This window comes from Zalophus californianus, chromosome 4 (genome assembly GCF_009762305.2).
Source record: "Zalophus californianus isolate mZalCal1 chromosome 4, mZalCal1.pri.v2, whole genome shotgun sequence".
Classification (NCBI taxonomy): Eukaryota; Metazoa; Chordata; class Mammalia; order Carnivora; family Otariidae; genus Zalophus; species Zalophus californianus.
The window spans coordinates 82,833,168-82,905,256 of record NC_045598.1 but is presented as its reverse complement, the minus strand read 5'-3'; the positions used below and the strand labels follow the sequence as shown (position 1 = coordinate 82,905,256).

The 72,089-nt window shown below is 38.1% G+C and overlaps 1 long non-coding RNA gene across 3 annotated transcripts; it reads right to left on the bottom strand.

The window, feature by feature from the left end:
• Positions 1-15,039: 15,039 nt before the first annotated feature.
• LOC113939179 lies at positions 15,040-69,258 on the bottom strand. 3 transcript variants are annotated; one of them, XR_003525166.2, is made up of 8 exons: positions 69,073-69,258; positions 66,910-67,103; positions 56,746-56,935; positions 56,356-56,449; positions 31,468-31,613; positions 20,112-20,230; positions 17,173-17,270; positions 15,040-15,142 (listed from the first exon to the last, which is right to left on the bottom strand). It is a non-coding gene; the product is annotated as an uncharacterized LOC113939179 (long non-coding RNA). The 3 variants fall into 3 exon arrangements; XR_003525171.1 differs by lacking the exon at positions 31,468-31,613; XR_003525164.2 differs by lacking the exon at positions 56,746-56,935.
• Positions 69,259-72,089: the final 2,831 nt, after the last annotated feature.

The window sequence follows — 72,089 nt, the reverse complement described above, 5'->3', positions numbered from 1 at the left end:
TACAGAATTGAAATTACCTTGCATTATCATTGCACTGACGTGTCTTCATTTCAAATCAGATAAACTGTCAATTCTATTTAAATAAACCTCACCCTCACAGAGGCTGGAACTGTCCCTCACTCCCCCATTCCTCTTCTTTTTTTTTTAATTGAAACCACCACAAAGCTAGAATTGTGAATGTTTTACTTGAATGTTTTAAAGTAAAAGTTGAGTTGGCAGTGATGTTAAAATTTATTGGCCCACTTCAGTAAAAAAACAAAATCTACAGATGGACTTATAATATTTCATTTTTATTCTTATTCTACATAGCTGGACTCCTGCTTAAGTAGGAGGTGTGGAAATTAATTATTTTCCTCCCATGTGTACCATCCTCTTGTGGCTTCTGTCACAAATCAGTACACTGTGGGGTTTTATAATCAGAATTCTGCCTCCAAGAATACCTCGTTAAGTGAATATCACCAAACCTTACTTGGTAATTGGCTCATTGAGTCATGTGGCTCGCTGTCCCTCTCTCCAGTATCGAGGTAGGGCAAGAGCAGTCTGTCATTAATGATATTTATGAAGTAGTAGAGTTCAAAATGAAGAACGGGAACACAGAAATTTGAAGCCTAAGAGACCTGAAAGATCATATAGTTAATCTCTTCATGTGCAATGAAGAAATTTACTCTGGAGAGTTTGGGAGCATTGTCTAGGGTCCCATGGGTACTCTGAGACAAGGCTTTCCCACTATACCGTACCATCGCCTTCTTCACCTTATAAAACAAAATCCCATCAGCAGCAGTAAAGTAGACATACAACTAAGAGACTTACGTGTATGCACTAGACGTCAATTCAGAAATCTAACCATGTCACTTCATCTTAAAATCATTTTATGGCCTCCTCTCATTGCCTTCAGCATAAAGCTGAAAGCTGGACATTGATGTTCCTTGATAATCTGCCTCTTGACTTACTGGTTTCGTGTGTTAAGACCACCTCACACAGGCACCCTTATTAGCATTTCACGAAATAAGCCACGTTCTAACACGTATCTTCCTTCTTGTAAACATTGTTTATTCCCTCCACCTCGAGTTCTCTTTAGACAGAGGCAACCAGATAATTGCACTGTCCTTCATGAGCAGAGCAAGTCTTTCTTTGGAAGCATGTCCCAAGCCTCTGCAGGCCATTTAGGGCTGCTTCTCCATGCTTTTCCCAAAATATCTATTTTATATCTTTCATAACACTCTAAAATTATCACATATCTTCTGGAATCCTCCATTAATATGAGCACCATGATCACAGAGACTAACTTTTTCATTTCTGTATTCCCAGTGGTTAGCATGGTGTCTGACCCTGGTAGGCATGCGATACATGTTTGTTGAATAAACAAATGAAAATAAACATGTGTTTAACTGATAATCACACACTTCTCCCCTCCCCATTTTATCTTCATTTCCACTTCTATGTTTATGACCATCATTATTTAGACTTCTGCCATGATTTCTCTTTCAGGCAGATGAGCATGCCATTCCTAATAATAAAATAATTCCCAGCAACTCTTTAATTGCTTTCAGTTTTCAACTGTAACTCCCAGGGGCACATAACAAAGACTAAGACTATGCAACACATAGTGAAGTGGGGATTTGGCAGGCTGACCATTAATTGAATTCATGTAGATAAACAACTCAAATAATTTAATTCTGCAGTAGAGGAGGTAAGTGACTTTATTTGGCATTATACTTCCTATAAACATGAAACATGTGGAAGTCATATGGATACTTCAGATTGTGTTCTTATGATGTTTGCATAGATCAAATTAATGAGATGTATGTTGAACTTCCACTTTGGTTTTTTGTGTATTCACTGTCTGAATGGTGAGGGTCTTTTTCCTGAAGTATCATTACTGGGAAGAAGATACAAAATAAACCTCAGAGGAAAGGAGTCTTGCTAGGATACTGGGAGAAAAAAATAAAATAAAACAAAGCAAGAATAAAAAAATCGTATTTAGAACAGACTGATTAATTCTATCCCAAATTATCATGTTATAAGTCATGAAACCATAGATATGAAAACATTCTGTTTAGCTAATCAGATGAATTATGATACAAATTTTATATATGTAATATCATGTTTTTAAAAGGAATAAAATTTTAGGCCATTTCCTAAGTCTATTAATTTCTAGAATTAGAAAACTTTGCTAAAGGGAATATAACAGACCTAAATAGAGTTCCTCGTGTAAGTAGCTTTAAATGCATAGTTCTTTTTTAAATGGTCACATAAAAGTTCAGTTTATAATAATATTTTGAGACAACTGGTTAATGTTGCTAAACTATTCCAATGTAGTGCTTTCTAATGATTCATTCCCAGAATGCCATACCCAGAATGACAAATGCTTAGAAAAATAAAGTACAAAGGAAATTAAAATGTAAACAGATTGATAAAACTAGAATTTCCTTTCTGCTCAGATGAATTGGATTAAAAAAAAAAAAGGCTTCTAGCCAGTGAGAATAGACACAGGATGTATGTGTTCTGTGAATCTGCAAAACCAAGAAAAACTAAAACAAATATATTATGCAAAGTACTTGCATTTTTAAGATGTATATTCTCTAGGGGCTTGTAAGATATCCATTTCTTTTTTCTTGGTATCTATTGCAACATATCTTGCAAACTGATAAGATGGCAGTTTGAGAATACATGATGATTTCCTTCCATGTAGGAAATAAGACCAACCTACAGAGGGTCTTCTGTGAATTGGGGCCTCTAGCCAGTTTTTCAGGAAAGCTCTTCTTCCTCCTTGAAGGAGTCCTAATGAACCACTAAAATCAAGAAGTTGGGTATCTTAATTCTCTTTTCATGAGACCCTGGACAATAATCTCAAACTCTCCAGACTAATTTTCCTCATAAGGCCTTAGTAGAAAGTTTCCCACCCAAAGGTCAAGAAATGTTGAAGAATGAACAATATCTGATATTCAAGGTCAAAGGCATTTACAAACTCAGCAAATTCAAGCACTTTTTTTCTACAGAACTTTTCTAAATTCGCTCTGTAGCTCACCAACAGCAAAGTATGGAAAGAGTACCCTCAGGGCTGGGAGGTGGAAGGAATCGGGGTGGAGGGAAGGAGATTTCATAGTCCGGGATCTGCTAGGAGTAATGTTGTTGACTATAAGAATGGCACCTTTGACTATCAAATGAGATAAAGTATAATATCCTTTGTAAACTAGTAAGGTGCTAGCTTCATGTATTAAAATTATGAGTAATTGGGGTTACTCCTGTAATTTTTGTTTCTTGCATTTTTCCTGCCACTATTCTTTTTTTTTAATTTTTTTATTGTTATGTTAATCGCCATACATTACATCATTAGTTCTTGATGTAGTGTTCCATGATTCATTGTTTGTGCATAACACCCAGTGCTCCAAGCAGAATGTGCCCTCCTTAATACCCATCACCAGGCTAACCCATCCCCCCACCACCCTCCCCTCTAGAACCCTCAGTTTGTTTTTCAGAGTCCATCGTCTCTCACGGTTTGTCTCCCCCTCCGACTTACTCCCCTTCATTCTTCCCCTCCTGCTATCTTCTTCTTTTTCTTTTTTCTTAACATATCTTGCATTATTTGTTTCAGAAGTACAATCAGATCTGTGATTCAACAGTCTTGCACAATTCACAGCGCTCACCATAGCACATACCCTACCCAATGTCTATCACCCAGCCACCCCATCCCTCCCACCCCCCACCACTCAGCAACACTCAGTTTGTTTCCTGAGATTAAGAATCCCTCATATCAGTGAGGTCCTATGATACATGTCTTTCTCTGATTGACTTATTTCACTCAGCATAACACCCTCCAGTTCCATCCACGTCATTGCAAATGGCAAGATCTCATTCCTTTTGATGGCTGCATAATATTCCATTGTGTATATATACCACATCTTCTTTATCCATTCATCTGTCAATAGACATCTTGGCTCTTTCCACATTCCTGCCACTATTCTTAAAATATATTTAGTTTCTCCAAGAATACCTTGTGAGGATAAACATTTTACTTATTCTTCCTTTAACTTTCTCCACAGTACCTAGAGAGAATTTTTATGCACTCAGCATTTCTTGGCAAATGATAAGCAGTTTAACAAGTATTATGAAAATTCACTGATATTTGGAAGCCATCTGACTCATGCTAATTTCAGGCTTCCTAGCTTTCTTTAATCAGATGCTGATAGTAAACCTGGCCTGGCTGCTTAACAACAAGATCTCATTCAATGAATCAATCAATGACATAGTTTTCTCTAAGAAAAGACCACATATTTGCTGTTGTGATGAAGATTACAGCTATGAAGCCTGCTAACATCACAGAAATGTCCAAAAAAATTGTTATTTTTTTGTAGTGCCATTGTTATTTCAGGTATCATTCCAAGACGTCAGACTGTAATGAGCTACGGGGTTTGTGCTGGATAAAATCATTGCTTTCTATTCTGATGGCTGAAATAGCCCAACTGTTCCCTATTCTGTTTCTGTACTCACTCAGCTTTTAGAGAGGTGTCTTTTTCAGCTAGCAATAGCATAAGGCTTTGCCTCTAGAGTAACGACGATAGCATGTCAAGGAGGGAAATAGGCTTCGTTGTACCTGTGGTTTGATGTAATGGTTGTTAGGCACGGATCCACAGAGAGAAATTTCACATAGCTCAGAGATATTCAACATCTGCCATAAGCCTTGACCCTATTCTACAACAGTGTCTATAAGCTATGGGGGAACATGTTATTGAAGGATGTCTGATTCCAAGAACCATCACAGCTGTCACTGGGGTTTATTCTATCCACTGGCTGATATGCTTATCATAAAACCACAAACCTTGTATCGACTCGTGTTCAGATCTTGACTGTTCCCATTATACAAGAAAGAGTTAGAAAATAAACACTTGTAGCAGTTTCAGCTTAATGCTTTTTAGAATTGTGTTGGCTAGACAGCAAATCAAATATTCCCCCTCCCTTCTTCCCTCCTTTTCTACTCTTCCATTAAAACAAACACATAAAAATCAAATAAAGCATCAGATCATGGATCTTTGTGGTCACACTGCTAATGCTTGGAACTTGAAAATTGGACCTCAGAAACAGATGTGATTCAGGTAGTAGAGATATGTAAATCAGGACAAGCTCTGGGCTAAGAACTAAAAAAAAGAAAGAAAGAAAAAAATCAGGTCAGGTCGGGAAGAAATTATGCTCTTTGAAAGTAAGAGTTTAAGCAACATTGTGCCTCAAAGCATCAGTACTATACTATTGATATTTATGGCTATTAGGTGGGTTATCATAGAGATGCAGAACGAGAAAGCTGAGAGAAAGAATGGAAATATTTTTCAACTTATCTACTAGATTGTTCATCTTACCTGAGAAATAGTTTTTGGTACCTGAGAACACCCCTGTCTGAATGGTCATCAGTGGTTCTCATGTAATCACTGTGATCATTTCACTGCCACAAAGGGCTAAAATTATGATTCTTAATGAACATCACCTCTATTTATGTTTAACTAGCAAGAACGATACCCGGAACGTGTAGGGTTCTTCTTTCCCCCTCTTTGAAGTACACTTAGCACAGTGTTATGTAATGGAATTAAATACAGAGAAAATACATTTCGTAACAGTAAGTCAGGTGACCTAAGTTGTTAGGCAAGGCAGTCTCTTGTCCCATTGCCTGCACCTGACTGCCAGTCGTTAGGATGCCCTTCACCTCACCCACCATGTCTATACGCGAGAGAAACGATCTGGCTTTGAGACATTTCCCTGAGATTCTTCAATATAGTGCTCTTTGATATTCATACTCTTTATTGTACTACTCTAAGTCATCCTGGGTATATATTCCAGTTTTCTCAGTTTGTGGGGCCTTGAAGCTGCTTTGGAATAGCCTTAGTGGTGCCCAGTCTCTTTACTACGTGGATCCTGCACACAGTAGAGACTTCACAGAGCAAAAGGAGAATCCCTGGATTCCTGCAGCACATTCTCTTCTCCATGCCGACAGCTTACCTTCTATTGTTTTTTTGGTTGTTTGGTTTTTTTGTTTTTTGCTCTTTTGGCCAAGCAGGAAATCATTTTTGGCCTCTGAGTAGTCACACACACACACACACACACACACACACACACACACACACACGGAACAGATCTCCATTTTCTCTGGTATTATTGTATCTTAACTGTAGAATCTACACTAGTTATCAGTCACCACTGAGTTATCACGTCCCTCTTTTATACCTATTGGTACGTTTCCCTTAATTATCTTTGGAAGTACTGGTTGTTGTGTCTCCTAAGCTTTTATACTGAAGATTCTCTAAAATGTTAACATAATCAGGTTTAAAAAAACATTTGCTGACACCCCTTGCCACTGAGCAGGTATTCCTGCTTGTCCTAATGCTCCTGAGACCACACAAGCTCCTCCGTGAGATCTCTATGTGTCCTGGGCTGACAAGTGACTCCACAAGAGAAATACTGTGGTGGTAAGGGCTCCCATGTAAAAATCTGTTTTCACGAACTCCAACTGGTCTATAAAAACAATGCTTTATTAAGTTGGCTATAATAGCCATAGTTTCTTCCGCCCAACTCTTATTTATAACATACAAAAAATGTCTCTTATGGGTCATAGCCTACCACATACCTACCGAATTAGCATGGTCATGGCAGTGGTAAGGGAAACAATTCTATGACTAGAAAATTGTTAACATCTAAAAAATGTTTTAAACAAATTCCCTCTCTAGCCAGCCCAGACCTAGTCTGCCGATTTGCATATGAGAACTGCTGTTTAAACTACACTTATCTGTTTGAAAGAAAAGGAAATTGTGCAGGACAAGATGTCAGTTCTTTGGTAAAATCAAGGTAGCTTATCGCTCTGCTTCCTGTTCATTTTGTAGGACTTCACTCTGTCATGAAAGGAGCTTTGACATGTTTGATATGGATATGGCAGATGGTAATTACACACCCATAAATTCATTTAGTGATGATTTTCCTATTATTTTTCTGGTCACAGAAATTAGCAATCCGTTTTGTTTTCTAAGTATCAGAGGATCATTTATTCAGTATAAATGATTACTTGCCAGGAGCTTACTCTATACCAGGCACCCTAAAGGTGTTCTGCTTCTCTGGCTGAACACTGAATGATACACCCCTTGTCATGTATGATTGAGAATTAGTGATACAAGTGAATCCCAAAATTAATTGGAATATTTGAATGAAATGCGCAGAAGTTCTTGGTATTATTATCAAACTAGCAAAGTAAAGAAATTTATTTTATAAAAGATGAAAATAACTTCATACAATAAATCCTTCATTGTAACAGGTCTATTGCAGTTATCTGACCCCCGAATAAACAGGGTGTGGTCCCCTAGAAAATTCTACAAAGGTGAACGTTCACTTCAACAGGGAGAGACACCAATGTTACACAAAAGGAATCAATCGCAGTGACTGTACAGGAAATGACCCCAGCAGGAAAAGAAAAAGTCTACTTCTATACAGCTACTAAGAACTCATCTATCTATAATCAGGCCACTGGGCAGAACAAACACTTGCCAGACCCAGGGAGAAATTCCTAAGCCTCTGTGCAAAATACCACATGGTGCCTGTGGATGTGATACATCTGGGAGGAGTAATACAGCATGGAATCTTCGCTGAGGCCTGGAGATGCAAGTTTTACAAATGTACTCAGCAAAAATATACTGGAGCATAAAATTATTCACTAGCAAAGGGGAAATGACATCCTCAGAGCCAGAGTTCTACTAGACAGGATCCCAACAACAGAAGACAGGATAGTGGGCCTGCTGGAATGGCAACACCATCCGGGTAACAAGGATTCTATATGGCCCGTGCCTGTGGTTTCCAACCTTGCCCAAGTACTTTGTCTTTGAAGCATAGTCATAAAATAGTCTAGGATGACTTTAAACCATTGTGATTGCTTTCTGTTTGTATAATCTTTGGGGCTATTTCCCTATTCCTTCACTAAAATTTCAGCTTGATAGATTGTTTTCTAATATGCTTAAGATTTATAATGGAAGTCAATCTCCTGACTGGTGGAAGGAGTGACTGACCAGCTTTGTGTGTAGAGAGAGATATTGTTAAAAGGTAACCTTGTCCTTAGTTTCACATCTCCTAGGTGGAGATCCTAGTACAGTGACTAAAGATAAATTCCTTGAAGGCATGGACTATATCAAGTCATTAGCTTGTCTTCTGGGCTCTACAGCTCTACCCTTGATGGCATGCCTGTGTCTGATTCATCTCCAGCTCCCATCGGGCCCCTGGAAGAATGCTGAGCACATAGGAGCATAGTATGTTTATTCAAATGTTCATTTGTAGAATGAACCAGTGAAGAATCTTGGCAGCCTAGAAAGAATACTGAAAATTTTAGATGCTTCAGCCAATGTGAGCTATATGTAATGGTCTTAGCCAAATATATTTATCAAACACTTGGAACTCTGATTTAATACCTGAGATTCTATTGAGTTCCTGAGGTGCAACAAATTACAAATCAAGACACTTGGCATGCTGTCTTGGCTGGGTGGTCAAATATTTACCCCCAAAAACCAAGAAATCACTATCTTCGTTTTTGGATCTATGAAATGGGGATAATGTTAGCCTCATGTGGCTGTTGTTATGGTTGGCCAAGACACTCTATATGAAAATGCTATTAAAAGTACTAAGAACTGTATAAACATCAGGGCTGTTGTCTTATTTTACAAATGCCAGATACTGAATTGATTATTTGCTTGTTTGTGTCTCCTACATTTTTACATGTGTAAATATATGGACAAATAAAAAAATGAGGAGAAAAAATACTTAAACAGTAGCCAGACCAAATATTTTTAGTATTCTTTACTATGCTTCTAAATATTTAATAGATTATTAGTAGATGCAAACATAGAAGACACTATTTCACATTTGCATGTTAATGAAAAATCATGAATTATACATTATTTGCTGTGTGGAGTAGTGGAAACAGTATTCATTTTTTATGGCCATAAAAACTTAGATTGTCTCCTGAAACACACATCAAATCCCCTTCTGTAATAGTGCCAGAAAGATCTGCAAGCTTTTTAAAACCATCTCCAGTGAAATTAGATAGATTTGTTTGTGCCGCTTTGCAACACGTTAGTGTGAAAGTTCATTTTAAACAAAATAGTTTTAATAATGTCATTACTAATGTATATTTGGTCATCACTAAAAAATGGGGTTTTAATATGAATGCTTCATTTTAATAAACGGCAGAGGAAGCAAGTTGCCCTGAGTCAGCAGGAAGTGGTTATACACCAGAGAACAGCCTGATTGTGTTAGATTCATCCAGAACACTGAACAGCCCAGAGACGGTCCAAGAAAAAACAACTGGCTTTATTCAAATGATTAGGCTTACTGCAGCTCAATAGTGAGATTCACACATTCTCCTATTATTTCTTGACCTTGTGCCAAAAACTCCCACTTACAGTAATAATTAGAATTAGTGTTTCCAGTGCATGCCTCCATCTTCCTAACAAACAGTAAAAAAAAAAAAAAAAAAAAAAAAAGACAGAGAAAAGAAAAAGAAAAAAAAGTGGTGCTTATAATTTATGCAGTTAATGAAAATTGTCTTTACTTCGTTTGATTAATACAGCTTAATTTTCCTAACTCCTTACCATTATGACAAGTATATATACCTTCTGTTGCCAAATCACTCCAAGTGCCATCGCTGGCATTGCCAATCCTATGGCTTCGAAAGGAACCAGTGTTTCTTTCTGCCTCTCACTAAATTCTAAAGAAATTCCTTTTATTTTCCTGGTCAGAGCACGTATGTAAAGCTGTCTTTGACTGCTGTCATTCTGGACTGTGTGCATTTTTTGTCAGTAATATGGAAAACTGTAAATACTTCAGATATTGAACTGTAAATGCTGGAATTAGCACATAGTACAAATTATTGTGAGAGGCACAGTGTGTGAGGACTGTCTGTGGTCTGGAAGAACCAATGAAACCTTCATGGATGTCGGTGAAATGGTTCTGTCTACAGACCCATTGGAACTCTTCATAAAGCTTCCCATTATGCCCAATCCGGGCTGCCATGAAGGAAATGGCGAGAAGGAGTCATGTCATATTTATGCATTTAGTGATTCTTGGAGCACTGTGGTTATTACCACTCACAGAAGCCTAACACATACATCCGAGGAGTTTACCCTTAGTTGTCAGGACCTAATGGGAAATCAAATAGAAATCACAAGGTGTGAAAAACAAAACAGGGTGAAAATAATCAAAACTTAAAAAATATATTTAATAGAATAAATCTGATTGCTAAGCCAAGTGGGATCTGAATTCCTTGTAAGAGATACAGCTCAAGACTGGAATCCCAAAACCTAAACTGGACCCCACAGCTCTGCCACTATCTGATTTTATCTTGCCTTGATGAGGCATCCAGCTGGATTGGGAGAGAATAAACGGGGAGAATAAAATCTCTACTTCGGTCTCCTCAACTCGTTTGTTGTCATGAACAAATAAATGGAGATAAGTCTCGTAAGCTCTACATGGCTACATGTTGATGATATCTTTGAGCTCGTGGCAAGAGCCTGTGTGGTATCACCTCATTCCTCTGCTTCCCATGGAGGCCTCCCATGGCTTCACATGACACTTGGTAGCCGGGCTCTCTGCATGGACTGCAAGTCTTTCCACAACTGGGCTCTGCTGCTCTCTCCAGTATGACCCAGTATGTGTGGCAGTCACACTAGCCTGGGAACAGGCCAAGATCATTTCCACTTGAAGGCCTTTTATGTGAAAGACCCTCCAGCTGGGGGGGTGCCTGGGTGGTTCAGTCAGTTAAGCATCTGCCTTCAGCTCTGGTCATGATCCCAGGGTCATGGGATCGAACCCTGCATCTAGCCCCACATCGGGCTCCTTGCTCAGTGAGGAGCCTGCTTCTCCCTCTTCCTCTGCCGCTCTCTCGCTCTCTGTCAAATAAATAAAACCTTAAAAAAAAAAAAAGACCCTTCAGCTGGAATGCTCTTTTCCCAGATCTTCATGTGGCTGGCTCCTTTTCCTTGCAGCCCAGTTACATTTTACCACTTGAGCTGGTCTTCTTCAGCCTCTAGCTGAGGTGTCCTCTTCCATGGCATTCTCTGCCTATTGCCTTTTCACAATATACTTTAAAGTCGGCACCTAGAAAAATGCCCAGCCCACAGCGGGGACTCACTAATACTTGTCTGAATGATGGCAGTTGTCAGTTCACTGGGAGGGACAGAGAATGAGGAGGGTTCGGGAGGAACAATGAGGATGTTCAAAGACCTTGACTACCTCCCTTTTTGTAAACTGTCCCAAAACTGTCCCCTGCCCTCACCCAATGGCTCGTAATCTTTCTCTGCCCCAGCTGCACAGGATCCAGATACTGTATCTTCTCTGCTAAGATTAAAAATAATAACAGTAATGATACATGAGCACAAAAATGTAGCTAAGTATTTCACATAAAATTATCACATTTAAATCTTTAGACTTTTTTACTTTAGAGTGAACAGAGACTTAGGGAGATTATATCATTTTTGATGATCTCAGCCCAAGAGGCAGAGCTTATTCTCAAATGCATGTTGGTCAGACACACCCATGCTCTAGGCTGCACCGTCCTGCTCTCTGGATAGCAAAGCCCTTGCAGACAGTGACTCATACTCTTGCTTCAGCACACCTTGGCTCACTTTTTCTCTACTCCGATACCCCCTATCCTGGGTGATGAATTGGTTGAATTATCAGAGAAATGAATCAGGTAGAAGATCATGCTTATGTTTTCCCATGAAGGTATATATCTTATTGGAAGCCTTCTGAATACAAAGTAACTGACAAGGGAACACACCGGATTGATGATCATAATAACAGCTTACATTTGTGGAGCACACACTTACTGTTAGGCACTTGAAGTTTCAGGACAACTCTGTGAAACGGGTAGTGTTTTTATTCTTATTTTTACCAATGAGGAAACTGAGGCATGATGGAATTTGATTATTTGCCCAAGTCACACCGCTAGCAAGTAGTGGAGCTGGGATTTGTACTCATTCGTGTGACTAGAAAGACAGGATGCTTAATCACTCTGTTAAACTAAACTATGAGAGAGAGGCAAGGGATGGTTTATTCAGCCTACATATAAAACTCACCTTAACAGCAACTTATTTTTCCATGGAACATCTGGTATAAGATGAGCTCTTAAATAAATCACTTTCCATTTCTGGCAATGTTAGTTAGTGTTTTCATCTTGTGATTATATTTAATATTAGAATGATTTAAAAAAACGAGCAGAGTCTTAGATAAATAATCTATTTTTCATCTGATACAGATGAGCCATCAAGCTAACAATATCATTAATCACCATAATATATCTATCACTATCACGTTCTCTAGAATTGTTTCTTTCTCTGTCGAGAAGAAACATAGGAAATAAAACAAATGTGTCATAAGAAATCATGCAAAGCATTCACTGTTTCTGTTTCAAGTTTTTTTTTTTTTTTTTTGGTTGCTGTTAAGATCTCAAATCGTAAGTATTTTAGACATACAATTTCATTAAGCCACAGGAGCTTAAATAGGGGAGGATTCTAAAAGGAAGTGGAAATAGTTGTATAAAAACCCCTAAGTACAGTCAGTTTTAATGAGAGTTACTTCATTTAAAATGAGATATTCTTTTAAGAAAGTCAACCAAAAGGAAGAAAAAAATATTTGACAGAGATTTTGTGGATCAAGCATTTTAGTAATTAACCACCAAATTTCCAGATGAAAAGGCAGAAAGCAAGTTATGTCTTGGAGAAATTGCCCTCTGGAGAAAAAGCGGGGAAAAAGGATTTTGAGTTTGACAGTACAAACTTGTACCAGCACTGGTTTCTTCTCCTGCTGGTTCAAGGAGTTCTAAGCACCCTTCTGTAAATCATCATCTCACATCTATTTATTATCTTCCAGCTCAGTGCACAATACTATCTGTTACACATGGATACCAGCAATAATACACGAGGGGCTCCCGCATAAGAGGCAGCAAGCTCTGTGCTTATCTGCGTTCTGAGTCGCATCCTGCAAAGGAGTTTCTGCTCACGCCGTAGCCACCATCAACAGCAATGAAAACAAAGATATTATATTTCTAGTATTTATTCCTCTGTATTTTACCCATGCAATGTAATGTTTGTCATCCAGTGCCACATGAAGAGAGAAAGTGTTTGCCTTAGAGTAGCATAGGTTGAAGACTTTTTTTCTCTTTTTCTTTTTTATTTTTTTTCTTGCTGTTAGAGGGGTCAATGCCATAGGACTTTGGTAACCTATGTTACAAGATGCTTGTACACACACAGTAGCACTGTTTCTGTTCAGTGGAGAGCTAAAAATACAATGAAACTCACATTCCCTCCAGAAAGCTACCAAAATGTTAGCTATTACTGCAGGAGAGGAAATCAGACTGTGTGGAACAAAAAAAAATAACTTTAAATGTGTGATATGTTGCAGTGATTCTCAATATAGGCTGCAAGAATCACCTGGAAAGCTTTAAAAAATACAGACACTCAGGGCCCATCCACCGGAGATGCTGATTCAATTAGTCTGGGGCGGGGCCCAGACACTTGTATTCTTTTTATTTATTTATTTTAAATATTTTATTTATTTATTTGACAGAGAGAGAGAGACACACACAGCGAGAGAGGGACCACAGCAGGGGGGAGTGGGAGAGGGAGAAGCAGGCTTCCTGCAGAGCAGGGAGCCTAATGCGGGGCTCGATCCAGGGACCACAGCAGGGGGGAGTGGGAGAGGGAGAAGCAGGCTTCCTGCAGAGCAGGGAGCCTAATGCGGGGCTCGATCCTGGGACTCCAGGATCATGACCTGAGCCGAAGGCAGTTGCTTAACCAACTGAGCCACCCAGGCGCCCCCACTTGTATTCTTTTTAAAGCTCCTCGGATAATTCCAATTTGCAGGCAGGATGGAGAACAACTGGTATGGGAGAAAGAAACTTCGGAGCCCAACTGTTGCTTTAGTGCTAGTACACAGTTAACTACTTATGAGACTAAATAAGTCTTTCAATTTCTTCATGGTTTCATCCAACATACAGAGTTGTCATAATGACTAATTAGACCATGTAAGTGAAACTATTTTGATAGGCATAAAATGTTATAAAATATATATTTTTAAAATCTCTGAAATCAAGGAATCCTGAGGTCTACTGAGTTTTAGATCCAGGAAATTTGTCTGCAATCAAGAAAATCCTTTTCTATCTCTTAACCTTATTTCCTTACCTGTAAAATGGAAACAATTTATTCAACTTATAGCAGGAAAAAGAGAGAGATAAATGCTCCTATCTTATAAAAGTGAGAGGATTAAAAAATAATATATTTAAGGTGCAATTTCATTCCATTCTGTTTTGGTTTGGTTTTGTTCCCTTTCTTTCAAAGACTCTCTGAGTATCAAATGAGTTCATTTATGTGAGAGCACATTATAACTATAATTTATTATCGTTATGCTGTTATTATTATGTTTTTATTATGCCTCAATTTCTTCAACTGTAAAATGAGAGTATTGAACTAAATCATTCTAAAAATGTCCTCCAAGCACTAAAAATCTGTGATTCTTAAAAAGGGAGAATTGTACAACCTCTGTCTTCACTTGCTTCTTGTTCAGTGTGTGTGTGTGTGTGTGTCTAAGATTCAGACAGCATTAATGGAGAGAAGGTGTCTGAGTTGTCCTAGCTGCAAATTCATCACACTTTGTGGCTATGTTCCTCTTGGAATAACCTATAGGAGAATTCGGAAGAGTTTACAAATAAGAATCCCTTTCCATTCTAGAAGCACAGGTGTACCCTGACTTCCGCCTGGTTTAACTCATTACATTGGGTACTGAGATCAAATTCTGTTTCAAGCCAGAAGGCTAAAGGAGGAAGTCCACTGACTAAATCTGCTTTCCAGAATAGCCCACAGAGGCCCATGCTGCTGTCCTGTGACTCACTTAGAAACAGAACTGCCAGCCTCCTCAAACAAACACAGTGTCCAAATTTCTGATGCTAGTTTGGGGGAGGGAAACACATTCTGCATTTGGGTCAGCATTCAAGAGAAGTAACAGAAAAATTCTTCATTCTTTCAGTAGATGTAGGTCTGTGCCGTTTCCCTGTTTATTGTGTGAATCTTTAAACAGTCCTTTCTGCTGGCTCATTTCCTTTAGGATATAAACATGCTCAGGTTTTTCCAATCTTAAAACAAAACAAAAAAAAAGGAAATAGAAATTAAAAGTCCTTCCTTCCACCCAATATAATTTGCTATCTATACCACTTTCTTCTTACTTTCATAACTGACACTCAAAGAACTGTCTACACCTGCTGCTTATATTTCATCTCTCCCAATTCATTCCTAAATCCCCAGTAACCTGGCTTTGTCTCTACTTGTGGCCAAGGTCAGCAATGTCCTCCCAAGTGTTAATTTTAAAATGTCATTTCTGGGGCGCCTGGGTGGCTCAGTCATTAAACATCTGCCTTTGGCTCAGGTCATGATACCAGGGTCCTGGGATCGAGTCCTGCTGAGCGGGGAGCCCGCTTCTCCCTCTCCCACTCCCCTTGCTTGTGTTCCCTCTCTCACTGTGTCTCTCTCTGTCAAATAAATAAATAAAATCTTTAAAAAAATTAAAAAAAATAAAATCTCATTTCTTTCCTTATTTGAGCACACTGACCACCACCGCATCTCTAATTCCATTGAGGGCTCCTCTTAGCTCAGATTTTCTCTTCTCTGGGGCTTAAAACCCTGATGGCTCATACTTCTCTCTCTCTGCCCTGTCTTTGGCTTCTTTCAGACTCCTTGCATGCCATATGCTTCTTAAACGCTGGTTCCCCGGGAACCCATCCCTGATCCTTCTCTGATCGCTCTGCACACCCTTGCTGGCTGGCCTCACCAGCTGCATGGGAGCAGTCACTACCTGAGGGAGGCAAATCCTTACGGACTCCCACTTCCTTAGGAAGTGCAACCTCAGAGAAGCATGAATGAACACAAATGGAAGTGAGTGAGGAGTAAGAATACAAGGATATCGCTGCTTTGGTTTTGTGTAAAACACAGCTAATTTCTCTATCTCACTTTTGGCTTCAAAAAGACCATATAGAATCCGTTGTGTTTCAGAAGAGACCGTGAAGAGCAGGGAAGAAATACTGGTCCACTGGTTCATTTCCCAGTTGGCCAAAGTCCGCCCCATGGACATCAACACCTCCACATGGATTGTGCCATGCAGTCCTTTTGCGTGTTGTCAGACATATTGGTTTTCTATGGCGGCTGGAACAAATTACTATAAACACAACTTAAAATATACAAATCAGGAGATGCAAAGAGAACCACAGCCTTACCAATCCATACAGGTACTTAGAATATGACTGGCTTTCTACCCAAATCCTGAAAACTCCCAAATTTATGCTTACCTTACCATTCAGCCCTTCTTCTGGGTCCAAAATATCTACAGGACATTTTAAATAGATGTCTCATAAGCTCTCTATACTAATCATATGCAACACTAAATTCAATATCTTTTCTATCCTTCTATTCCCAAGATCTGCTCCTCCTACAGGACTTTTTTCTTTTCTAAGACTTATTTATTTATTTCAGAGAGAGAGAGAGCATGAGCGGAAAGGGCAGAGGGGGAGGGAGAGAGGATCTCAAGCAGACTCTGCACTGAGCATGGAGCCCAACATGGGGCTCGATCTCAAGACCCTTAGATCAGGATCTGAGATGAAACCAAGAGTCAGACACTTAACCAGCTGTGCCACCCTCTCCTCCTATAGGATTTCTTTTTCTTTCTTTCTCTTTCTTTCTTTTTCTTTTTCTTTCTTTCTTTCTTTCTTTCTTTCTTTCTTTCTTTCTTTCTTTCTTTCTTTCTTTCTTTTTCTTTCTTTCTTTCTTTCTTTTCTTTCTTTCTTTCTTTCTTTCTTTCTTTCTTTCTTTCTTTCTTTCTTTTCTTTCTTTCTCTTTTTCTTTCTTTCTTTCTATTTCTTTCTTTTTTTGTGTGTGTGTGTGAGTGGTACCTTTATTAATGTAAGAACCCCAAACCAGAAAGCAAACAGTCATCCTTGACTCCTCTCTCTGCCTCACCACGAACCGATTCTTGACATGCTGAAGTCACCACACTCCATCTTTTCTCTTCCATTCTCCCCATTCCTGCCTGAAGGTTTTATTTTCTCTTAACTTTTCTCCATTCTTCCAGTCATCACATTTTCCAATCAATGCTTCATTTGACATCCAGAATTACCTTTCTGAAGTAAGTATCTGATCAAGTAAGGTCCATGTCCTTTTGCATACAAATTCCTCAATGACTTATCGATGCCTTCAGGATAAGATTGGAAGCACCTAGTGTAACATTCAAGACATTTCATTACCTGGACTGGACTTCCACTGGTCATACCTTGCTCCATTCCTCCTTTTAAACCTCAAAGTTTAGCCATGTTGAACTACCTGAACTTCCCCCCAATATGTCATGCTATGTTACACCATTCTTCCTCTGCACATGCTCTTTTCACTGCTTGCAATGCCCCCCTCCCCTCACTTCTTCTCCTGGGTTATGCCTCCTCATGTTGCAAGACTTGGATCATCATTCCCAAGAAACCTAACCTCACTTAGTCCCCTTCCTGCAATACGGACTCAGTACCTTACTGCTTGCTCTCATTATAACCTAACATTGCTCTTGCCACACACTCTGGTTTTTTTTTTCCCCCTTGGGATTTTATTTTCCTGAAGAATTGTGAATAGTTTTGAGAACAGAGATACCATATTATGTACCTTTGATTCCCTGGTAGGTGTTTAATGAATGTTTGCTGAATGAATAAATGGTCTGGATGGTAACAATATACGCTTTAGCTTTAACAAAATAAATTTTAATGTTAGAGAGATTAAGTGACTTAATACATTGTTGTTATTATTATCATCATATTATGATAGACATCTAGGAAGAATTCTTTTATAGGTAGATGACTCTCAACTAGAGATTTCCTTTCCAGCATTTCTGCTACTGGTCCAGGACTTCCTCCTCCTAAGAGCTAACAGTTATTGTGTTCCTATTATGTCAAACCAGCCACTGAGCTAAACCTATTAATCCTCACACAACCTGATATGATAGAACTATTTTGTATCTATGATACAGCGAGGACACTATCACAGAGAAAGTAAGTAACTTCAACCTGGACAATACTTAGAAAAGTCAGGGCTGGGATTTCATCAGAGAATCCAGATGCCAAAGCCCGCATCTGGGCTGACACCAGATGATTGGGTTAAAGCCCAGGGAAATGCAAACATCGGGAAATCTGGATTCTAATTCCTGCTTGTTTTTATCAAGTTAGAGAACTTTGCCTTGGTCACTGCGACTATTTCCCCACCCATAAAATGAATGTTCACTGTGGTCCAGTCTGACTCATATTTTGTTAATTCTATCCCATGTGTCCAAACGAGCTTTATAAACTCACTGGGAAAGGGAATCATGGTATTTCTGATTGTATTTCCTAAAAATCCATTTGCAAAAGGTGAACAACAACAACAAAAGCCCTGTTCCACAGAAGTGACCAGGGAAGTGAAGGCTGCCACCACCTACTAGAAAACCAAATGACCCGCCATATCAGTATAATTTTAATGAATTCACCATCACTTTTTAAATCAGTTCATTATGGGAACAATTTATAAAATTACTTTCATCTTTTGTTCAGCCCTCTTGGGTTTTTATCCTTTACTTCTTTTTTTTTTTTTTTAAAGATTTTTTATTTATTTATTTGAGAGAGAGAGAATGAGAGATAGAGAGCACAAGAGGGAAGTGGGTCAGAGGGAGAAGCAGACTCCCTGTTGAGCAGGGAGCCCGATGTGGGACTCGATCCCGGGACTCCAGGGTCATGACCTGAGCGGAAGGCAGTCGCTTAACCAACTGAGCCACCCAGGCGCCCTTTACTTCTTCTGCCAGTTAGATAAAGTTACTTTCCACAGCTGCTCAGGCACATCCTTCAGGTGTCCAAACAGGCAGAGGCCACTTTGTAGTTCATTTCTCTGAAGGTGAGCCCCCCTTTCCCCTCAGCTAAGGAAGATACTAAACACATTATATCTAAAGGGATGCGTTCTGGGAGAAATATGACTCCAAGAGAAAGCAGCCTTTGTTACACAGAATGTTTCTTACCAGTCACCATAGGTATGAGATCATAGTTGTAAATATTACTCAAACAACCCCCAAGGGTAGGAATGAGTGAGTGTGTGTACTGTGTGTTTAAGGGAAAATTAAGTGTATGCAGAAAAGGGTGCCCTTCAAATGGAAATCTCTTAAATTTGCAATTAATTAAAGGTCAGGAGCCGTGGCTTCAAACCATGTCCTTAAGTTCAGGCTCTGCTCCTTACCAGCTACAGAGCTTCCCGTAAGTCTTATCTCTCCGAGTCTCTGTTCTACTATCTACAAATTGAATATTTGGACAAAAACAATCTCTTAAATTCCTGTAGTTCTAACATTCTGTAACTCTGATTTTTACTAGAGTCCAGAATTTGAATTCATTCTGCTATCCTAGACATTGTCACAAAAGTCTCTTTTGTTAGGTCAATTTCATACAGTTCAGACTCTCATGCTCAATGAAAAACATATAAAAAAAAAACCCCAACTTTTATTCCTCTCAATCGAGTTTGAGGGTGAGAAACTAGAGTGCAGATGGTTCTCCTGGGTAAACTGCAGTGTGCCCACATTGCCCTGGCTTGGAATCCTCTTCTCTTGGGTCAGAACCAGACCAGTTTTCAGAGGAAGTCAATTGCCTCCCAGCATTTCATCTGAGTTATATTTGAATGAAAAAAAATAAAAAATATAACCCAGAAAGAATTTTGTTAGAAGTCAACAAATTATTATAACTAAAAGATTGTTTGGGCTCTGAATCAACTTTATTTCTTGTCTTTTTGCTCTTTTGAAAATAAAAAAAAAAATCTTATTTCTGGCTCATAAAGTAGCATCAGTTCTTATTATTCCATACATTAGAAGTCAACTGGTAATTCATACAAATTAAATTGGCGATTTTGCATTCAATTTACTGATGACAAACTACAGGATTCAGCAGTTTTGCTCTGATAACCTTTAAAATGTATTAATTCCATCAGTGATTTACATATAGGGCTTTATTTCCCACTGCTACCAATTCATTCTCCAAAGCAGAAATGCCCCATGGTTTTTCAATTTGTTACCTAATCAGCACAACATATTCCTCCTTTTCTTCCTTTTATATTGTCTCCTAAATTTGAGACTTCAGTATCTGAAGAAATTGCACCAAGAAATCTCACATGGTTTTTCTATTTCTGTGAACCTTTAAGGGAATAAACAGAGGAAAAATTATTCCATTGAACTAGGGGTGCTGCTTGCAAATACAGTGGTCTTAAGATGATTGCATTCAAATGAATTTTTTTTCAAATCATGGTACTTGGACATTACAAAAACATTTCCACAAATCCACCTAAAGCTCCTAATATCAATATATCAAAATCTCTGGGAGCTATACCAATGGCAAATATTGGAGTTCTGAAAAGAAGTAGCCGAACGTGATTCTAATGAGGCATACTGTGTGACAAAAGCCACTCTCTCTAAATGCCCCCATTCCGGCTCAGGAATGAGGACGTATATTCTCACCAGGCGTATCTTTCTTTATTGTTATCTCCAGGCCAGAGGACCCCAGATATAATGGGGGTGAATCCTGAGTTCGGAAAGCTGAGCTTTGCTTGTTAGAACTCCAGTTTCTTTAACCTAATTTAACCATATGCTTTTTAATCTAGTTAAAGCTATGGCAAAACAAGCAAACAAAAACCAAACAAAAACTCCTTCAAATTTAAGATGGTTTTGGAAGTGTTAGTCTTAACTTAAAGGCAGTGGAATCGAATCATAAAACAAAAGTGCAAACATGCCATTTTTCCAAACTCAATTCAACAAAAGTGCTTCTCTCACAGAAAGTAAAGATGGTAATGAGGATCTAAGAACTACCAAAGTACCCACCAGAGATTCCTGGTGTTCCCTGTAGGGGTTGTGGGATATTTGGCTGAACCAAGGTGGTTGACATGGGGCATGAGAGTTTGGGAAGTAATGAAAGTGCATTTGAAGTTTTATACTTAGAAAGTGGAAAGAGGTTTGTCTATTTGAGTAGAAATATCCATGTACTGATATTCCTTGAAAGTTCAACAGAAAGAACCTTGCAGGGAAACTCTTCTTTGGGGGCTGCTCTGGGAAACTCTGCTTTAATTACAAAATGCAAAGACAAATATGCTAATAGCATGAAGGAAATCTAGTAGTCTACAGGAATGAAATAATATTCAAACAAAATCATTCCATTTGAAGTCATCTTATTCTTTTTTTTGTTTTTATTTTTTTATTACGTTATGTTAATCACCATACATTACATCATTAGTTTTTGATGTAGTGTTCCATGATTCATTGTTTGCATATAACACCCAGTGCTCCATTCAATACGTGCTCTCTTTAATACTCATCACCAGGCTAACCCATCCCCCCACCCCCTGTCCCTCTAGAACCCTCAGAGTCCATAGTCTCTCATGGTTCGTCTCCCCCTCCAACTCCACCCCCTTCATTTTTCCCTTCCTGCTATCTTCTTTTTCTTCTTTTTTAACATATAATGTATTATTTGTTTCAGAGGTATGGGTCTGTGATTCAACAGTCTTACACAATTCACAGTGATCACCATAGCACAAGTCACCTTATTCTTTTGATTGCATTGAATTCGTTATGTCTACACTTTGCCATGTTTGAGTTCTTCTAACATGAATCTGTGAGGTAAAAATATATGATGTCCTACAGATTTTTCATAATGAAATAAGACAGAAAATAATATAGCCTATAAACTATGACCTATATATTACTAAATTTATTTTTCTTTTATATATGTTTCTTATCAACTGTACCTTCTTATGTAAATGTTTGTATTTTCTTTGTAAACTGTTTTATAAACAATCCCTGTACCTTTTCCTAATGTTTATTTTATTTTGAAAGAGGTTCAGGTTCTATTTCTTTGCTGATATTGCATGACATTTAAGCCAAACTTGGTTTACTAAACTTTCTCTTTTACAGTTCATGTTTTCTGGTTTTGTTGCTATTCTGAATGAATATTAGAAACCCTGCCTTTTCATTTTCTACTTTCCAAATAAACTCTCTTGATTACTGCCCTTTTCTCATTTCTTCATTTTGTATTTTGCACTCCCACATTTCCATTATGATTAAATAGACAAAGACTGCAGCTTACACTTCAGTTAACTAGAATCTCTATTTCATGAGGGCAGTGATTTTGTCCCAAGTTACTCAGTATCCTCATTGTTTCTCCAGTTTCTAGGACAGTGCCTGGCACAGAGTAGGCAGTCAAAAAATATTTTTGAAGGAATTATTATCTTAAGATCAGTTGACCACAAGTCTTCCCAAGGTGGATGCAGCAATAGTGCTAGCCACCAAAGTGAGCCTGGTGGGGTTTTGCCTAGCAGAGGTGAAAGCAATCTAAAGAGCCCTATCCCAAGTGGGAAGCTGGAGATCAGAGTCAGCATAAACTATCATTTTCCCAAGAGTGTGGATCAAGTGCCAGTTCATTGCCTCCTCCTCTATGTTCCATCCTGCTGTTATTTAAATGGACATGCCCCATTAATTCCCAAGGCATGGCCGTGGAAGAGCTGTATCCTATGATTTCACTGATCATAATGTAGATAAAGAGAAAAATCTAAATAGCAAGATCACATTTTATTTTTGCATCACACAAGTGACTTTTAAAGTATTACTGAGGAAACAAAAATTACCAGTGAAGTATGGTATTTGTTAAAATTAGAAGTAAACCACTAGCACAGGTCATTATTTAAAGATTGCACAGTAAGTTCTCAGCCCAGGTGATCTGGGTATTTATTTCACTGAAAAAAAACAACGTGTGTATGAATTGAACCACATAACATCATCTTAAAATATATATAAGCCTCATGATGAACATTTGAAATATTTGCTTTTCAAAGTTACATATTCTAATACAATATCCAACTACTCAGTTCACAAAAGGATAGATGACATTGAAGTATTTGTATTTTATTGAAACTCTTTTTTGTGCAGTGTGTGTATGTATTTACTGCAGACTCTTTAGCCCCTGGGATGTCTAACTTGGTATATTTTAGATATAATCTCCACGTGGCTGGATTAGTTTATTTGGTAATTGAAGCCAAAGTTTAAATTTAATATATGGTAAAGAAACCTACTTCTTTATTAAGGAGATTCAGATCATGGTCTAGTCCTTAAGGAAACTGATTCACAAATGAGAATCCTATATATTGTTTCAATCTCTACCTTTGGTATTGCACGTAGCCTTGGACAACCATCTCTGCAGGCTGTTTGTCCTTAGTGCCTACATTTGGAGAATCTTTTTGCTAAGTGAATTCCACAAGTCGAATCAGGAGAGTTCTGTGATAAGATTCTGATGGACACCAGCACAACTTATTCTTGCCATCATGAAAAAGGTTTTCTAGGACTGAAAAGACTAAATATACTCTACCGGTGTGTCTGGGAGCAATGGGAACAAAAATCCTCCAATGCTGGCAATGTGCAATGCTCAAATCTCTAACTACTACTGACTTTTCTGTGATTGTAGGGTACAACTCTGAGTGAAAATCATGTATGTTTGAGAAAGGGCATAGTCAAAAGAACAGTACAAACCTATTCCGTACCATGTTTCAGGGTATTCAAAATAGCACAAAATATATTTTAAAAGTGTGAGATTAAATGCTAATGTAGAAAAAAAAATCATGATGGAGTTATGTCACAGAAATAGAGCAAATGCTCTATTTCTCTGTGTTAAGAACTCCTACTATCCTTCAAGGTCTGTTGTTGCCCTGGTCCATTTTCTAAAGCAGAGCACCTAGGAAGAGAGAACTATTCCTCTTTCGTTTTGTCCCTATCCTTTGTAGTTTTCCTAATCATGGCCATTAGGCAGCTACTTATCTACTGTCTCTCTTCTTTTACATTGGCAATACTTAAAGTTTGGGATTTTTTAAAAAGATTTTATTTATTTGAGAGAGAGAGCACCCGAGAGAGAGGTACGAGCGGGGGGGCGGGGGCGGGTAGAGGGAGAAGCAGACTACCCCATGAGCAGAAAGCCCAATGGGGAACTAGATCTCAGGACCCTGGGATCATGACCCGAACCAAAGGAAGACGCTTTGCCAACTGAGCCACGCAGGAGTCCCTAAAGTTTGGGATTAAGTCATTTATTCGTACTCATGGTGACAGTTGCCTAACACATAAGAGACATACAGTGAATCTGACTAACTTATTGAACACACCAATTTCAGTTTTATCCTCAGAGTAATTTTTTAAAAATATGGGCTGATGCTGTATTGCAAGGGCCAGAAATTTATTTTATAAAAGGCTAGATAAGAAATATTTCGGCATCTGTGGGCCATATGGTCTCTATGGCAACTTCTCAGCTCTTCCATTGTAGTGCAAAAGCCATCACGGGCGATACTTAAATGGATGAGCTTGGCTGTGCACCAATGAAACTTTATTTCCAAGAACAGGCAGTGGGCTGGATTCGACCTGCAAGCTCTAGTCTGTCAACCTCTGTTTTAGTCTATTCTCTTTCTACTCCTTTGTCCTCATTTTTCTTTCTTCCTTCAATGTGTTCCCCCAATGCTACAGTGAGTTTCTGCCCCCATTCTCCCTTTCTTTTTCAATCTGATAAATACTTTCATAACCGTTAAGACTGAGCTTGATGAGCCACTTCTTTATGAAATATTTCTTCACCTTTCTGTCCTTTGGGCTCCTGTGGTCCTGTTCTATGATGGATCACATCCAATGACACTTGTGTAAATTGTTGTCCCTGGTTTTAGACTGAATGCCTGGTGATTAGAAATGAGTCTTACTCATTTGCATGTCTTCATTACCTAGCACATGCCTGATATGCGGTAGGTGCTCAACAAATGTTTGAATTGTCAGAAATCATTGATTGTTGCCGGGGATACAAGACACAGGCTACAGAGACAGGTTATAAAACATGAGTCTATAATTTCAAATAATATAATTTCACTATTTTTTTTACATTGCTATATCCTCAAAATCAACAACTGGCTCATAATCTAACCGCTTATGTCACGAAGCACCAGTATTTCAGTCTCTTCCACAGAAATCTTATTCTTTCACTAAAAAAAATGTAACTGGGATAAAAGTGAATTCCACATCTGAGGGATAGCAATTAGCCAAATCAGTGTCTGGGGCATTGCCTGTATGTAATTGGACTCATGGACTATTGCCTGTAACAACTACAATAACGATACCTAACATTTACCATGTTCAAGCTGCTTTGTGCAAAATAACCCATTAGAGCAGGCTTGGAGATCCAACAGCAACATACCACACCTCTTAGTCAACTATGAGTTGTTGCGCATGCTGAATTTTATCGCTCCCGATGGACTGCACTATTCAATATCCTACATCCCACATTTGTGGCTTCATCTCTCAGAACAGAAAGGATATGCAGTGCTTACTTTCTTAGTCAAAAATGTTATTTTCGGTCTAGTCAGACCTACAAATTTTAGGATCTTTGAGACTGTGAGAAAGCATTGAGCTTTTCTTTTCTATTAGTTTTTTCTTACGTACTGATGAGAAATTATGGTGTAATTCTGTCTGGGCCTCCACTATGGAAATGAAATGGATTTTGAAAGCTCTGCTAAGTACTAGCAGCTTGGTGCTGTTAAAAGATCTGGAAGGATCTTTCAAGTCTGATTTAAGCCAACACCCACCTCTGAACTCCTTAGACATGTCATTTATTTCTAGTTTCTGCTACCAATTGCATTCAGGTGACTCAATCTATGTGTCTAGTCCTAATTACTCTCTGAGCACTAGACTAAACTTGGACACTATCATAAAGAAACTAATGCAGAACTGATTTAATCTCTTCCCAAAGTCAAACTGCATCTTTAAGATGTTCCTGGGAAAAAAGCCAATTCTGCCTTTCAAATTACAGATTAACTCTGTCACTCACTACCAAGAAAACACCTCCTGTGTCCTGTGAGACTCCCCATTACTGTTAAAATAGGCCCACCATCCTTCTAAAAGAGGGAGACAGTATAATATTTGTTAAGAGTGGACTCTGGAGCCAGTTGGATGGGTTGTGGTTGCCAGATAAAATATAGGAAAATTTTGAATTTTAGATAAATGATAAGTAATTTTTAGTAAAGTTTGTCCAAAATATTGCAAAGGACATATTTCTACAAAGAAATTATTCATTGCTTATCTGAAATTAAAATTAAAGTAGGTGTGCTGTATTTTAATTTGCTAAATTTGGCAATCCTAGATTCTACCACCAACATCTAACCTCGGCAAGTTACTCAGCTCTTCTGTTCAAGGGGTAAAATGATAGTATCTTCCTAATAGGGCTGTTCAAGGACTGAAATCATGTAACATTAGAACAGTGCCTGGCATATGGTAAATGTTAGTGAATTTTATTTTTCTGATCATCCAGAGCAGGGATCAGCAAACTTTTTTGTAACAGGCAAGATAGTAAATATTTTGGACTTTGCAGGCCATATGGTCTCTGTTGCAACTGTTTGACTCTTCCATTATAGTGCAAAAGCAGCCATAGACAATTCCCTAAACAAATGCGTATGGTCATGTTCCAAAAAAAATTTAGGCAATGGGCAGATTTGAGCTGTGGACTATAGTTTGCTCTGATCTAGATTAAAGCCCTGTAGTAAATCTTCTACTATCCCTTATTGCATCCACCACCTTTTATTAAAATATTTATTACTGCACTCATCCCCTTTCATTATAACATTTCCTATTTTAAATAAACTACTGATGGACCACTATCACCTACTACTTGATAATTCTAATACTATTTAATATTAATAGAGTGTGGCTCATTTTTTAAAGGATTTCATATGAATATATACAGTGATATTCTAATTATATATATGTTATATAAATCTTTACAACAGTATCATAAAGTAGGTTAATAAAAATTTCCCCATGATATTTCTTGATTCTTTTCTTTGATAGATTCTACTCTTCTTCTGTGCATTATCTTTCACTTTCTTCCATGGTCCCCTGCAAGTTTCCTATGCTGCAATTTACCTAGACAATTTGCTCTACCCTGAATATTCCCCTGCCTTTCCTTTATAATTATGGATTTCTACATGTTCTCCCCTTATCACGATATGCTTTCTATCCCCTGTCTTCTTATCAATAGACTGTATTTTCATAGAATTAGTAGAAATGGAAAGATCAAGTTGTTAAAAATTTAAAAAACACTCTTGTTTCTACTCTGCTCATTTTATAATTGTGTGTATGAATGTATGTGTGTATGTGCATGTGCATGTGTGTGTGTGTGTATTCCAACTGGTTTGTACCTTTCTCTTTATCTACTCTGAAGTCATATCACTTCTTTGTCCAACGCTTGGGAAATAACAACCAATGTAACTAAGACCCAATTTGGCTTCATGTTTCTTGACTCCACTCTGACTGCTGTCAATGAAGGACTTGTGGCTCAGCACACTAATAGCTCTTCAACAAAGCAGGCTTAAAACCAGAAGAGAGGGGGGTTCTTTAAAGAAAAAAAAATTATAACAGTTGAGAAATTAGAAGCCCTCTCTTATTATTGCATTGCTCTCCTTTCATCTTTAGACTTCTGATGTTTTCTTTTCATTTCTTCCTTGATGCCCTGAATGTATAACCAGACATTTTAATGAGATGTGGCTAGGTCCAGCCCTGGCCGATAATTAACTCCTTCCCCCCTGTCAGGCTGTTAGCAATTTTATGACATTTCTAGCCTCTGGGAGTTTAAGCGTAAGGCCCAAGTAAGAAAGTGTGTATCACCTGCACAGTTTCTAGGATAAGCTGCTTTTAAATCATCAGTGAAGAATTCTACTTAAGAAATCAACTTCAGATAGATTCTGGGGATGGGGAAACAGAAAGAGCAGGGAGATAGAGGCTGAAATACAAAGGCAATTTTTAGCCAGCTTGGAAGAAGTATGATGTGACTTAAAGAGAAGATGAGGCCGGGAGAAGATTGCCACAACAATCACCACAAAGAACGAGAGACTATAGTTCCAAAGTCTCAAGTGAGACAAGGATTGAAAACATTATCTATAATCCTCCTCATCAGAAAGTAAATTTCACAAAGTGGGATGTGGAGTAGATAAAGTTCAAACTTCCAATATAGAAATCTATTTTTCCTCCAGAAATATAAGTTCAGGCTTTGGCAAGTTTTGCCAAATGTGTGCGTGTGTTCTGTATCTCCACACCACTCAGAAAGCATTGATTACATGACATTTGGAAATGGTTCAATTAGGTAGCTCAAAATGTCTGCAACATAAATTATACAACAAATATTGCTCAGAGAGTCTCCATTTTGGTTTTAAAACCTTGCCTGTTCTATTCCTTTTCTGTCTTCCAATGGCTGCACTTTCCCATGAACAGCACATTACTCTTCGTCCTACACACACCTTAATTAAATCATCACAGCATTTTGCCATTACATACAATTTTTAATAGCGGGTCTCAGACTACTTTAGCAACGAGGAGCCCAATTGTCCTTATCTGCCCAAGATAAGGTTTGGAAGGAGATAAGCCATCATATAATCAGGTCTTACTCTTCATCCACACCCTAAAACCTTTCTCTGTAAGATGATAGCTGAGGAAGGTGCCAGAGAACACACAGACTGCTGAACCAAAGGGCTCAGAGTGATGAGACAAGAAGGAAGACTAACAGTTCCCAAAGTTCCCAAATCAAAACTGCCCCTACAGGTCGCAAGCACTTCCCTGGGAGAGCAACTCACCCCAGCAGCAAGAATGGCAGCATTGGAGAGGCATGGTGTCCCTAATGGTGATGTGGCCCCCACTCCTGCTTCCCTTCCTCAATCCCATGTGTTGGAACTCCATTGATTGGTCTCCTGGCTTCCCCTTTCCCTTCTTCTCAGCACTTTCATTTATTTGGTGGGGAACAACCTCTTTCCAGGGGATAGATTCCAGTGTGGGGGAAATCAGGTGTCCTATCCAGTCATGTCTTAACCTAGAGGCGGTCACTTGCCACAAGCTAGGCCAATCAAATGGTTCTGGCTTGGAATGTGAATATGAGTACAAGACACATGAGAGAAATGATGGTGGAGTCATTCATTCCAGCATCCCAGCAGCAGACCTTGGGCGTACAACTTTGCTATGAGAACATCCCCATATTTGCAGCTTCTCAGCCAGCGGAAACACTGCAGCACAGATCCACTCCCAAGCCTGGTATCTGGCCTTTCTGTAGATTCTGTGAGCTTCTAATACCCCTCAAGAATATTCCCTTTTTCAGGGCGCCTGGGTGGCTCAGTCTTTAAGCGTCTGCCTTCGGCTCAGGTCATGATCCCAGGGTCCTGGGATTGAGCCCGGCATCAGGCTCCCTGTTCTGCAGGGAGCCCGCTTCTCCCTCTCCCACTCCCCCTGCTTGTGTTCCCTCTCTCGTTGTGTCTCTCTCTGTCAAACAAATAAAGTCTTCAAAAAAAAAAAGAATATTCCCTTTTGCTTAAGTTAGCCATGATAAGCTTTTCCTGCTACAAGAGGGAAACCAACTGCTAGATGCAAGTTGGTTGTTAGAAACTGCTGAGAAGAATTTACCATACTCTCGGGGAAATTTTGTGTGTGTGTGTGTGTGTGTGTGTGTGCGCGCGTGCATGTGTTTCTGTAATGTATGTGTGTGTGATGAGGAAAGAAAAATGGGTACATTGACACTTTCATCTGGTGACTGGAGAAACTAATAGAGGTGAGACATTTTTTTCATGCTCTTCCCTATCCAGGCTAGCAACCACTATATATTTCTATGCTTCCCCATCACATTATAAGGAAAAATTCATGGGGATGTGCTCTGCTGTGTAAATGTGTCTTCTCTCTTCAAACACCACCAGGAACTGTTAGCAGCGTATTTTTGGTTCTTCATATGGCAGACAGTAGTAGTAACTTGCAATCGAGTGATAGCTTGTTGCCTGTCACTAGGCCACAGCAGGTAAAATCTTATGAGCGGTTATTGCTGTCTCCATGTGCACCTACATTTCAATACCCTCCTTCCTTATGCCTGCCTTCCAAGCATCTCCCCAGTGTTGGAGAGCCAGAGTTCCTTCCACTTAGAGTGTTCTCACCAAACCTCCACCTTTCCAGGCCGAACTTACTCTTCAAAGCCCCAAGCCCAAAACACAAAAGAAAATGAAATTCCAAACTTAAGCACACTCTTCTAATTGCTTTATCTCTTCCTGCCTAAGTTTGACTCAAGCAGTCTGCTTTAAATGGCATTTTTTTCCCTCTGGAAAAAAAAATTGCTTAAGGAAGGAAATTGTTTAGAAACTCCAGATTCCTCTTAACTTTACCATTAATTGCTATATAACTCTGAGTGATTCACTACTTCTAGAAAATGGGAGTGAAAATATTAAGCATAAATGAAAGTTTCATAAGGTGGCACTGAATTGCAATTCAGAGAATACTTGGAAAACTCCTGCCCATCTTTGGTTTAGAGTGGAAGATGGGAAGTGGTGGGAGCCAACCATAAAAGTATTTATGTAAAAATCGAACAAATCTCTGCTCACTTAGCATTAGAAGAACAGTTTATGAAATATATTTAATATGGTTAGTAGAAACATATAATATATACATTATTCTTCAGGAAATTCCTAAGATAATATTAGTAAGATTGTTCGCTGGGCCACATTTCAAAGGTTTCTGTAGTTATTTCTGGGAAGAAAGAGCACTAGGTCACTCCTTGCACTTTTAATCCCTTAGAGCTTGATATATGTTATTTTAGTGCCATTCTCAATTTTTTAACATACAGCATGAAGTTGTATTATGTTTATATGCCACATGTAATAATTCAATAATAATGATCTTAAATGTCTAAGAACAAATCAGTATAAATAAATTACATTTTTATTTAAAAGGAATTCTGAGAAGTTTCTCCACCATGTTTCCTACTAATTTTTTAAAACATGTTTGGAGGTGTTACGAATACCTAGACTCCAGGGGAGCACTAAACTTTAATGTGCATGAGTTGTGGTAGAAGGTGTAAGGAATGGGGGAGAAAAAAGTCACAGAACATGGATAGAGGTGACCATTGTCTAGATCACCTTTTCCTGACCCCAGCTAGTGGCAGGAAACAAGCCCCTGTGTTAATGTGAGACTTGTTGCCCTGAGAAGACAAAAGCACAGTCTTACAGTAGCCTCAGTTAGCAACAATGATTACAATTTCAAAGGGAAAAGAAGGAAAATCACACAAGCAAAACATTTTCGATGATGTCCGTCTCATAATGGTGATCAGGGAATGAATTTTGACCATTATGTACTCTCTCACTCAACCATTTTCATCTGAAAGTTCTTAAAAATGAATCTTGCTCCATGTTTACAAATGGTCGAAGCAAAAAAGGAATAGCACTTTATTCTTATTTTGGAAATTTTAACTTACACACACACACACACACACACACACACACACACACACACACACACACTGCATCAAGGTTCTGATAAGTGATCCCCTTTCCCTCCAACTCCATTTCTTGTTCTCACCTTCCTCTATGCTAATTAGACTTTAGTTGAGCACATTTCCCAAACTCCTTTTAAATTAGCAGTGGCCATGACCACTCCTTCTTCTTTTCCTTCTTCTTTCTTTTTCTCTTTCTTCTTTCTCTTACTCTTTGATTCTGCCTCCACACCTGAATGTGGTATAATTAAGAAATAAGTATAAAATTAGGGGTATGGATAAGGAAGCAAGGCAACTGATAAAAAATAACACTGGAGGTCTTGGGGAAAAACAGCATCCTCCTCATTTATGTCTTGTGAGGATTATCCTGAATACAGTGAGTTCCTCACCTTGTATGCACTGCATGGTTCTTACATTATCTTTCCTGGGTATTCTTGGTTGCCAAGTTAAACTGTAAATTAATTATGCTAGTAAACCACTACATAGGCATATTCTGTATATTCTGGATTTTTCTAAACATCTAGGAAATTGATTCTAAAAAGCACATGCTGACCATATACTCGATGGTTGATTGATCATTGATTGGTCCTATCAATGAACCAGGAGAAAGGCTAATGGATTTATGGATGAACAAAGAAATTGTATTATAGACGGTCAGAGTTCTGGAAGATTGTATTTTAGAAGAACAAGCTTTTTATTCAATCGTTCATTCATTCAACAAAGAGCTACCGAATTTATTATATTCCATTTAAAATATTTGATCCTAGAGTAAGATAAGGATGAAGAAGCATTCCTTATCTGTATTAAGGTAAATCCTGGAGGCTTATCCTCAGTGGTTGTATTAAAATGGCAACTGTTGGGGCACCTGGCTGGCTCAGTTGGTTAAGCGTTTGCCTTTGGCTCAGGTTATGATCCCAGGGTCCTGGGATCATGTCGCATATTGGGCTCCCTGCTCAGCAGGAAGCCTGCTTCTCCCTCTCCCCAACCCCCCCACCCCCGTCCGCTAGCTGTCATGTATATTATCAGAGGTAATCACTAAAGGCGGACTGAGGATGGTCATCCACAGAAGAACCGCTGGCCATCTTGAGAGTCACAACTGGGGAGGGCACTATAGACGCCTCCAGTGAAATCACAAAAGCTTCTATAAGAGAAAGAGTTAGTATTAAACATCAGCCAAGTCCAGAGAGTATGAAGCCATCTTAGAATAGCACTTCTCAAAAATGAAGTATTTTCCTGATCACCGTGCCACAACCATATTGGAAAAGAGAGCAGCTAGCGCGAAGGGCTGAGGAAAGGGAATGAGGGCGGAGAACAACCATGCCCTCTTCCCAGAAGGCCGCTTAGCCAGTCCCAGGTGGGAGAGAAGGGGACTAGAGGTGAAGTGTTGATTAATATACTGGACTAGACATTTAAAATTGAGACTAAAAGAAACAGTAGGGCTCTTTATTATCTGGACATTAAGGGAAAACTTGTGAGATTGTCCATGTTTCTATGGCAAGGTGAAGACAACTCACACTGAGGACATTTCAAGGGTTACTGAGAGAAAAAATTAAAGATGCTTTTCTGATTACTCCCTAGGAATCCTGCTTGTTCAATATTTAGTACACAAGCGTACTGCTTCTTCCTAAGGCATGAGATTTTCTTTCTTGATTTGCTCTTTATACCCTCTCAATTGCACCCATAGCATAGAAAACATGATAATGTTTTCTCCACAATGAAAATTTCATTTTCCCAGTGTATTGACTTATTGCAGGTGTTAATTATGAAGCTGCACAAAGTTACAGTCACAAGTTTACACAGCCCAGAATTGCATAGGACCTGGCCCATGCACTCAATCTTGTATCTGCAGCATGTAAAACTGGCTTAGAACAGTTTCATGAGCAAGAACTTGGAGCAATTTCTTGTATGTCTCCTGAGAAAGAACTTTAATTGACCTCCTCTTAAATGCTCCTATCCTGTTCCCTGGGTTAGAATTCTTAAAAGAAGACGACGGAGGAGGTGGAGGGTGGAGGAGGAGGAGAAGGAGCAGGGTTTGTATCTCTAATTACCTTGCTTTAATAAGCAATTAAAATATATATTTATAATACATATACATCTAGGATTGGCTACAGGTTAGGCTGCTCCACTGTGACCAAAATATCGGTGATTTAAGCAAAATGAAAGTTTGTTTCTCTCACTTAGTGGTCTGAGCTTTTCTAGTCCAGGTCTGATGGATGGCTTACTCTATGGAGTTGGGACTAAATTCCTTTTGCCCTGCCCTATGCCATCTTTAACACAGGGCTTCCACCTTGTGATCTAAGAGAAGTGATCCAATTCGGTCATCATGTTCAAACTCCAGCTAATGAGAAGAGGAAAAGGAGTGAGGAGAAATTCTTTTTAAGTATGAGAATCAACAGTTATAAATCTCATTTCTGTTCACATTCCATTGGCCAGAACCTTGTCACATGGCTACTGCCAATTTAAAAGGAGTTTGGGAAATGTGCTCAGCTAAAGTCTTATTAAGATAGAGGAAGGGGAGAACAGAGAGATAATGGGGGAACAACTAGCCATCTCCCATTTATATACAAAGGCTTTAAAAAAAAAGTCTAGTATAAAAAAATTCATTTCAAATAACATACTTGTTTTAGAATAGGTCCTCCAGAAAGTAAAGCCTGGGGCAAGGATTAAAATACCAATGCTTGGGTTGGAAGGTCCTGACTGAGGGTGTCGAGGGTGAAGCAAAAATGAGGAAATGAGGCAAGGAAAACCTCAAAGAAACGCGATTTGATGCATTGCTATGGCTCAACATGTATTATTTTTTTCATTATGCAGGACTTCTCCAAAGAACTGACAAGGAGAAATTGCATCTCAGAGCAGTGCACAATGGGAGAAAGCAGAAATATTATCTACCTGTTTCCTGCCCTTTTCTCACTTTCCAATAGTCAAAGTTTAACCCACTGGGAGCTAATGCTCTTGAACTTGTAAATTTTGTCATCTGGCCCCTTGAAAGTTGAGAGCCAAGTTGGTGTGGTTATAGCAATAGAAAAAAAAAAAAGATAGGGAAAGAGAAAAAAAAAAGATAGGGAAAGAGAGGCAGTTGAGGGATTCTAAGAAGGCACACCTAATATATTACATTAAGGCAAGAAATCTAATTCTTGGCCTTCATATCCAGATTCTCTTTTCAGTAGAAGGATTTCCCTTAGAATCACAGTTTTTGCCTTTCTCCCAACTTTCTCACTTACTGATCCCCATGGAAAGGGGAGTGATTTATCTGACAAGTAAATGTGGATGAAGGGACTGTGGCTCAGCCACATCCCCACATTTTTTGGTGACCTGCCTATTTGCAGAAAGTTCTCTGAGCAGCTTGGTGCCACCCAGGAAAGCGGGTGGTAGAGGCCCCGCCCCTGAAGATGCTGGCAGGCCTGTGGTTGTCTGGTGCCGACTCTAACCAAGGAGAGAGTCAGTTTCATTCTGAAGTTGAGTGCTGTGAGGTCTGTTATTGCCTTGGAATTAAACTACACTCTCCAGTATCTGCTTTATCAGTAGGAAAGCTGCTAATTTTATTTCCATCTGCCTTCCTCTGTCTACCTCAGTACCTTCCTTGGATAAAAGAGAGTCGATCCATTAGCTCACCAGAAATTCAACAGAAAGAAAGAAAGAAAAACAACAACAACAATCATTTTCTCCATAGGCTCTTTGCTGCTATTTAAAAGAGGAAAAATTACATATGGTCATTGTACTTTTATTATCACCATAACTATAATTTATTGAGATCACAGGGTATTCCAAGCACTGTGGGAAGCACTGTAGGAACAACATTTCACTTCATCCCTACAACAGACCTGAAGGGTTTACAGAGAAACAAGCTGAGACCTATTTCTAAGGACTCATCAACTTATTCAACATATACTTATTGCCTACCTACTATGTGCCAGGACTAAATGAAAAGGCGGGTAGGTTTTACCCTCATGTAATATGGGGTTTCACTGGGAGACATATGTTAATTATTCAAACAAAGAAATGCAAAATGGCAGTAGTGATGAGTGGCATCCAAGAGAGGCACGGCGCGCAATACGGACAATGAAAAAGCAGTGACCAAACCGGGCTTGAGGCATGAGAGTAAGAGCGAATGAAAGGAAGTGTGTGCACGGTGTGGTGGGCTGGGAGATGGGAGTGGCAGAGAGGACAGGGCTCCAGGGGCAGGGACAGTGTGTACAAAGGCCCTTGTGCTGGAAGGAAGTATGCAGAAGACAGAAGACCCTTGAAGATGGCCATTCTGGCTGGAGTAAAGAGAATGAGAGGAAGACTGAGTAGAGGCAAGGTCAGACTGGACAGGGGCCAGCTTGTGTCTTTAGGTTCATTAAAGCACTTTTACTTTATTCTAAAAGGAATCAAAAGCCATTGGGTGGTTTACAAGTGTGTTGTGATGCAGTGAACCTGAATCTGACTCTGAATTTGGAGAGTAGATCAGAGTGAAAGAATGGATGCTTTTTATTAGTTAAGGAGCTTTTGTCAGCATCCAGGTGAGAAAAGCTGGTGACGGTAACAGAAAGACATGTATAAATTAGAAAAATGTGTACAGGATAGGACGGATGATATATGAGGCATGAGGGAAACCAAGGTGTCAAGGATGACACTCACGTGTAAAGATAAGGTAACTAGCCAAGAGTCAAGAACTTAGTGTGTCTATTTACAAATGCAAGCTCTTCCCATTATAAAATAACCATAAACATTTCTGCTTCAAAACAGAGTTTCACTTAGAGAAAAAGAATCCAGCAATCTGCTCAACCAGGTTTATAAGGAGAGATTCTTTCTCTCCTTGTTTGCAGTATCTGCCTTTTAAAATCAGAACCATTTCCCTTTAAGAATTTTCCCAAACACGTGTTACTGAGACAGAAATCAATACAAAATTGCCCTGAGATACAGTTAAAACCTTGTCAAAATCATATAGTTATGCTGCATTTCAGATATACTCCTCCCTATGATAATTAAATATTTTTGATGACCAGATATACTTCGTGGACTTGCTAGACAGCACTACTTAATGTGACTACAGTTTTGAATATTTGGTGAGATTTTTCACATTAACCAAAGTTCTAGTAGTTTATTATTGCCTGTGAAAGGTAAGAAAGAAAGGAAAGGTGTAGTTAGCCAAAGGCTGGTTTTTATTTAGCGGATCCTATTTTTGTATCTTCTTTTCTCACACTGCAGATCCCTAAGACAGATATAACTTTACCAAAATACCTATTGTGCTTTGCAGCTGGGTGATACATGCTTTCCTAGTTATGGATTCACAAATACCATGTCTTAGCTTAGCTAACAAGGCTTTTTTTTTTTCTCTTAAATGAGGCAGAATAGTTAAGTGAAAGCTCCTTAATTTGAGCATGAACGCTTCATTCCAATTAAGCTTGAAGAATCAAAGAAAAGAGAGTTGATTTCATTTTTTTTCTGAAGTGAAAAGTAGGCAGCACACTCAAAGATGAAAACGGTACAGTAGCATCTGCAAATCACACATGTTTATTTAGAACTTAGGTCAAATGCGAAAAACTATAAAGTATGGTATGAAAAAATGAAACTAATACAAAATATAATAACACATTAACAAGTAAATGGGAAAAACACCAGCCAATATATGTGTTATTGGCCTTAAAATTACAGCTGTTCAAAAGCCATCAATGGCACCATTTCACGATTGGCAACAATGAGCTATGCACCACTCTGTAATACTGGAAAGTAGCATACGATTACCATCACTTTTATTAATGTTTCTTCTGACCGTGTTGATAAAGTCGCCATTTCTAGAAACAATTTTACTGTTTGAGAAATGTTGACCTATAGCCAGTTAATCTATGCTACCACCTGTGTTGTTGGCTTAGTCCTATTGAATTAATTACTACTGTGTCTAATTAGCCAAGGACATTAGTTAGGGTAGGCTAGGACATGCCGAAGAAATATATTCACTCAGAGATCTCAGTCACTTTACACAAGCAGCATATATTTCTCCCTCATGCTATATGTACAGGTCTGGTTGGGGATGGGTGGGCAGTGGGCCACTAAGGGACTCAGGCTGACACTCTTGCAACTATCTGGTGATGCTCCCATCCCAACAAGTAGCTTCCAGGGCCTGCCTCTAAGTACCTCAGACCTGCGTCATTGCCACTGCCAGCCAGAACTCATCATCCAACTTCAAACTAATTTCAAGGGATGCTGGGAAAAGTAGGGAGCACATGGAATATTTAGTAAGCACTACTGTATTTGTTACACTCCATTAGCCAGGTCTCTACAATAGAAGATTGACCAGCTGGAAAACTTTGACTGAAATTTTTTTTTTAAAGAAGAATCTTGAGCATGATTTCACAAGAGGAATGTCATGAAGTTTCAGCATTAAAAAGAGGTTCTGTCTAGGCTGAAGAGGGAACACAATGGCCATGGTTATTACAGAAGATTGATATAAAGTAATGAAGTAGTAGAAGGAAAAAAAGAACAATCTAAGATTCCACACCCATGGAAGAAGGAAGCTAAGTAAATGAATTAACAAAGATGACCTTGAAAGAATAAAGAAAAAATGAAAATGGAATATAACATCTCAGCACCTTGGTTTCCTCATGAGAAGATTTGACATCACATGATGAATCACGGGATAATTCTGAATAAAGCAATGATACATCTGGAGGGAACTGAAGACAATTCCAACCATGGCATTTTAAACCAAGGAAAATCCAGGTCATATCAAGGGGCTACAATAACCTGAGAATTTGTGAAGGATTTGAAAATAGAGAAGAAGGTATATTAAAAAGATAAAACATAATTTTGGTGATTTAATGGATGTAAACGTAATTCAAAGAGTAGGAATGAACCACAATGACCCTGAAAGCTGTGTTACCATGGCGTGTGGGCATTTGAGGAAAAAAAAGGAGAGAGAATGCTGAATGTAGAGAACATAAGAGAAAAAAGAGTGTGAAGGAAAGAACATTTAGCTTCTTATATTTTTAAATTTGGCAACATGCATCTATATATGAACGGTGCAATACATTTTCCTCTATTTTACTTTTCATCACAATAATAGTGAAATAGCAATAATTTAAGTTGATTGTAAAGCTCTATGTAATTACTGAACATACATTATATAATTTTACATTCATAACATATTATGATCCAACTTATTATGACAAATTACGGCTTACAAATGACAAGTAACTTACCAAGATCAAACAGTTCATAAACTGGATTTGAGCCAGGTTTATTGAAACCAGAGACGGTCAATAAAACTTTTCCTTTTGACCTCTCTCTTTTCTTTTTTTCTTTTATCCCCATTTCCTTTTTTCCAACTTTTTCCCATCTATATATGCCACACTCTAGAGTTCTGAAAGCACCTATCCCCATAAAAAATAAAAATCAGGCTATATTGTACAAATTAAATTTGAGGGAGACAACCTAGGGAGTAAATGTGCAGGTCCTAATTTTTTCCAATTTAAATCCTATCGCAAAGCTTATTGGGTTTACTAGGGAAATGAAACAAAGAATGAAGGGAGAACACAAAGACCTCCATATTCAACTCAGACATCAAACCGTGACTTCACAATTACTAAACAACTAGTTGAAAAGAAAAATGGCAGCTTATCAATTAAGTAGAAATGGCTAGGGCCGCACAATCCATACACACATTATCAATTTTGGGAAATGGAAAGTAATAGATCATCTTGGGGTTTTAATTGTAGAGAAATTACAAGGTACTTTTCTCTTTTTTTCCTAGTCCCATCCAGGATTTCATATTTTCAGGCGTTTGTCTTGTATTTTAAGTTTTCATCTCTTAACTTAAGCTCTATGGAATAATATTTCATTTCATTCTGTTGTTTATTATTGCAAAATATAATATTACCCAGAGTATTTCAACTGCCTGATTAATTTCCGCTTTAAGTCTCCTGGATATTACTTTAAAGTTACTAAAAATGACTTACAGACTTCAATGAAATCCTACCTCCCTTTGCCCAACCCCAACTCCTGCTTTTCTCTTCCTTCGTTTATTGAACCTCAAAGTCAATAACAACCTTGACAAATGTTATGGCATATGCAATGGACACAATCTGATAAAGATGGCAGAAACCTTGTTGTCAGTGTCCTTCATAATACCGGGAAGTACAGCAAGATGTTTGGAAACCCCAAAGAGGAAAAGCGATTTTTACAAGTAGGTTACAATTTTTATTGACCTTCATCCTGAGTCCAATATCTTTGTTCTAAAGAGTGGAACTAGCCCTTATGAAAGAAAATCTCTTCATGTTAGAAATCCCAGCTGCCTTGTTTTCCCCAACTAAGTTATGTGTAAAACATAAAGAGAATTCTTAGATCTGCTGGGATATAGGGTTGCTAGGGTGACTGTTAAAGAAAGTGAGCCCGAGACTATCAGAGATCAATAAGAAAGGGAAGGCACTAGGGGCTAAAGTTAGAAATATTAAATCTTTGGACAAGACCTTTTTCTCTAAAGCTTAGAGATCTAATTGGTTTTCTTGGTTTTATCTCTCAGCAATGGTTACCTAACACACGGACACCTCTTTTCAGATCATACACTTGTTATCTATCTCCTTTTTTTTTTTTTTGTATTTCTTCAAGACAGACATGAGATGAGTAAAAATTCATAACCAGGAAAGAGGTGCTGTTTCATATTCCATACCTCCCATTATCTCCTCATTGGGTCCTAAAATTTATCTTCTTTGCTTATTTCTTTCCTATAGTCCCTTCGAGAAAAAGAAAAATGCCCCTAAACTTCAACTAAAACCTCCTCACACTATACACAGACATCCCCAAGTACATAAATAATAATGAACTGAAACTGAAAATATCCTAACGCTATTGTAAAACTGTATTTGTCACTCTATGCAGTGATTCTACGTGGGAAGGAGGAAAAAAGAGGAAAAGGAATGAGGAGAAGGCATAATTGCCTCTTAAAATCCCTGACTAGAAGTGACTCATATAAATTCCATTGGTAAGAACTCAGCACTTGACCATACCTGGATATAAGAGGGGCTGGGACTTACAGTCCCTGGTTGGGTAGGTGCATCACAGTAATAACTTCATAGTGTACAGTCTATAACATAGATTCTATAGCATGAACAGGAAATCGCAGTTTCTGGTGGATAGCTGGCTATCTACAATATTGTTTAAATATTAACATAAATATAAATAAGTAAATAACCATAAATAAAATATAATAAATATGCAATTAAATCTATGATGTTATGCTACAGTTTGATTTATTTTTCTTGGCTGATTCCACCAAAGGTTTACTTATTGTAAGCTTATAATGTGACTAGACACTCTTCTAGGTATTGGAGATACAGTAATGAATAAAATAGAAAAAAATTGCATCCGGCATGAAGCTTGCATCTTAGTAAGGTATAAGCAGAAACTAAGGTCTACAGTAAATTCTATAGTAGAATTAAAAGAGATAAGTGCCAGGAAGAAAAAATGAAGTGGAGAAAAGGGATAGGAAATGTGGGAAGTGACTTTTGTAGGATAGTCAGGAAGGGCTACTGAAAAGGTGCTATTTGAATAGACCTGATTAGGAAGAGAGCCATGTGCCATCAGGATAACAGTGCAAATGCAGCTGGCATGTACAAGGAGCACAGAGGTCTTGTGTGGCTAGAGTGGAGTAAATAAAAAGGAGGGTTCTAGAAGATAAATTCATGAAGAGAGAGGGTACATCATAAGGTCTTATACCTAGATAAGGACTTTGGCTTTGACTCCAGAGTAAAAGTTTATGTGAAGGTTTTGAGCAAAAGAGTGGCATGTTCTCCCTTACATCTTAACAGAATCACTCCGGGGGTAGAGTTGAAAACAGACGTAAGCAAGACAAGGTAGAAGCCTGTAGACCAGTTGGGGGAGTATTAAAATAATCCAGGTAGGCAATGATGGTAGTTTCGATCAGGGTGCCAGCACAAGCAGTGGTGAGACGTGGTTGGGTTCTTGGTATGTTTTCATAGAGCCAGAACGATTTTCTGAGCATTCAGATGTGGGCATGAAGTAAATCAAAGAGTCTAATGATTTTTGATCTAAGCAACTGAAAGACAGTGTTGCCATTGAGGGAAGAGAAAAGCTGTTTCAACCAGGTTTGAGGGGTGATAGAAAAAGATCTATTTTGAACACGTTGAGGTGCTTATTAATCATCAAAGTGGGGATGTAGTCTAACAAACTGGTTATACAAATCTGAAGTTCAGGGGGAGCAACTGGAGATTAAATTTGGGGATTTCCAAGTTCTAGCAGATCTTTACCTCCATGAGACTGAATGAAATCACCCAAGGACTGAGTGGGTGAAGGAAGAGAGCCAGAGCTCAGCAAGGAAGGACACCAATGCCAGCAAACTGGGAGGAATGACAAAATAGGTGTCTGATTCTGCCGATATGGAAAAGTGGACTCAGAATAACCAAAGGTTCCCAACATTCTGATGATAGGCCCATCCTTAAGAAAAGTACTCAGAACAATTGCAGTTAAGAAAAGTAAATGAATTATATGAATTATTTTGGCAAACCTGTAAACGTTAGAATACATACAATTAATTATAGTTACATAATTTCTTGGACTTCATTTTACTGACAAATTATGACTTTCAATGGACTTACTATTGATCCATTTTTATTTCGACTAACAGGAAATTTCCCAGCACTAGCTTACCACCACAAAAATGGCAAATTTCCACAAGGCGGATGCTCTAGTACACTCATTTTCTATGATGCCATAATCTGGATGAAGAAGAGAGCAAAAAGAGAACAAATTTGCCAGGCAGAGATACAAGAATAAAATCACCATCTATAAAATTTAGAGGATTCCAGGGGTGCCTGGGTGGCCCAGTCAGTTAAGTGTCTGCCTTCGGCCCAGGTCACGATCCCAGGGTCCTGGGATCAAGCCCCATTTCGGGCTCCCTGCTCAGCAAGGAGTCTGCTTCTCCCTCTCCCTCTGTTGCTCACCCTGCTCACGCTCTCTCTCTCTCTCTCTCAAATAAATAAAATCCTTAAAAAAATAAAAATATATAAAATTTAGAGGATTCCAGTCTAAAAACTTTAACCTTAAAAAATCCTATTAACTATTCATTTTACCAAATTCCATTTTTCCTTCCTAAATATTACATATTTTTCTACTTTCCTCTGTATCTCCAATTAGTGAAACTTTAAGACAGTAATACCCATGTGGAAAATGCTGTGGGCATTAAATCACAAACAAGGATACTCATGCTATTTTAAATAAAATTTTAAAAAGAGACTGGGAAAAGTATGTAATAATAATAATATTATAGCTAGTACTTACATAATGCTTTCTATGTGTTAGGTACTTTTCTCTTGGGAAGAGTATTTCTTCTTCTTCTTCTTCTTCTTCTTCTTCTTCTTCTTCTTCTTCTTCTAACTAGTACTTACATAATGTTTTTTATATTAGGCCTTTTTCTTAATACTTTATATCTATTTAATGTAATCTTCATAATAATTCCACAAGAAGGTATGATCTGTATTTTGCAGATGAAGAAACTGAGGCACAAAGGGGTTTAGTAATCTAAGATCTCACTGCTCATAAGAAATCAGGATTTGGGCCCAGACAGTCTTGCTCCCAAATCCCAGCTTTTATCCACCATGGTATGCTGCCTCTGAGACATCATTATCCTCAAGTTTTTCATTATTTCATTTACTTTCCATTTTTAAATCCTGTTCTTGGCCTAATAATTCTTTCTACCTGTTGATTAAAAGAAAGATTTCCTTGAAAGACTTCTAGTATTTTTGTCATTCATTGTCACAACAGATAGGTCCATTGACCACAATTCATTAACTTCATTCACTCATCCAATTAAAAAAAAAAAAACTGACCATCCAAAAACAAAACAAAACGAAAACACCCCCCAAAAACCCAAACAAATAAAAAAACCCAACTATTGACTATCCAATTTGTGACAGAAATTGAATTAGGTAATAGGATTTTTCAGTCAAAAGAGTGTAAAGGGGTGTTAGGCATGTAAATGTGATTGGAATTTAGTTTGACAAGAGATAAACATCTACACTGGATCCTTTTGGACCAAAAAGAGGAGGGACAAAAATGAATTACTCCAATCCTAGTCCTAGAACTAGGAGAGGAGTCAGCCATTTGATGGAGAAGGAAACATAAAGTAAAGGCAAAGACAACGGAGTCAGCAAAGAAATGGAAGCATAAACAATTACACTGAATTAGAAAAATGCCAAGTAGTTCAGCTTTATTGATACTCATATTCGTAATCGAAGTTATTGAGTACCCACTAGGTGCCATACACTGTGGTAATATTGAAGATTCAAAGAATAAGACACAGTCTCTAGCCTCAGAAATTTATAATCAAGTCATGGGTAACTCTTTAGAAGGGACACAGTGTCTTTTAGCATAAATCTCTTAAGACATTTTCAATTGTCCCTGTTTAATTCTAGCTTCTCTTGAATGGCGAAAATCAGTACATTATAATATTTGGGGATGTAGTCCTTGTTTGCACAATATTCACATTTCCACTTAGTGGTCTTCCCAAGACAAGAAGGAGATAAGGACTTAACTTGCAGGGACTCTGTGACCATGGCTATGGGGTTTTGATCTCATCCTGATGGCAAGGGGAGACTGAAGGAATTACACCTGGAACTGACATGAGATGGAAACGTCCCATGCTTTATGTGTTTTAATATCCTGCTTCTTTAGCTATAATGTCCCTCTTAAGAAGAGTTTAAATTCTGAAAAATGGATATCAGAATCATAAAACTTCATATAGCTATTTACTATAAAACAGAAGCTTAGATATAAAATGATAAGAGAAAGATAAAGTAGGCACAGAAGTTACCCTTACATCTGTGCTGAATAAAGTTAAAATACTGGAATTTCAGATGCTGAAAATAACAATTGTGTTTGCCAGTCAAGAGTCTGCTTTGGTCCATTTGAGAAAAGCATGCCAGTCATTCTTAATGGGCTCTGCAAAACCCTAACCCTGTCTTTGCCAAGACTCTCATATAATAGTTACATGATAAGCCCCACTGTGCTTCACAGTAAATCAGGGAGTTCTGCAGCTAAGTTTCACAATAAGCCTTGCTATATTGAACAGTAAATCATGGAATTCCTCAATAAAGTTACACACTAAAACTCCCTAGCTTATTTATTTATTTTTTCTTTATGGTATTATCTCCCAGCGGTGGATAAAGGTCAGCAATATGGCTTCTGCTCACCTGTTTCCCATTATTTCTTTGGTGTACACATTTCTAGAAAATGCTTCATGTCCCTCCTATCACATCTAGAGAACGGTGAATACTAAACTTGACAGAAACCCAAAAGATCTCAGAACTAGAGTCCACATTGATGGCTTGGTGCGGATGGGAATGGGGGTGTGCAGAAATGGCGTGTGAAGCGAGAACTCCACAGAAGAAGCAAAAACTATGAAGCCTTAACATACATTTTGTTCCTGCAGAATCAATGGAATATGAGGTAACAGTAACATCAGTAAACATTCTCTAATGATAATGTAATGTTTAGAAATAATTACTTTGTCAAAATGAAGTTTTGTTTCCCTAAAGATATTACAGACATTACTTAATGCATACCCGAAGATACCCAGCACTTTATCCAAGTGTGACAGGATACTAAGGGAGCCTGGGAAAAAGAGTAACGATAGTCTGTCCCCTTTCCCTGCCTCCTCCCCGGGATACAGAATGATCACAGAAATAATAAACTACACTACTAGGCAGCAGGAAACACCGACCAGCATGAATTTGTGGACTAGTGAGACCTTTTATCACAAGAGTATATACACTTCGAGATAGATTTCATTCTGTTTAGTTATACATAACTCACATGCACAAATATGGTAGCATAAAATAAATACAGTATACTAGATATGAATATGGCAAACTAGTGTGCACTCAAACCTTACTAAGTCTCAAATGTAATTATCAATTTAAAAAATTAGATATTACATCTAGCCTCTCAGAAAAGATTTGCAAGCAGAGTAATGCATTGCCTGCTCATATTACTAAAACTTCATTACTCTACAAAATAGCCTACAGTACATTTGTAAATATACTATTATCATAAATAATTAAACCCAAACAATGCTGGTCAAAATAAATAACCAAAGTACATTTTGTACTTTAATAATCTTGTTTTGACTGTGGGTTTTTTGGGAATTTTGGGGGGGTTTGTTTTGTTTGATTCTTATCTGCTTAAGTGTTAATTCCCTCAAATTGGTAACCCACATTTTTTTTCTCAGTTGTCAATTAAATTTAATAAGGACATACTGTGGAGACAAATGATCTTATGTAAAATACTGTTAGTGCAGCAGTACAAGAAAGAAACTTAATAGGAATTTCAAGTTTGACAAATTCAATGGTAAACACATTTTTACCTAGAATGTATGTGTGTATGTTTTTTTTTTCCTATTATTTATAAGCATGCCCCGAAAACCCAGTCCATTTAAGTGAAGGTCTTTAAAAAGCTTCTACTGTATTTTTATTCCAGAAAAAAAATAATGTGCTTAATTTCAATGATCCACATATAGGAAACAGTAATTAGGAGACATGCAACGAGATAAAGTTTCAGCTTTAGTATTACATATCTCTCTGATTTTCTGGATGGATGGAGGGATAGATGGATGGACAAAGAGATGCTCTTAGTTGACAAAAACAAAAATAATCCAAAAAAAGAAATAAGTACAATTTGTTCGACATCTAATGGGTCAAGATCTGACCTATGTGTGATATACATAATCTTTAACCTTCATAACTACACATCAGTCACATTTTTGCACATGGTCAAACAGGTCCAGGGAAATTAATTTTTCTAGGCTCACATAGCTAATGAGAATCAGAGCCAGGATTTAATTTAAATTTGTAAGTATCTAGGTACAAAACCTGTGTCTTTCCCCTATACTACACTTTCCATTAGATGTGAGAAAGTGGTCCCACGGTCTTCCTCTGAATAGATCAGATCTCTTAAAGATGGACCAGGGCCTCCTATTAACAGTATGGCTCCAAAGACCAGTGGGAAGACAAATTCATTTGCTTTCCTTTATTTGACGCGCTGGCTGCTACAAATTACATCAAAAAGGGAGGCTGAGTTATTTGGTGCTCCTATTTAATAGTTTTCTTCTAAACAGGGTGCTTACGGTACATAGTGAAAACAAACAAAAATAAACCAAAAAAGCAAAATAGAAAAAAAATGCATCACATCCTACAAAATTTCCTAACTTGGAGAAAGACTTTCTAGTTAAAGAATCTTTTTCTTACATTTCTTCTTTCTTTTTGGTATGTTTAGAGTAGTTAGCTTATCTGTATTCAGATTCAGATTGTTTTCTTAACCATGTGGCTTTGGTGAGAATATGGGAGGAAAGGTGAAATATGTAGAAATTGTTTCCTTAGTAATTCAAATTTCTATGAACTGAGTTGTTTACTCATCTACATTCAAAGCACATTTTTCCTTGCATGCACCACTAGTTCAAAAATAGCCATCATCAGGACACTCCTGGTACTGGCCTAGAATGCAATGGGGTATTTTTTGCAAGGCTCTTAGCCATCTCTGGAATTTGTAAAAGAGGGCTAGTAGATGTCTTTTTTATTTTAAATTTAATTATTTTCCTCATTGCAACCTCGTAAGCCTAGTGAAAGTTTCACTGCCGCGGATGACATCTGGCTACCTGGGAGTCTCACACTACTTTCGACTCTTGGCAATGCGATGAAAATCTCCTCTACCTCGAGAGGTAATATGAGGTGAAGAGAGGACTTGATCCTTGTCATCCTTTACTTTAAGAATTAGATCCCAGGAGCAGTATTTGGAGGTCTGTGCTTCAAAATGAGCAATATCTCAAAGGGTAGATTGCTTCATTAAGTAAACTGAAGACTTCTCTCTGACATTCCAAGTAGTATGTCCCTTGTCCCTTGTATTGAAGAATGTGCACCTGCTGCTATCAGAGGGAGGAAGAGAGGAGTCTGGGAATGTCAGAGCAAAGATCCCTAGCTTTGGTGCACAAGGCAGAAAGGGAAACCAGTTGGGTGTCCACCCACTTCTCAAGCGAGGGGAGTTACTACTGTAAATGACAAGAGCAGACTAGCACCTTTTTAGCACTGTATGTGGACAGTGCAGAAGGACTAGGGATAACCAGATTTTCTGGAAGATATGCAATCCCCAGAATGCTTTTAGAAGTATATTTGCCAGGAAGAAAAGAGAGGAGAGATGGCAGAACCAGATGGCAGATCTTAACATCCCTGTGAGCAAGTGGCTTAGTCAATTCCACTTAGATGTGATTGGCCAAAGTCAGTCACGTGGGCAAGCCTGATGTCAGTGGGTGGTGGAGAATATAAAGCTTTTATGGGACGGATAGCAAATCACTGGAAACCATAATACAATCCAGCACAATTTATTTATACATGTTTTATAAAGGGATGGATGGGTGCCCCTGAGGTCTCCTCTCTTGATTCGATAAGAACCTCTGGTCTCTGAATCCTGATTAGCCTCTCTTCAAGAGGCCCCTCGTTTTGGCTGATCTAATCCTGACCACTTTATAACAGCTTTTAGTTTCACAGGTAGAGAGCCTCAGTGCATTGATTTCTTTGTCCTTGCCGCTTGGGGTCCTCTGAGTAGGGGAGCTGCACTAGCTCTGAGCTCAGGCCAATTGGGAAACGTGACTGCACGCTTCTTCCCAGATTGTCACTCCCAGGAGCCAAGCCCTTTCTTACCTTCTGGTTGTGTACTGCTGCCCCGCCCCAAAAGGCTCCCAGGACACATGCCGTGGTGTCTGCTGGATTCCAAAGGATATTTTCTCCACATCCTGGACTTACTGATTCGTGACTAAAACACCCAGTTGTGCTATTTACATAAACTCCCAGGTTCAGTCCTCTCCGACTCTCTGTCCAGATCCATGGCGTTTAGCACACACCCTAACGCAGACGTTCTGCCACTTGCCTGTGCGTTAAGAATCACACTGGAGGCTTTTTCAAAAGCACACTCCCCAGATACTCTTATTCAGATGGTTTGAGACTGGGCCCAGGAGTCTGCATTTAACAATCTCTGGAGGCACCTGCCGCACTGAGGGAGTCTGCAATGGTTGTAACAGTCTAGATGGCCATCTACTGCAAGGGCAGGAGCCGGAAAATGGCTGCCCAGTGCAGAAGGAGCTTGGGGAGGCCGTGTCCCGGTCCAAAACGGGCATGCTCAGGGGCTGGCTGTACAGTCAGTCATGAGACATCTTAAGCAACGGAATGACTACACTCTCTCCTGCTTGTCTCCACAACACTTCTCAAGAGCAGCTAGTAATGACTCATATCACCAAACCCAAAGGCCTATTCTGAGAGTTCAGACAGCTCCACTTTTGGCAGGTGCTCCAGTTTTAGCCCCTTCTTGCCGGGCTGGTGTGTAATCCTGATTCTACATGAATTCTTTATTTCCTTTGCCACTTCCTTTTCTGCTTCCCACACTCCACACAGTCTAGAAATCCACAGGGTTTTTTCTAGGTCAGTTTTTATAAAACTATAATAGATTTTGTCCTCACTATAAAAGTAATATAACTTACTGTAGAGGATTTAGAAAATGTAGATATGCAAAAATAAGAAAACAAAGACCATCCATAACACTACCACCCAAAGAGAAGCTATGTGGTATTACTTCTTTTTCTCTGATTATATAGTCATATGTTTTTATCAAAAGTGAGATCACATTGTATATTGTGGTCTTGTAACTTGCTTTCAGTACAGTGAACATTTTTCTGTTATATTCTTCTAAAGCATCATTTTTTGTGGCTGTGCTATATTCCATTGTATATTCCATTTATTTAACCAATTCTCCATTATGGGACATTTAGTTTCTACTTGCTTTTAATTATAAACCGAGCTTCAATGAAAAAAATGTAGTATATCAGCCAGAAAGCTTTAAATGTTAAAATTTTCCTTCCAAGCCTAAGTCCTTGCACACAAAGGCCATATTACCTGACTGAAAAAATTAGCTTTGTTATGCCACTTTCCTGCCTTAGAAATCTTTAATGTCTTTTATGCACATAGATGCTTCAGTCTGGCATTCAAAGTGTTTCATTCTCAGGACAATCTATACACTCAGCTTTATACTCTACCTGTGCTGCCCAAATTCATCCACTACAATCATATTCATCTATTCACTGTTCCCTTGAAAACCTGACTGTTCTCATTTCCATAGCTTTGTTTATGGCATTTTCCTCTCCTTATTCGTTCTTCACCCTCCTCTTTGCTTCCTTCAATGGTGCAGAGACTCCATAAAGTCTTGTGTGAACTCACACCCTTGAACAGGTTTCTCCCACTTCTGAGCTTCTGTAGTATTTAATGTCTGGGACCTCATTTGGTCCTTGCTACTTGCTGCCTTTTGTTGTTTATCTTTTTGTAAACAGTTATATTCTTTCCTGAGATTTTTGTAAGCATTTTTCTACTCAAGGCTATCACTTTTCTTTTTTCTTGTTAATTCCCCTGCTTCTAGCACCTAGCATAGTCTCTTGCATTCAATAGATGCTCAATAATGCTCAGAAAATTAATTTAAACATTTCTAATAGTTATTAAGTTCAGTTTGACAACCACTCTTTCATGTAATTTCCAAAACAGCTCTGAGAGGTGTGTAATATTATTGCAATTTTACATGTGGGGGGAGCGAAGCTCAGAGATGAAAGGACATGCTAGTAGTATTTACACAATCCAAAGGACATTGTATCTGTCTTGTTCACCTCTAGATTTTGAATGCCCCACACATTCCCTTGCACATAAATAATTTCTTTGCAATAAGTTTGTGATAATGTTGAAGTTCTGTTTGCCTCTAAATCCCAGGATCTGTATTTATGATATTGAAGAGTTTATGGATTTGGTAAATTCTAACATATTTGTCATGCAGAAGTAACTTAAACCTGGTTTGCTTCTCATGAAATTTGAAAGAAGTCTTAACTCTAAACAACAGGGAAGTACTAGAAGAATTTCCTGTCCCAACAGGGGATATAAGACAAATATATGCAGCTTCAATATTGATTTAGGTCACCATTTTCCAAAATTCCACCCAAGGAACTTCTGCAGGATATCATTAAGTGTTCTGTTTCTTACCTTTCTTTCATTCTTTCTTTGTTGTGTGTGTGGTTGGGGTGTTCTGCAATCAAATGTGCTTGGGAAATGGCTGGTTTAAACGGTCTCTTTATTATGCCCTTAAATGTGCTAAGACAGAGTATGAGGTCTGTCCTTCTCCAGGGATGGACATAATAAGGAGCATTTCTCAACAGAATTTAGTCATAGAACCTTTCTCTCACAACTCCAAGATTAGAAGTCCATAAAACAGGCTTTGGGAAACAGAGTAGAATTATATATGCGATATTTCTTATGGAATCCTATAGGAAGTATGGGTGTGCTGTGATCAATTCCTAAAATTAAGAATACTGTCAAAATAGATTATCTGTATGCTCTTTAGTTTATTGGAGGGATTGGGCAGTATGACCTGGGTATCATCCATGATAATATTTATACTCTCATATCTTGAGGCTTAATATTTTCTGCTTCATTATCAAGTTCTCTTCCATTCATTTAGGGATCTATTCCAAGTGAGACAACTCAGATGTATGTTTACTGTGTGCAGCGAGTATTTATTGTGCTTTTCTCACAACAGCCCCTTCCCCATTCTTCTGGTATCAGCATCCAATTTCTTTGGGAAACTCCTCATCCCTGTGTGATTCTACAGGGCCTACCAAATACATGGCTATGGGCTGAGCAAGTGACACAGGCCTGGCAAATCAGAATTTACATTGACCTTGCCAGTAATTAGTCTAGTAGAGGGCAGGTAATCCAAGCTAAGCCAATCAGAGTCTGTCCCAAAGCTCTTTCAATTTGGACTGGAGAAGAGGTCTTTCATGTTATGTTCTAGAAGCTGGAAAATTACGTCTCTAGGAGCTACCAGTAACCACATCTCCCATATATCAACAAATGAAAAAGAGACAGCTAACCATAAGGTAAACTAAAGCTGTTCAGAGACAAATAGGGATGAGAGGAAAGGAGAGAAGAACAGGAGAAAGGAAGCATGAGAGAAAGAATAAGCACATGCAAAAGAGAGTGGGAGAACAAGGGCTGACATTTTCTGAATTTCTGCTTTCGGTCCTACCTGAAGCTTGTGTTACCTTGGACTCTCAGTTACATGACTCAATGAATCTTTTTTTTTTTTTTTTTTTTTTTTTTTTTTTTTTGCCTCCCTAGCTTAAGTTAAGCTACCTGTACTAACAGCAACAACAAAGCTGATCAGTACAACATCAGGGCGGTTTTACATAGTGCGCCAGGGAAAATGCATTTTCTTACTTAATCTGGTAGGTATCTTGGTCCTGAGGGTCAGTGTGAATGACAAGACACTGTAAGTTTTTAAATTTATAAAATAGTACTATTAAGACAAGACCTTGAGAAAAAATATAATCCAACTCCCTGATTTTGCAGGTGAAAAAACCTGAGGCACAGAAAGCTGAAGTGACCTGTCTAAAAATGTAACATCAACTGAAGTACCACAGCCAGGATTCCACTCAAGTCCATGTTCTTTTCCATTGTAATGTATTTTCCAGTTTGGTCTTCATCTTGTTCCCTCCCACAATGAGAGTGAGTAGGACATGGCACTGTGTATTGGGAGGCTGTTTATGTTGGTAGAGAGAATATTAGAGTTAGAGCAAAAAGTCTGAGTTTGAATCCCAGGCGGGTCTGTCATTTCCTTAGGCAAGTTACTTAACCTCACTGAACCCAAATTCTCTTACACAGAAAATGAGACTAATAATATATACCCTGCATAACTCAAATGATGATTTTTGTAAAAGCACTTTGCAAACTCTACAACACGATTCGAGAGGTATTCTAAAAATTCTTCTTTGTCATCATAAATATGCTTTATTTTCCTATTTTGTAAAATGAGGTTTTTATAACCATTTCAGGGGCAGTTACCCCTTTATCCATATAGGGTAATGACCTTATATTTTGCAGTAACTATTTCATCTTACTTTCACACTGAGAAAGTAACCTAATAGCCATAGGGTATGCTTAATTCTAGATGTGTATTTCAGGATGGTAGTATAAACACATGCTACAATTGATAGGACCTATCCAATTTTTCTGATCCATATTCCTGAGGGGCAGGGTCAATTGACAGAATTTTGTTTTCTCAACAACCCCAGCACACTGATCGAGGCTTGATTTTTCTAAATAAAAAGTCATTTTTATTGAATTCTTTTCTACTATAAAAATCAGCAATGATAATTCTCCTTTTAAGATTAGCAGAGGGAGGATGGGGTGCAAGCCCTCAGCCTAAATCCCCTCAAAAAACTTTCATTCATATATCTCAGTCTCAAATTATATAACCATAGAAAAACTTCAGGATATGTGTACGTGGGGAGTAGGCAAATTTCATTACTGTTTCCGAGAGCAGTTGCCTTTTCCACAGATTATTCCTCTCTATACCAGTAACATCAGAATTGACTTTGTGACTTCCTTTGACCAATAAAATTTAAGCTGAAGTGACACATGACACTTTTAAACAGAAGCTCTAAGAACCATCAAGTGATTTTGCACTCTTTCTTTTTCCCTCTGCCATGACGCTAACAACATCTCAGATTGAAGATATTCCTTCAGCCCAAGTCCCAGAGTAAAGAGCCAACCCTCAGTGAAGATGTAACATAACTATGAAATACTCCTTCATTAATGTGAGCCTCCACATTCTGAGGTCTTTCGTTACTGAAGTATAACTTAGCCCAAGCTCCCAGACACAGTGTGTGAGGATATGTTAAATATACTGAGAGCTATCACACATCAGAGATATTTCCTTCCCAGCACAGATAGAGCAACTATAACATAAGAAAGAAACCCAAACAAGAGGAAAGTAAAGAAACATACTCTAAGGAAAGTACATGCTTGTCAGTAACTTACTGCTCGTCCTTTTCATACTTCAGTTTATTTTGAAATAGATAAAATTCGAAGACTCTTAATGATGATCCTAAATATTTTACAACTTCCAGTTATGCAATAAAGGTATCCAAGCCCCGCTAAGTTGAACACTCTAATACCAATCCAAAGACACTCTTTAAAGTGAAAAATAAATCATAATCACTCATTGGCAGTATTGACTTTTATTGTATTTTACCAGAAAGAGTAACTGAAATTGCCCTTGTGAATTCCCCCACCATAAATTCCTTCACTGGGCCACCTTTCCTCTCTTGCAAGTACATTTGTACAACGTCATTTGGCCATCAAGAACTTCCTCCAAAGTTTTACTCACCAAACGGCATGCAGATTCTAATGGACAGTAAATTTAAAATCCAATTTGAATAGTTATCAATTTCACAATGTATATTTGATTGCACTATTATCTGTTCTTTGTCTCTCATTAAAAAGCAAAGGATGAATATGCTTTCCCTGCCCCCAGAAGAAAAGTGATTTAAAACATAAAGTACAAAGTTTGCCTCAAATGCCCTTTAAATTGTGTATCTCCAAGAAAATCCTCAAATAGAAATAATGAGGAATATGTGAAACAATTTCCAGTATAAGCTAACTTACTTCTTAATCCCTCTGTCCAGTGGCATAGTATCAGCTCGCCACAAATTATGCCTGGTTTATACAATTTAGGCATATTGCATTCTAATTTGTTTATAGATTATATCAAGGAAAAAAACATGGAATCATTAACGATAAAGAAGCACCAACCCTCTGAGCTCCTTTGTTGTATTTATATCTTAAGAAATTGTGTCTTTAGTTGCGAATTAAAAATGAGTTGTCAGGTTCCCTTAATAATTAATGTTGAAATGAACAACTGTTTCAAGTACAACACATTCTATTTAATGTTAAACAGCGTTATATTTACTGTAATTCCACCTTTCATCCTAATGTCAACTTCTAAATCTTTAATGCTTTAATCATGCTTCTTGTTCTGATATCCCTTGTGAGTTCCTCAAACCAATGCCCACTCCTTTGCGATAAGGTGGGCATTTTATGTTGCAAGGGTTAGTCAGCAGCAATTGTTAATTATTAAGGAAAACAAAATGCAGCTGCTGGAAAATTGTGTTTGTTCCCAGCAGGGCATGTTACCTTTAATCTCTACTGACACGGAGGCAAGCAAAGTCATAAAAGGGAGATAATGCATTTCAAGAACATGGCCCCACAGAAAATTAAAGAATTTCCTATAAAATTAATGAGCCTAATTACCAGATAATGTCTGCAGATGCCTTTCAGTAAGTTATCCGCCTTTCTGATAGAGAGCTGGAAAGAGGGGAAACCATGGAGTGAGGCCCCAAGGAGCAGTTCAGGGGCTGGATGGGTGGAGCCAGGAGAAATGAAAAGAAAGTCAAACTTTGTTCCACAAGGCTTCTGTTTCTCCTGAACTGATGAGAGGATGAAAATCGAATATGCAGTAAGCACGTGCTGTCTGCGAGGTCATGCTCTAGGTGATGTGTATTACGGCTCTGTCACTGACCGTGTTTGGGACCTGGAACGATCACTCACCTGAGCTTTCATTACCTCACCTTTAACATGGGTTCTTTTGAGGATTAGTTTAAGATATCTTGTGTAAAGCACGTAGTACAATGCTTGCAACGAATCATGCACTCAGTCTTACCACATAGTTATTTAATTGTCACTGTAATTCTGAGAATGCGATACTATTATCTCCACTATCATTACCTCTCAATTCAAACAACTAGTATGTAAAGAATACAAAATGTGAACTTGGATCTCTCAGGCTACAAAGACTGAACTAAAATTATGTCTTAGATATGTTAGATGGACCATTCCCCCCTAAAACAGATGAATAATTGAATATTTACTCCCCTCTTCAGTGGGTAAATTTCGTTTCCAACTTAGTGTTTATAGAAATTCAAGTGGGAAAGGTGGCTATATGGCAATTTCAAGGAGAGCCTCAATGAATAGACCCTCAACGTGGCCTGAATTTCCATAATATATAAATGTCTACTTTGCTCAAAACCTACAGCCTCATAGTCAAAAGCCACAATTATCATCCAAAAATGAATCCTGAGTAGTAAAATAAGGGCAATTGTACAAAGCCTAAAAATGCTTCAAAAAGTTTCTCAGAGTTAACTGCACCTCATAGTGCTTCTGGGGAGGGGGTTATTATGGGGACAGACTCCTTCAGAGTCAGAAATTGATAAGAATCCTCAGAATAGTCCTAAGGTAAAATATTCCATAACCATTGTTGGTTCAAAAACCACTTTGAAAATGTGTTGAATCCTATGGCTATTCAACTGAGAAAAAAATGCATATATGTACTTCAGGTTAAGAATCTGATTTGGATTTTGCTTTTGACCCAGAGAACTTTAAGAGTCTAAAGTGTAAGTTAGATTCTTTGAAACCTAAATCCGAGACAACTATAAGCCAGAGCAAGTCTTTTTATACTAGCCTCATCTCATGAGGCTTCCCTGGGGATTTGGGTTGACCCTGATGTGCTCAGGGGTCCACAGCTAGCTGTTGAGTGATCACTGGGAGGCTGGGGATGCCAAGAAAACAGTATCTGCTCAGAATTGAATTGGCACTTACTGCCCTGGGATATCTGGCCCAGCCTAATGGTGAGGACCCCTCAGAAGCTGTATCTCTTCAGCCCCTCCACATATGCTGGTCAGATGCATTACTCCTAATAGTAGATCTTACATGAAATATATCTTAATATGAATTTTCTATTCCCATGAGATTAAGTAGATATGAAGGCATTTTTATAAATTATCAGGTACTATATGCAAACCATAGTTAAAATTCCTTGATCTTTTTATTTCCAGAGAAAGTGGAGAAAAGACAAGGAAATTAGTCTTTTCCGTTATTTCATGTAATACTTATAGCAACCCTCAATAATAATTCTGTTTTACATTTAAGGAAATACACATCATAAATGTTTAAAAGTTTCTCCTTAATATCCTAAAAATGTTTAGCACATTTCTCCATGATGCAAAGATTAAATAAATTGCTGAGGTATGAAACTTGGGCAGAATATTCCTTAATGAAGATATTCCTTACCGACTTTAGATTGATGTTGTGCCAATAAGGGGAAAACTGCATTCAGCAGCTGCACTTTCTCAGTTGTAGAAGAATATTCCATAATGATCAGAACCTGTGTTAACACAACAGGACAACAAATCTTAGTCATTAAAATCATAATCTTCCGATTCAGACACACCTGGATTCAAATCCCATTTCCACTTACTAAGTGTGTGACCTTGGAAAACTTACTTAATGTCTCAGAGCCCCATTTGCTTCATTAATAAGAGGGAAACATATTTCTCATGGGGCTGTCATGTAGATTAAGGGAGAGATGCAGGTTAAGTGCTTAGCATAGGTCTGATACATAGTAAGCCATCTGTGTATGTTATCATTTGTTCTGCCATTTATCATGTATTTATTACATACCTCTTATGAATCCCTTTACTGTTTGTGGAAAATTGACATTCCAAGGGGGTTGAAGTAACCCATCATAATAGGCCATTCTTTCTTTAGTTTTAACCCCTTTTTCTTGAGCTTTCTCCCTTGGCTCTACTTCTACTCACACTGCGCATTTCTTCCTTTCATTTCTCCAAACAGAGCAGGCTTTCCCTTTTTTCTTAAGGGGAACAGAGATAAATAAATTAATGCCAAGTACCTGCCCTGATGACCTCAATGTAAATAAGGCCAAACACCTGCCCTGATGACCTTAATGTTTAGTGAGACAGAGCAGAAAACGTCAGTGTGATTACCTTACATGGGGTGCTGTTGGGGCCCAGAGAAGGAGCAGAGAGCTCATCCCCTTAGCTGGCATGGGTGAGGAACTACAGGCAGTCTAACACAAGAAGCAAAGTATTATGTACAGATATGCTTGCCAGTGAAGCCGAGTGAGGTAGTCACACGGCAAACCATGAAGGCATGAAAACCTCAAGAAACTAGATTTCACTCTGAAGGAAATGAAGAATTAACAGTGTGGGGAGGGAATGATGTAAGGGAGAGGGAAGTGTAGAACTGATGACTTTCAAGGGTGAGGCTGGAGTCACAGAGGTGGGGAGCACCAGCCCTGCGCTAGATATACACACACGGAAGAACAGATTTAGGGAAAGAGAATGATTTCGGTTTGGAACACTGATCTGGAGGTGTGTAAGGATACTGAGAGGCCCTGGCTTCTTTTTTTCTAACTAAAAAGGGAGTCTTGAGATATGGAGCCCACTATTTGTGTCCCAAGCCTACCATAATAAAGTACAACAAACTTGGGGGCTTAACATAATAGAAATTTATTCTCTCACAGTTTTTGAGGCTAGAAGTACAAAATCAATGTGTTGGCAGGCCATGCTCCCCTCTGAAGGCTCTAGGGGAAAATTGTTCTTTGCCTTTTCCTAGCTTCTGGTGGTTGTCAGAAATCCTCAGTGGTCTTAGCCTTGTAGATGAATCAGTCCTGTCTCTGCCTCCATCTTCACAGGGCATCTCCTCTCCTATGTCTTTGTGTCCAAATTTCCCTTGTCTTACACAGTTACCAGTCATTGGGTTAGGGCCCACCTTAATCCAGCATGACTTCATTTAACTTGGTTATATCTACAAAGACCCTATTTCCAAATAAGATCATCTTCATAGGTTCAAATCCACACAAATTTTGAGGTGACACTATTTCACCCAGTAAAACCCCTGCATCCCATTTGTGAGGGTGTCATCAGTGGCTGATGGGCTTTGAGGACCCAAGGACACCATGCACACCACCTATGCAAGACTAACAGCTGAGAGTAGAGGTCACCAGAAGCACAGAGACCAGAATGAGCAAGAGCCTGCCTAGTAGCATAAGAAAATCTCAGCCTGCCCTGTCCATCCTCTTGCTTAAACTGAGTAGACCTTAGGAACAGGGATGTCCCAGAGGTTTATGTAAACCCTTGGAGTAAGAGAGGGAAAGTAGGAGGGTTGACTAAAGCCACTTAGATAGTGGAGGAGAGAGTTTTGAATGAAATATGGGATTAAGGTTATAAATAGATGAGGCTAAATTTTAATAACTGTCACTGGCTGAAAAGTTATGGAACCTTCTCAGATGTCATGGGGGAGCAAAAAGAGAGACTTAACATAGTAAAGTGGAGTCAATTACTGGAAAATAAAATTCACATCCACACCCTAAAATATGGATAGAAGGCTCCCGTGATTACAGTCATTCAGGAGGTGTCTAATTAGGCTGAGAAATCACAATGAAGTCATGGTCAAAGGCCTTGACTGAACTCATGGGAATAGAAGATACCTCTACTAGGCGATCTAGTGTACCATTTCTATGAAGCAGGACCTAAATGTAGCCACAGAGAGAATTTCAGTCAGAATGAAAATAAGAAAAGTTGTCGTGTTCGGGAAGCCAAAGCAAGCCCCAGAGGACTTGTATCACATGGACCTCCTTCTCTATGTGTGCCTTTTTCTTGTCCTTTTATCATCTGCCAAGGAATTTAAGTTTTACACAATAATATTCTCTTTTCCTCCTCAAAGTGCTCCCTTTCTCCAATCCAGTCATGATAGTTTCTGGCAGAAACTATTCTTCCTTTTTAAAGTACTCAGTGTCATTTTTCAAATAGCTCCTTTATCCCTACTCTTCCTGCCCCCTCCAGCCAACCACATTCTCTGAAGACACTGTATGCAGAACAGGTATTAAGAGCCAAACAGGGAAACGGGAAAGTGAAAAAGAATACTGGAGTTGATCAAAATGAGGAAACTTCACTTAGCCATGGTCTCAATCCCCTCTGGTCATCTGAGTAGGTATTCCGAGCATACTGTTTGAACTGGGTTTCATCATGAGCTACATTTTTTAAAAGTCTGCTTTTCCAGTATAATCATGCCCAGCTAGAGTTACTTATTTCATTCCAGCTCAGTAGGAATCCACAGGCTGCATAAAAATACATTAAGGAATATTTATAAGATGGCAAACAGGACCAAATGTATGGGAAAGAATAATATTGTGCATTGCTCATTACAAACATGATTATTTTGTGTATGTAACGGATGTGTTGTTAAGGCACAGTGGGTTGTTTGAAGTTTACAAGTTTGTTATGGACTGATTTATTCATGAAATGCTTTGTTTCTATGACAACTTTATTGGTTTGCCTGTGGTCTAAATACATATAGGCATGGCAGGAATTCCACGGTACAAAACAAATTACACACTCCCCCCTGAATCACTTGCTGCCTTTAGGGAGTGTAGCGAAAGGATTTCCAACCAGGGCAGACATCACCATACACAGGGCCAGCATTAGAGAGATCACATAATAAAGGGGAAAAAGGCTTTTTAAAAAGAACAACTTAAAAGTCTCCAACGGCCTCCAACTCTGTAATATAAGGAAAGATGGAAATGAGCAACGAAATGCCCAACATAAGAGAAACACAATCTACCCACAGTGCATGAGGTTTTTATTTAAGAAAAAACACTGATCAAAGACCCATATTTCCTGCTATAAATAATACTCCTTGAAGGACACCATTAATATTCACAACAGTTGTGTAACTACAAAAGAAACTGAGAATTGTTGTTGAGAGAAAATAATAATAGGTTTTTGGAAGATAAAAGGAAAAGGTGGAAGAGAAGAAAGGGAAAGAAAAAGAAAGATATTTACTGTGGACCAAGGATAATCAAGGAAGGAATGGCTCTTAGTTATCCAGTGAAACTTAAGTCGGGGAAATCATGCCCGAGGAGACTTAGACATTCTGAAAGCTGGAAAAGAGAGAGTAGAATTGAAATAATGTTCCTCATATTACCCCAGAAATGCATGCCTCTGTATACATCAGAGGAAAAATTAAAACTAGGAAGATTATTTAGAATAAAACCGTTCCTCTTCATAAACTCAAAGAATGCGATGATACATAAGGAAATCTATATAGTCTTATATATAGTGAGATAGTGTGTATTTTGATAAAAAGTTTACATGAAGCAAGATGCATTTTCCCCAAATCATTATTTTATGTTTATTGTTACAGACTTTTTTTGTGCTGGTAAATGGAGAAGACTGATTTTGAGCTATGTGACTGCCCACACAACCTTCTCTTGGAATCAGTTCCTCTCCCCATTTGCCTGCTAAGGGCTGGATTAGACAACTTTACATACACCACTTGACTGCGCCATCATGGCCACTGCAGATGAACGTCAGTCAGTGGTAAAAATTCAACCAGTGTGAGTGTCATTGATTTTTGTCACAGCAAAACAATGCTGTATACAGTTTATATATTACACAGGGCAAAATAGTCTCTATTTATTGCATCTGATAGTGTCTAAGTCAATGAAATTTGGTACAGAAAACACCCGAGAAACCATCTCTTTCTAAAAAATTAGAACATATGGGCATCTATAGTGTCATTTACACAAACCATATTATTTGTGTGATTGAATCAGGAATATGTTCACATACAATAATTGAACATTCCATATTTTGACTTTGGGCTGCAGGGTGTTTGCTGTGATTCCACGAGGAGCTTGCACATCAGAGTTTTATGAGCCTACTACTCCCATAAGTATTAAGAAATTGTCACTTACGTGGCAACATGTTTCTCTTGAATTCAAATCTTTCTCAAATTTGAAAAGAAATCAGTAAACACACTGACTGCCTCCCATCAAAATTGGTTTCACAATTTGACTCAAAAGCACAGAAAAAAAAATGAGCAGACTTCCAGGTGAACTGAATACTGAATTTTTCTTGGGAAAGCTGAAGTGCTGTGATCAATCAGTTATTCATGTATTCTTTTAATAAAGATTGTCTGAGGTCCTACAATATTTACACACTTCCCCCACCTCACAGATTACCCATCCTTGGGTGAGCCAGACAATAAACAAGTAAATAAATCAGTAAGATACTGACAAGTGGTGATAAGTGCTATGTGGGAAACCAATGTGGAACTGAGACAGGTACAAATAGAGAGAGAGGACAGAAATCACTTTAGCTAAAACAGTTAGGCAGTGATTTTTAAGCTGGGGCCTGGAGGGTAAAAAAAAAAAAAAAAATTAAGCTATGGAGGGTAAGAGTATGGAAAAGGGGAGAAACACGCTAAGATAGAGGGAAAGCGTAGCTTTAAAAAAAAAAGTCTTGGGGCAAGAAGGAGCTTAGTATGTTCAAGAATAATAATAGTGATATTCGGAGCTAAAACTGTTCCAAGTGCTTTACTTCCATTATGTCATTTAACTTAGAGAAGGCCAGGGTCTCTGGCCTATGAAAAGTTCTTAATATATACTAATTGAATTAGTGGCTTTTTAAAATAATTCTCTGCATCCTATAGAAGTCTAATTATTTATCCATGTGATGCAAAAGATAGGACTGGAAAAGGGGCCTAGCATGTGAATATTGAAAAAGGTACTCAGGATGTTAACTAGACTTACTGCAGTGATCTTTTTTCAACTTAAACATAAAAATAATGAATCATTATATCGTACACCTGAAACTAATATAATGTCACATGTCAATCACACCTCCATAGGGAAAAAAAAAGGCAGAAAAAGATAATCAGATGACACTGAGGTGCACCCCTGCTATTTAAACAAATACCACTACTCTAAGTAATGAGTCTATTTTCAAGGTGCCGCTTCTGGAATATCTATCTTTTACTTCATTTTACAACAAGGAAATTTATCTGGATGAAAGGCCACGGCATTGCACAACTCCAGGGGGCACCATTCACGTCAGCTTCTTTGTGAATGGTGCCCCCTGGAATATTGTAATGCAGTGGTCTTGGTGATTAATCTGTATTTCCACAGAGGTCACTGGGATACAAAGTAGATGTGTCTAGCTTACATAATTGCACTTACCTCTGAAGATAAAAAAGAAAAGAGAAGAAAAGTTGAATCTCCTTAGAAGAGGCTCACAGAGAATCCTTCTGGGGAACACATACCATATGAACATTTTATCTCAACACTTTAGTGCCTGAACCATTTTGCTAATTTGACATGGGAAGCGCTAATAAGATAAAAAGCTCAGGCGTCCTTATTCCATTAGCACTTCCTCTATAGTTTTTCTGACCCACATTCTGACCTGCTCTCTCCCATATTCCCCATGGCTTGTATTGTACTGATTAAAACCTTCATTCTTTTGAAAAGATGTTGGGGAATTGACTGGATTTAACTAAAATTTCCAGCTTAAATTACTGTATGATTTTTAGCTGATCAGAATCCACTTAGCATAGGCAGCAGTGGCCAAGTCAGGGATGGACAGAGTAGAGAAAGGATATAAACAGAAGGAGCCACTTAATAGGCAATTAAAGCTTCACTGCCTTCCACCACTACAAAGCTCCTTATCTGGACTCACAAACGCAAGGAAGAAAGCCAGCCAGTTGCAATCGCTGTTTATTTTGCTTAGCCTTTTCAGAGTTTTCTTTCTGTTTTGTTTTTGTTTTTGTTTTTCAGATTCATCTGCATTCACTCAGAACTCATATTTCAACCTGCTAGCCTCATCTCTCACTAAACTCTTTTTAGAATTTCCCTTTATTAGAAACATTTAGTTCTCTCTATATTAGAAACACCCCAGTGTAGTTTACAGAAAAAATAATTAAGGGGGGATATGGTTGCATTCATCCCTATCACTCTAAGTGAGACATAATCTCTCGTTGCTCTTCCCACTGCCAGGATCCATATCCAGGCTTCAGTTATTTCCTGTTTTAATGACCACAACCACCTACTTCTTGGACCTTGGTTCCCATCTCTTCTCCTTCTTCTTCTGTTTAAATCATTCCTGCCAAGTCAATTCTCCTTTCATGCGAGGACCACGTCCATGTATTCCTTGGATCTTGACACAAGCTTCTTTAATATTTATGCCTCAACTTTAACTCCGTCAGCTTCAAGATTCCTTTCTTTTACTAGCACCTTGTTTTCTGCTTCTCCATTCAACTTGGGCATTACTTCCTTAGCACCCTGTCTTGTCTTTCTTTCTGTTCCCCAATTTGATGGTATCTTATGTAGGTAGGAGTCCTGCCCATCCTTATTCTAACTGTCAAGTGGAGTGCAGTACCACTGAAGAGGAGACCTAGAGACCATCTAGCCTGAGTGTTCATTTCACAGAGGACCAAACGGGCACAGGAAGCTCAGGTAGCTGGTTCACAATCATCCTGTAGCAGATGGAGCAAAAGCCAAGGTAGATCTAAGTTTCCTGAGTCTCCCTTGTGATTCTTAGTCTTCACCAGTGGTTCCTAATGGTTCCAAGCAAGAAATTTTGACATTAAAAAATTTTAAAGAGATCTCTGGTTAGATATGGTAGCTTGAGAACATTTGTTTATCTTTTTCTTAACAAAAGTCCATCTAAAATTATAGATGAATGGATGAGGAAGATGTGATATATGTATATACACAATGGAATATTAATCAGCCATAAAAAATGAAATCTTGCAATTTGCAATGACATGGACGGAACTAGAGGGTATTATGCTAAGCGAAATAAGTCAATCAGAGAAAGACAATTATCATATGATCTCACTGATATGTGGAATTTGAGAAACAAGGCAGAGGATCATAGGGGAAGAGAGGAAAAAATGAAACAAGATGAAATCAGAAAGGTAGACAAACCATAAGAGACTCTTAGTCTCAGGAAACAAACTGAGGGTTGCTGGAGTTGAGGGTGGGAGGGATGGGGTGGCTGGGTGATGGACACTGGGGAGGGTAAGGGTTGTGGTGAGCGCTGTGTATTTTGTAAGACTGATGAATCACAGACCTGTACCCCTGAAACAAATAATACATTATATGTTAATAACAAGAAAATAAAAATAAAAATAAACAAAATTATTGTAAAGAATACAAATATGTAAATCCATAATACGTGGCAAAGAAAAAGAAGATATCACTGAATGACAGGATTTCGCCAAATTCTGGAAAATGGAGAGTGGTTTGAGGAATAATTACTGATAAGGGGCAGAAACAGAACAGTTAGAACAGTTAGCTTTCTAAGCAACTACATAACCATTGTTTTAATAAAAAAATAAAAATGATATTTAAAGAAAAAGGCACTATTTTTAAATTGAGCAATTCTGTATAATAAAAATCACATTTTTAATTTTGAGTGATTAAATTCTCAAAAGATTAGTTCAAATTCAGGAACATTTTAAAATAAATTTCTAATTTCTCAAATAGTATCTGCATACATGGGAAATACAGTGTATGAAATGTCATTTTGTCAATATATAGATATTATTTGATATCCAAATGGTTGACCAAACTGCTTGCAATAACTTGTTAGCTATTGCACTTCGGGAACCACAACTTCAATTCTGTCAATCTGTTAGAGAGCTTAATGACTAACTGCTTGAATCCAGTCAGGATTAGAAAACACTACAGCATCGATTCTTCTTGGCAAACCATGATACTTTGGTGGAAAAAGACAATATTTCTTTGCAGGACCCAGTACCAGTAGAAGATTTACTTGGGTTAGAGGAGATTTGAACATTTGAGGAAGAATGTAGAAGCAAAGGACCCAGGGAGCAGAGAGGTTATTTACCTATAGGAAGAGTAAAGTTCAAAAACAAAACAATGTATTTGAACAATGCAGAGAAGGCTCATCAAGGTCATATTTAGGGGATTGGCTTGATTGGTGCAAAGTCAGGCTCCACTTCCTGTTTTTAAATAATTTTAATAACTCAATTTTTGACTTCTATTCATGTATATAATAATAATTTTAGTTATTTAGGTAGTTTTAGAAAAAATTTTTTCCTGAATAAATTAGGTAACTGTCTTCATTCTACAATTCATTATGAGAGACAAGCCTATCAACAGTGAATAACACTGTGGGCAGTATTCCCATTTTCTCCTACACTTTCAGTCAGGCCCAGCCTTTTTCTATACCCAGTGTATAAGGGACCTTTGTCCAGCCAACCAGCTCCAGTTCCAGCTTCTTGAACTCATTCTTTTGGAATCCTTGTATTTTCACCATCTTTGTAATGTTAGGTCTATCTTGAGAGCTTCCAGATCTTGAAACCTTCTTAGTTTAGGAATATTGACTAAACTGGTTTAATTCTGTATTTTTCAAAAAATAAAACATTTTTCAGGGTGCCTGGGTGGCTGAGTCATTAAGCATCTGCCTTCGGCTCAGGTCATGATCCCAGGGTCCTGGGATCGAGCCCCACATCGGGCTCCCTGCTTGGCGTGAAGCCTGCTTGTCCCTCTCCCACTCCCCGTGCTTGTGTTCCTGCTCTCACTCTCTCTCTTTCTGTCAAATAAATAAATAAAAAAATCTTAAAAAAAATTTTTTTCAAAAGAAGAAAACCTCTCAAATATGGAAAATCTTTATATACCTTGTCTCTGATGCAACTGAGTTACTATTACTTTCAACTTCTTTGAAAGCACATTCCTCTCTTTCCCCCTTTCCCTCTCCCTGTCTCATCTCTACTTCTCACCGTCTTAATTTTTTGGCTCTCAAATTTCAACATGAGGTATGAGGGCTATGATCATGTTGGAATTTTGAATTTTTTTTCCACAGCGGTGACTAGGTCCAACTTAATCAGCAGCCTTCTAATGAGCAGAGTTTTAGGTAAATGTAACTAGCAAATAAGAAAATAAGTAACACCCAAACTCCACACTTATTAGATTTTAAGACATAAGTTGGTTCTTTTTTTTTAATTATTTTTTTAAGTAGGCTCCATGTCCAGCGTGGAGCACAATGTGGAGTCGAACATGGAGCCTGAACTCGTGACCTTGAGGTCAAGACCTGAGCTGAGACTTAGTTGGTCATTTAACCGACTGAGCCATCCAGGTTTCCCAGAAATGAGTTGTTTACAATCAGACCAACAGATAAAAGGAGACCATCTGAAGGACCAACTGAGTAAGCTGAACTTAAAGAAATGGAATTTTTAGGAAAAGTTACTATGTTAGCAAATATTTTCTCCTTGTAGATGACAACTGCCAACAAAAAAATGAAGATGAGTAGTATGGAGCAGAAGTCCAACTGTGGGCATAGCAGTAAGTGTTATGCTATTGTACTGGTACCACTTTCTGAAAAAAAAAAGTATTTTGGAAATACTTTACTATTGTTTTTTATCAGTCAAGACCAGCTATGGTAACAAAGAGAAAAAACAAAAGAAATTAATTCTTTTTCATGCCACAAGTCCAGTGTGGGTCTGTGGATTGGGGTTGGAGGGCACACGTTCTACTCATCATAGCGACTCAGTGATCCAGGCTGATAGAAGCTCTAACTCAACACATACTTCCATGCTCACCTCTGCAGGAAGAAGGATGCACACTGGCTAGGAAGGTTATTCCTAGAAATGACACATTACACTCTCACTCAGGATTATTCTAGAAAATGTTCATCAGCTAGATTTTTGAGGGGAAAAAAACACACTAATATGTGGTGTTTGCAAATATCTGAGTATAAATACTCCCACTGTGACTGATTTCAAGTTACCAACATGATTACCATGGAGTAAATAAGGAAGAAATACAGACCATCATGCAGCATTTTCACCATATAGACAATAGACCAGAATACCCTCAAAAACATACATGACAGTAAAATGTACTGAAATAATTAGGAAGTGATGCATTTGGGTATTTATTATCTTTGTTTTAAATTTAAGTTATTTCTCAGTTTATATAATTTAGTTGTTAATAATGGCTATTTTCATCTATAGGCTCACCAAATTTGTGCTGGTAAAAGCCAGTATAAGCTCCAGGACACCACTGGGTCCACTTCACCGGGGAGAGCAGGTACGACCAATCCTATCTTTAAAGAGAGCAGGGAATGCAATCCTGCCTTGAACGTAGAATGAATACTTCAGTTTCCATGGAAGCCTTGACAAGCAATTTTAAATCATATTTATTTTTCAAAATTCTAGTGAGAAATTGAAGACAGGTTAATTAGACTTAGGCAAGAGAGCAGATATTTTAGGATTACTCAGTGAATGGCTCAGTTAGCTAACACTAATCTATCAGCTACTTGAGGGCCAGGAGTAGATTTATTCATCTTTGAACTCTTAGTCTCTAGTGCAATACCTGGCATACTCAGGTTCTCAATAAGTATTTGTATGAATGAACCAAAGTTAGCAGTATATACTATTTTCTGATTCAGGTTTAATCTTTCTATATGCAATAAAGGTGCTAAAATAGCGTTATGCAGATGCATTATTAAGATGCTGAAATATCAAATGCTATGAGTACTTTAGAATGAAGGAATAATTTCTTTGGCTCTTTGAACAATGAGAAGACTAATTTTTATTATTATCAATCTCAGATATTGCAATTAGTATGGGTGGGAATGTGTCTTGTCCTCCTGTGATTGTAAATATGAATGTTTTATCATCCAATGTAAGCACAGATGTGGTGCATGCATTTGCTAAAGTAACAATGGAAGGGAGTGTAACTTTGGTTTGCTTCTAACCTGGGCTGCACTCATTTTCCCAACATATTGTCTAAAGTTGTCATAGTTTGGTGACAGAAAGATCATTTGACTAAAATCTAGGGGCTTGTTTCATCAGTGATGCCTTTTAAAGCCTTTGAAATTTGACATCAATTCACTGAAATGATATTTTAATGAAATGGTGTGTTTTTCTTTAATGGTCCCCTTCTCTTCTAAGATACAACAATTTCTGCCTGTGGAGTCAACAGCGCTCAAATTGTCATAGTTAGTTAATTGAAAGTGTTTTCTTTTTTGGAATCTCTAAGATACCCTCCTCCCTAAAAACAAAACAACAACAACAACAAAAAACCCCCAGAAATTAAAAAAAAAACTCTCCTTCCAGAATATTTTTCATATTTCATAACTAGTTATTTGGTATATTTTAAAATTAGTCATTAAATATGATGCTCTTTTTCAAAACAATTTTTCCTCCTCTCCTCACTCCCTTCCTTCCTCTCTCTTTTCTTCCTTCCTCCCCCTACCTTTTCTTTTACTTTTATTCCTATCATTATGCACAGATTTTGCTGGCATACTAGTGTTACAAAGTTTTTTGAACTTCTAGGAGTACATCAGGCCCATGAACCTGACCTTACTCTTCCCATAACTCTAGTAAGAGCCCAGTTTTCTCTTAAATAAAGCATTATTATCATAGAATTTTTTTTCTACAAATAAAGGTGCATTTGTTCCCCTCAACAGTAGTAAAGCAATTTTCTACAGATGAAAACAAGTATTTTGTTATATGTGGCAATCAGGGTTCAGTAAGAGAAGCAGAATCACTAGGGGCTATATATAGATATTTCATATATCTTTACATATAAAGGGAACTATAATAGGGATTTAACCTTATACAATTGTGAGAGCTGGTCAAGCATTCTCTATAAATAAGGCTGCTGTCTTTGAGTCTGATGTTAGGGCTTAAAGTCCACAGGGCAGGCAGTCATGAAGGGAAGGTGGGTGTAACATCAGATATCAGGCATAAGCTAGAGACCCTCATATCATTTCTTGTTACCTTTGACTTTGATGGTATGGATGGCATGCAGAAGCCAGGGCCCTGTATCGTATTGCTATGAACTTGGCCCAAGAGCTGTAGAAGCTGAAGAAGAATCTACAGGCAAGTTGAGCAGTTGCAGGCCCAGCCCCTGCCTCACGCCAAGGAGGTAACTCAGCAGATTAGTGATAATGCCTGTGAGCTACAAATGGCTTCCTTTCTGCCTACCAAATCTCACAAGAATTTCTCTGTGGCCTACCCTAACTAGAAACATCCACAAAGGGGAATCTGGGAACTGAATTTGGTGTAGCCAAGTTGACACATGACAAAGCCACAACAATTTGTAAAGGAGTCATTCTTGTAGTCACCCTTTGCTCAACCCCACATCCACTCTCACACAAGTTCAATCAGTTCTACCTCCAAAGCGTATTTTTGAATTCATCTTTTCCTTTCCATCTCTATTTCCACTTTCTGGAGCAAGCCACAATTTTCTCCAACTTGGGACTTCCTGTAATCAGTTTTACTGTTCTGCCTTCATTCACTCTCATATATCCCCAGCTATTCTCTAAAAGGCAGCCAGCCAAAGTTGGGCATGCCTCTGCCCTCTTTAAAACCTATGAAATCTTCTTGTTACCTCTAAAATAAAATCCACATTCCATGACAACACAATGCCTAACATGCCGCATGATCTCACTCCAGCTTCCGTTCCAGTCATTTCCTCCTTGTTCACTAAACTCCAGTCACATCAATGTCCTCTTGCTTCATTCCTTAAACCCTCTTAGCAAGTTCCCACTTCAGGCCTTGGCACATATAATTCACTTTGCCTGTAATCGTATTCTCTCAGATTTTCATTATTCTGTCTTCTTTTAGTCCTTCAGAAATGACACATTCTCAGAAAAGTGTTCCCTTAACACAATTATAAATAAGTACTACTCTCTAATTCTTCAAATGTTTCTTCTCATAACACTATGTTTTTTTTCACTCATAACATTATTATAATCTGAAATTCTATAGTAATTTGTATTCACTTTTTAAATATCTGTCCCTGCTTTCTCCCATAATACTGTACATTTTTGTACGGAGAGAAGCCACAATTTTTTCTTTTCACCACTATAAACTTAGAATGTAACTCAGTATCTGGCAGTAAATAGTCAATAAACGTGTGCAGGATCCATGAATGAATGTGACATTCCTAAACCAAGTGAATTTGTACCAAATAACCAGCTTAATTTCACACGGGAAAAAAAAAATAGAGGGGAGATATATTTACAATTATAATAGGAACAACAGAGATTTCAGAGATTTATGGCACATCCACTAAATGATTATGTTATATAATCATTAAAATGATGGTTTTTATTTAAAAAAATCACATGGAAATAGAGAAACTACTTATGAAAGAGTGTTAAATTAAAAACAACGGTAAAATATGATTTTAACCAGGTTGTAAAAGAAATATGAGAAAGCAAGGTAAAAGAAATGTATCAATATGCTAATATTGCTTTATTGGAATATAAGATTATGATACTTTCTCTTTTTTTCTAAATTTTTTATAACAATAAAAGGCAAAAATAGAAATGTCTAATATTTTTATGTCACCAGTTTATGGAATAGTTTCACAAATATTATTTTAAATGATACTCAATAATCCTATAGGATGTCTAGAACTATATGTGAAACTCCATTTTATAATCAAGAAACTGAAGATGAGAGATTGTTAGTTGCCGAAATCATGCAATGGCAGTGGGAGAGTCCCACACTCTAACCAAGCTAGATTCTTATGTCTACAATTCCAAAGCCCTTTCTATGTTTTCCTGCTGCCTTCTAGTGTATGGATGCCGTACAACAGGGCACTGGAGCACTGAGGACCGAGGGCTAGTATAGGAACTGCTGTTATGGTGCCATTTCCCACATCTACACCAGAGGAGAAACTGCTGATCCATTGCGGTAGAGCCTAGAGGTAACTTCAGAATCCTTCCTAACAAACCTCCAGCAATGATGTGATACATGATCACTACTGAGAATTCAAACCCATCTAAAAAAGAAGAAAAAGCAGTGCAACTGGATAAAAAAGTATGACTAAGGCCAAAAAATTGGTCAAATTTGTTGGAAATGAAAACAAGTAAACTTAGTGACCAAGAGATTTAAGAAATCATCATTTGGGCTCTACCGAGATAATGGGACTAATAAACAGTATTGAAATACTGAAATGTAATGGTTGAGATGTACTGAGGAGTGGCCAAGGTATTAGCAACTATAAATTATGTAAAATGGGAAACATATATTAAATAGTGTATGTTCTATGTGTTAGAGACAGGGATTGAAAATCAGTGATAAGAAAAATGAGAATATGGTGAAGTTCAGAAAATGGAGAATCCATTGTGATAATCTGGAACGCTCTTATGGGTATGGTATACTGGAATGTGAGGCATACCCTAAGAGGGAAACATCATTCAAACAGGAAATAAGAAAAAAAGAAAGGCAATCCAGGTGATGGAAATGGAAGTGTGAATTCAACTCTGTAAAAGTAGAATAAGATAGTCTTGGAATAATGAGTAGAATTCTAGATTTTGCAATCATAGAATTTAAGACTGTGGAGGAATTCCATGTACTATGACCATTATCCTTGAACCCATCCCCTGATATCATGAATGAGTCTTAAAAATCAGAGAGATTGCACTATTTGCCAGTGATTGTATGCCAGTCAGACACCAAGTCAATAATATAATCCAGTTCTCTTAATTCCCATTCCAAGGCTTCTTCCACTTTCCTACATGACTTTCAGTTTAGCTGCACATAAAGAATTGCAGAAGGGGTAGCAATTCCTGAAGCAGATAAAGAGTTTGATTTTTGTTCTTTAACTAATGGAGAACTATTGAATATTTTAGAGCACCACAGTGATACAGTGAAAATTTTTACTTTAGACAGATTATTCTGAAAGTGGTATTCTGGGCGTTTAAGGATCAGGGAGAGGACTTTGAAGAATTTCCAACTGTTCAGGTCTGAAATGGCATTTGCCTTAAATAGGTAGTTGCAAGTATCGAAATATAGAGCAGATAAAATACAAGAAATACATCTATGAGTCCTGTAAGACCTGGGAATTCGTTGGATATTGGAAATCAACAGAAAGGGGAATTCAAATTCAAGTAAAAAACATTGTGTGTGTGTGTGTGTGTGTGTGTGTGTGTGTGTATTAGTAGTGTATGTATATATAGTGTATATATAAATATGTATTAGTATGCTATGGGATCAAAAGTAGCAAGGATCTATTTGGTTATGAATGGCCAGGAAGACGGTGAATTTGTTTTTGACATATTTTGATTGGGATAAATTTGCCACACTCAGTAAGAAATGTGGACTCTGTTAAAGAATAACGAGATTGAAGGCGGATTTGAGATGAAATGAGGTCTTAGCTAAAGTAGAATCTAGAAGAC